The 72089-nt window shown below is 39.8% G+C and overlaps 3 protein-coding genes and 1 long non-coding RNA gene across 5 annotated transcripts; all 4 read right to left on the reverse strand.

Moving 5' to 3' along the window:
• Nucleotides 1–6261: 6261 nt before the first annotated feature.
• Nucleotides 6262–9710, reverse strand: nppa (natriuretic peptide A). The gene is made up of 3 exons (XM_039799231.1): nucleotides 9583–9710; nucleotides 6899–7217; nucleotides 6262–6327 (listed from the first exon to the last, which is right to left on the reverse strand). Exons 1-3 carry the CDS (start codon nucleotides 9691–9693, stop codon nucleotides 6323–6325), a joined length of 435 nt encoding a protein of 144 aa, XP_039655165.1. The 5' UTR covers nucleotides 9694–9710; the 3' UTR covers nucleotides 6262–6322.
• Nucleotides 9711–20211: 10501 nt separating this feature from the next.
• Nucleotides 20212–21678, reverse strand: nppb (natriuretic peptide B). 2 transcript variants are annotated; one of them, XM_039799443.1, is made up of 3 exons: nucleotides 21382–21678; nucleotides 20584–20854; nucleotides 20212–20396 (listed from the first exon to the last, which is right to left on the reverse strand). In XM_039799443.1, exons 1-3 carry the CDS (start codon nucleotides 21661–21663, stop codon nucleotides 20386–20388), a joined length of 564 nt encoding a protein of 187 aa, XP_039655377.1. In that variant the 5' UTR covers nucleotides 21664–21678; the 3' UTR covers nucleotides 20212–20385. The 2 variants fall into 2 exon arrangements, with proteins under 2 accessions (XP_039655377.1, XP_039655376.1); XM_039799442.1 differs by lacking the exon at nucleotides 20212–20396 and having other exon boundaries at nucleotides 20555–20854.
• A 3232-nt stretch (nucleotides 21679–24910) lies between these two features.
• On the reverse strand, nucleotides 24911–26724 carry nppal (natriuretic peptide A-like). Its single transcript, XM_039799444.1, has 3 exons — nucleotides 26559–26724; nucleotides 25940–26259; nucleotides 24911–25147 (listed from the first exon to the last, which is right to left on the reverse strand). The coding sequence occupies exons 1-2, from the start codon at nucleotides 26640–26642 to the stop codon at nucleotides 25948–25950; spliced, it is 396 nt and encodes a 131-aa protein (XP_039655378.1). The 5' UTR covers nucleotides 26643–26724; the 3' UTR covers nucleotides 24911–25147; nucleotides 25940–25947.
• Nucleotides 26725–45512: 18788 nt separating this feature from the next.
• Nucleotides 45513–46904, reverse strand: LOC120559835. Its single transcript, XR_005639371.1, has 3 exons — nucleotides 46057–46904; nucleotides 45712–45860; nucleotides 45513–45602 (listed from the first exon to the last, which is right to left on the reverse strand). It is a non-coding gene; the product is annotated as an uncharacterized LOC120559835 (long non-coding RNA).
• Between the last annotated feature and the right edge of the window lie 25185 nt (nucleotides 46905–72089).

Below are 72089 nucleotides of genomic sequence, written 5' to 3' on the forward strand. Positions count from 1 at the left end.
ATATCTTCCAGCTTTTCTAACAAGCTCTTCACTTATGAAGGTAATGCAGTTTAGCTTCCAACTCTGAAAATTTGCCAGATGTTTCAGCAGTGCAGTGCAATGCATTTGAGCTTTAAGATTTTTCATACAATTTGTTTCATATTTCTGCATATGTGAGTCATTATCTGTTAGAAAATCTACTCAGACCTCACAATGTTCTACACATTTCGTCATTATTCAACCTTTAAAGCAAACAGTTCAGTTTAGCATAAACTTTTAACTTTATAATGAAATTCATACTTTCGACTTTTTCACCTATTCTCACTACTTCAACTTCTTCTTACGGATTTAAGCTATTTATCCAGTTAGCTTTAGCTATTCAGCATTCCCACGCATTTTCTGCAGGAAATGCATTTTCTAGTTTTTTCTGCTTTTTTTTCATAAATTACTTAAACAACTTCTAACCTAATCAAAACCACCAAACATTCAATCATTTTCAGGATTTTAACCATTTAAATGGCAGTTTATGTATTTGAAGTATGTCATTATTTATAAAAAAAAAAAAAAAAATGATTTTTGGGGGCTTTGGTGGGGATTAGAGGCTTGTATATGTCAAAGATAAACAACAAAACTGATTTGATTGCATTATTATTTTTTATGTAGTTCCAGATACTCCCTCTGGACAACTTCGAGGCAAAAATGGCCCCATTGACTTCCATTATAACCACATGTTTTGATCTCACTGCCTTTACAGTATAAAACCATGCATTCTGTAATGTCAGCATTTCATTTGGAAGAAAACTAGTCATATTTGACATTTTTACAGTATTTCACCAGATTCAACCATTTTGCCCTTGTACGCGGTGGCATGAAATTATAGTTATATTATGGAGCTCTGTGTGTGTGTGTGTGTGTGTGTGTGTGTGTGTATGTGTGTGTGTGTGTGTGTGTATTTTTGCGTGTGTGTGTGTGTGTGCGAGAGTTTGTGTAAATCTGTAAACAAACAATGATAATTTTGGTGGTGAAAAAAGCGCACCTTACTTTTGCCAGTTATATTATGGAGCCGTGTGTGTATGCGTGTGTGTGTGTGTGTGTGTGTGTGTGTGTGTGTGTGTGCGCGTGCATGCGACACACGATGTAGCTGAAGTGAGGTACAGACGAAAGGAAAATTATCGGTTAAAAAAATGTGGTGACATATCCCCAGTGTTAAGAGGGCGAAGTAAAGAAAAATAGAAAGTACTTTTGGAACAAGTGGCGCATTGACAAAACAAACAGCGAAAGACCGTGCAAAACATTTCAGACCGTCCTGCCAACCTGTATACATTTTAACATCAATGTACGCTGTAACGATTTTTCACTCTAAAGTCGCTGAAGCTGCTGCTGTTTTAATCCTGTCGCCTCTCTGCTGCTCAGTTCTCCCCGCTACTGACGCACGCGCACACTTTTTATTTGCCTATAATAAAAAATAGGTATTAATAATAAAAAATAATGCATTGAAGCAATTCAAAATATGCTAGTGCACCTTCTTTTATAAATTTGAGTTCTGGAAAAAGTGGCTGGTAAAAAATATAAGTGGCTGGTAAAATTGGGCAAAAAAGTTAATTTCCCACTCTGTATGAACCGGTATCGTAGCTCTCTTTGATAAGGTGCATAGTTAGCAATATAGTCAGTCTGATCTACATTCAATTCAATTCAATTTTATTTATAGTACCAAATCATAACAAGAGTTATCTCGAGACACTTTACAGATAGAGTAGGTCTAGACCACACTCTATAATTTACAAAGACTCAACAATTCCAGCAATTACAGTAATTCCCTCAAGAGCAAGCAGTGCGACAGTGGCGAGGAAAAACTCCCTCTTGGGAAGAAACCTGGGACAGACTTGGTAGGCAGTGTCTGACGGGCCGGTTGGGGATATGATGAACAGTGGCGATAATAGTCAAATTAATAATGGAACAGTGACTTCAAATGGTAGTCGTAGTAGTTCATGTCATATCAGGGCGCTGCAGGACGTTACAGGATGTAGTAAGAGCAGAGCATGGATGGACGTAGCAGGAAGCAGCAGGGTTCAGCAGGACCACGGCGACAGCTGCAACCAGGATCTTGGTGACAACGTTCTCCAAGGAAATATGCTGGGGGGAAAAACATAAGGACTCCGGGGAGTAAACTCCCCAGAAGCTAGGATTAGTAACAAACATTGGAAACAAAACCTGCACCTGTCCTTAGCACCACTATGATCAGCCTGCACTGGCACCAGCAGCCCCTCAACACTCTGTTCTGTCCTGCTACTTTCCAATGGCATTAAACACATGGGGTCAAAAATGGACTCATGTCAGTTTAGGTAATTTTACCTCAATAGCTGTCTGGTTGGTTGCTGCCATCAGGTGAAATGCTTAACTGGTATATTACCCCTCCTGCATTACCGCAATTAATCTCCATAGTCTCCATAATGTAACTGGACAGAACCGTGTGACGGAAACTTTGTCATAACCCACAGTGACATCTCCTACTTGTTGCCTTGTCTAATGCATTTAGCCAACAGTAGTTGATGGGTGAATCACAGACATGTTTCCTGCATGAATCACTTCACCTGTCTATTCATTTATAATCCCTGGTTATTCTGTTCAGGTTTGCGTAGGTTTCCTCATGTCACTGCTGGTGTGCAGAATGAAGAGAGAGCTCGACTAAACTAAACTTTGAGTACTTAACCCTTGTGTTGTCTTCGGGTCAAATTTGACCCATTTTCAAAGTTTCTTTATCAGAAATATGGGTTTATTTCAACCAAATTAACCAAAAATAACATGGGTTCTTCGCAAGTAATATTAATGATCACTACTTTCATTGAATTTTGGGTATTTTATTTAATTTTATTGCATTTGTGGTCTTCCTGGGTCAATTTTGACCCAGTGGTGCAATGGGGCACTTTTGCAGCAGATGAACACACACACACGTACATGAATGCACATGCGGAGACACACAAACACCCCCACACACATGCACACACATACACCCACCACCCCCACAAACACACACATTCATACAAACAGCAGCTGAGAACTACCTCATGTAATTGATCACATTATTGTGCTTTCCAGCACATGGAAATGCACCAAACACACACACTCACACACACACACACACATGGACAGCAAACATGCACATGTACACGTGTGTGAAATTGGGCAATGGATCATTATGATTTTCAGGAGATGAACACACACACACGCGCACATGCTCGTGTACACACACATACACACATACACACACACACACACACCAGTGGCATAGTGGATCACACTACTGTTCTTTTCAGCAGATGAACACGCACACACACGGACACACATGTACATGCAGACGTGCATATGCACGCATGCACATGCGTGCCCACACACACAGACAGACAGCTGAGACTTGCAATATATCACACTATTGAGCTGTCACAGACACACATGCACACACACACATGCGACGACACAATACACTTGGTGACAACACACCTTCAGTTATCAGGCTCCTCTCCTATGGAACCAGCTCCCCGATCTGGTCTGGGGCAGAAACTGTCACCTCATTCAAGAATGAACTTAAACTCTCCTATTTGATAAAGCTTGTATAGTTGGAGATCCTAACATGGCCCACTGCTTCTTTCTATTGTTAGTTTATCTCGTGACAGGCCAGCCAAGCCAGATCCCAGGGGAGAGCGCCCAGCCAAAAGCACCTCTCCTTATGACCTGTCTCTTAGTTACCTGTTATAGTTACGCTTGTTATAGTCCTAGACTGCCGGGACTTCCTTCCTTTGACACACTGAGCTGCTCTCCTCTCCCTTTCTATTACTGTTTCTATTACTGTTACTATTACTATTACTATTTGTGTGCAGCCCGTCCCCAGAAATGCTTGTTACTAATCCTAGCTTCTGGGGAGTTTACTCCCCGAGTCCTTATGCTTTTTCCCCAGCGATTTCCTTGAGAACGCTGGACCAAGACCCTGGTTGCAGCGTGCCGTGGTCCTGCTGCACTCCCTGCTGAGCTCAGCGTGCCCTGCAATGTATGCTGGGCCCTGCTGCCCTGCAGCTTCCAATCCAGTCACTGTTCCATTATTAATGTGACTACTATCGCCACTGTTCTACACAACCGCCAACACCAAGAGCCTGGTCTGGCCGGTTCTTCCCAAGAGGGAGTTTTTCCGCACTGTCGACTGCTTGCTCTTGAGGGAATTACTGGAATTGTTGGAATTGTTGGGCTTTGTAAATTATAGAGTGTGGTCTAGACCTACTCTATCTGTAAAGTGTCTCGAGATAACTTATGTTATGATTTGATACTATAAATAAAATGAATTGATTGATGAACACCAAGTTTGTAAACTTGGTGTTGTAACACCTTTGATGTGTCTTTTCCTAAATGGAGACAAGACAATTTTCCGTAAATTAGTTTTTTTCCGTTTTGTTAGCTCTCCTTTGTTTGTGAATACAATTGCATCAGTTTACTTTAACCTGGGAAAATAATAATTGTCACATACCAGCCATTAATCCAAACACAACTAATGATCTCAACTCATTTTACTCAGACGGTAGGTATAATTTCATGTAAATGAGGTCTGTTGACCATAAATAGAAAAGAGTAAGTGTAAAACTAGTTGAGATGAATTGGAATGAAGTTGAATAAAAGTGGTAACCTGCTAACCCGCCTCTCTTAGCTATGCTACTATAATTCTAGACTGTCTCGGAAGTTCCTTCCTTTCTATGACACACTGAGCTGCTCTCTCATCTCTGTTTTCACTTGTTTCCTTTTGTATGCATCCTGTCCCAGAACTGCTTGTTACTAACCTAGCCCAGAGTCCTAATGTTTCTTCGCAGAGCTTTGCTCTGCGATTCCCTGCAATGCCCGGCCGCGTCCTGCTGCATCCTGCTGCATCCTGCTGCGTCCACCGCATCCACCCATGCTCTGCAGTGCCACGTTACATCCCGCAACGCCCTGCTGTGATGTTCATACGCACAGAGTAGTCAGGATCCGGTATAGGAGACTGCACTACTCAGTATGACATGATGTGCCCTGCTATGACATGAACTACAATGACTACCTTTGAAGTCATTGTTCCATTATCTTTAGTGGGACTATTTATTTGCCACTGTTCATCACGCCCCCAACCGGCCCCGTCAGACACCGCCTACCAAGAGTCTGGTTCTGCCGAGGTTTCTTCCTAAAAGGGAGTTTCTCCTCGCCACTGTCGCAATAGCCACTGCTAATGCTTGCTCTTGAGGGAATTACTGGAATTGTTGGGGCTTTGGAAATTGAGTGTGGTCTAGACCTACTCTATCTGTAAAGTGTCTCGAGATAACTCTGTTATGATTTGATACTTTAAATAAAATGTAATTGAATTGAGTGATTAATTATAATTGTCTATGCTTTATAAACACGCAAAGCAGACCAAGTCAATTTTTACCCAGGAAGACACCAGGTAGGATTATTGGCTGCCATTAAAAATAATAAAATGGTTTCAAACCAGTATCCTGACTAATCACTAACATATACCAGTCAGTGATTATCCATAATCATAGGTTCATCTGATCTTAACTATAATGGAACTAATTCATAATTTATGCTTATTTTACCCCCCAAAATAGGTATTGTTTCATGTAAATTAAGTTTATTCACCATAAATTGCACACTAGTGTAAAACTAGTGTTAATGAGTTGGAATGAAGTTGTTGAGAAGGTGTAAAATAGAATTGGGTGATAATTTAAACTTTATGCTTTATTAATAGCCAAAACAGACCAGGTCAATTTTGACCAGGGAGGACAACAAGTGTGATTATTGGCTACCATTAAAAAAATTGAAATGGTTTCAAAACAGTATCCTGACTAAATGTTGACATATTCCAGTCTGTGATAACCCATCAACATATGTTCCCATTGGTCTCAACTGTTAGTTAGGTATAATTTTATATAAATGCGTTTTTTTGACTATATATTAAAACAATAAGTGTAAAACTAGTGGTAATAGGTTGGAAAGAAGTTGGCTTACAGATGATGTAACACAGAATTGGGTGATAATTTATACTTCATGCTTTATAAACTGGCAAAACAGACTGGGTCAATTTTGACCCGGGAGGACAACAAGTGTATGGTTGACGGGAGGAAAACACAAGGGTTAATGGTGCGTTTGAAAGAACGACAGAATGCTACATATGAAAAAACAAGTTTATTTATTGTTAGCAACCCAAACGCATTTTCTTAGGGCGTTAATGTTACACAGTATATAATGGAATCAATTGAATGTAATATCTTTGGTTGTGTCCTCAGTTGGAGATCAAACTATAATCCAACATGTGTCCCAGGAAACTGTCAGACTAGCCTGAAGGGAAAATGACACAAAACACAAAAAGGATTAGTTATAAATAACTAGTAATTTAGTGTGACTTGTATTTATGCATATGTTGTGTCATGCAGTGTTCATTACATCCCACAATGAGAGACAGTACCAACAGAGCTGTAGTCAGGAAGTGGTTACCCTAGCTTAGCATAAAGGCTGGAGGCAGGGGTAAACAGCTAGCCTGCCGCTTTGCAAAATAAAAAAATACACCTACCAACACCTCTAAAACCTAATGATGAATGTGCAGAAATTGTATAATGGCAATTTATGGTTTTAGGGGGAGTAACATGATGAGAACAACTTGTTAACTAAAAACAAGAGGATATTTAAAATTGATGGTGAGGTAAGGTCAGGACTTCACCGCAGTGCCACACAAAATCATCCTCTGGGGACCATGAATAACCAGAGTTCTATGATTGCATGTATAGTCAAAATTCATGTTGTCTCTTCCAATGACCACCAAACCAGCACAAGCTTTTGACCACTATGCTTCAGTATATTTGATCAAAATCCTAATTGGATTTCCTTCTGCCATCTTCAGCTGCAGTCTTACCTCTTCCACTGTTGCATCCCAGACCGCTGGCATTTCCTATTCGATCCATCCTGGCTCCAAAGCAGCCAGAGGCCCGTTTCCTGGCTGTCATCAGGAGGTCCAGCAGACGGCTCCTTTGACTTGCGGTCCTGCTGTGGCCCTCAGCTGGTAATTGAGATCTTTCTGACATTAAAGGTTCTTGGTCCCCCTCCTGGTCTTGGTTCCAACCCTGGCTGGCCTGGCTGTTCTCAGGCTGTTGATTTGTCCCTTCATAATCAGCTTCAGCGTCCTCCTCCTGGGCTGCATCAGCAAGAGTCTCCTCAAAGCGCTCCAGTATAGACTGGTATGGAGAGTTGAAGATGGGTTAACATTCAAAACTCTGACTGTTTTTCACACTGGTTATGTTACAGTTAGACATTGGAAACACATGCATAAGCCTTCTAGTAAATCTGTAACTATGGATAGCCCAGAACTTGGTGTCAGTGTTTCTGGTGGTGGTGTTTGTTGGCTGCTAGAAATGGGATTTTAAATTGTTTTATTTTTATTAAATTAAAAAGAAAATATGAACATTTAAAAAAGATATGACAATAAAAAAAAACTATGGCATTAAAGTATAAATTCAGAACTTGACTTTGAGTGTCCCAAGGCGATTGGTAAGCAGAGAGCATAGCTGAATATGGCTTGAACACACCGGTTTAATACACGTCTGTCGACTTAGGCATGTGCAGAAGAGTGCACACTTCCTGGAACTGATCCAGCCTTGGACCACAAGAATCATTGAGTCTGTGTCTGTAACAAACCTTTTCTCAACTAGAAGGGCATTCGGAGAGTGCAGACCTTCGCCAAGGTATGGCCTATCTCACAATGTTAATGCAGTGTGAATTTTCCCAGTCGGGAAGTAATTGTCCAGTTATTTCAACACCACATAAGTGCAGCACAAATGCCCTATCTCGCAATGTTGCTAAAAGTAAAAAATAATTTGTGTATCTGCCCCATGATTGGGATCCACTTCAAGATGTAATGGGTTCTTCCTTGGCCCCTGCTACACCGTTAAACCAAGTTTACTAAAAATCAAGCCAAATGAACGCTGGCTGGACTACAATAGAGCTGTTTGGAGCAGTTTGTGAACAGTGTTTTCTGTTGGAGATGGTAAGTCCCTTTGGGGGGGGGACTTTGGGCTTTTTCACTTCATTAACCTATGACATGCACAAAAAATATAACACAATAAAGGAAAGGGAAAAAGCCAAAAAGCATAATATGAGCACTTTAAAAAAAACTGAGTTGAAATGGCACTAATTTGAGTAAAGTTGATGTTCAGGTGGAAAAAAAATCTTATATATGTCTATATATAAATATATAAGATTTTTTTCACTAAGCCTGTGTCCTTATATAAGGACATGATATAAATGAAACTTTAGTGGCATTGACTAGAGAATTAGTGCCACCAGCAGTTTATCTCACGTTGCCGGCCCTATCTCCAAGTATGGTCTGGATACACCACTTATCTATTCTGGGATAGGGAAAAAAAACTCTGGCTTGTTTGTATTTCTTTAAACCAACCACAACTGTTCTGGGTGGCACTAAGCCTGGAATGCAGCGAGGGTGCCCCTGCAAAATAGAAAGCGGAGATAGCTAAAGGAAAGGGACGGGATGTCAGGCTTTTATCCCAGCAAGAGCTAGACTATGATGCCTCCAAGTCCTAATATTCACATAACAGTAACGGATGGAAACGCACAATTTCTGCTGCTGGAGTTGATGAAGGTTGTTTATTACTTAATACAATTTTAGAAGAACAGTTAAGAACTATTGTTGTTACCCAGGGTTAGATGTGGGTTAGGTTCAGGGTTGGGAGATCATGTTTAACTCCTCAGCTTGCATCTTATGAGGTGTGTGTCGAATTGTGATAGACAGTATCTGAAACCTCCTTTTCATGAATACCTTTGAGGAGAGACAGAGATCATGTGCATCATGAAATGTGTGGCTTAATTCCCTGGGAAGTACCATCCGGATACCTAACATATCACAGTTTTATCATTTCTCAAGCAAACTTGGAATTTGGATGGAAGTGACAATTAAACATGAAAATCTTGTTTTCATGGGCTCCGAGTGCCATTCTAGTTATTGTTATTATTATTATTATATACAATATAATTATGATTATTATTGTTATGATTAACATAGGTAGTACTAGTGGTGGTGGTCGTGGTTGTAGTAGCAGTAGTACTATTGGTGGTGGCAAATATTACTATTAGCATTATAGACTCCTTTCCAGTCTGACACACACACCTACACACACACATACACACACCTTGTGTTCTAAATAAAAACTATTGAAGTATTGAATAAAACATGGATATAAAAAAATACTGTAATCAGTCTGAGAACTGTGAAAGTTTTTAATAACATAAAATAGTACTGAAAAAAGTACAGAGGACATGACCTCAGTGTCCTCAGTGGTAGCTACGGAGTCAGTGGCTGAAATCTCAAAACTGGACAAATAAAACCAAAACTAAGAGGAGTTTTTGGACACAATGTGAACACTGCAGCCCCAACAGCTACTGTAAAACATTTTCTCATTTTTGGCCTTAGAATTCACAACATTGTTAACTTACTCCCTGGCTTTAATTATGAATATACCTGACCTTCCAATGTGCAATCATCAGACAGAAAGGTGTGATGACTAAAAGGGTTACTTGGTTTCTTACCTTGAGCTGAGCCAGGTCCCTAGTTGAAGAGGTCCTACCCAGTATGTGGCTGCTAACCAGTGTGTGCTGACACAGCAGGGCCAGCAGGCCCCACAGGACCGCAGTCCTCATGTTATCCTTTTGCTGCGAATACTGATACTACAGGCTGCACTGCAAGATTTTATATACATGCCAACACACACACACACACACACACACACACACACACACACTATGCAACAGACAGTCAGTGTCAGTGGCTCATCATTTGGTAGATTACCTCGAGTGCATTCTGACACCTCTGCATGATAAGGCAGCTGGTCAGATGTCCCTTTAAGTGGTGCCCGGTGGTAGGTGATGTGTGTGTGTCTGTGTAGCATCACACTTACCGACCAACAGTGGCATGACCTCAGGAGCCATCTTGGAGCTCTGAGCTCAGACATGGTGTGTATTGACAGGAATGCAGCATTCACCATGCAAATACTTAACACTGTTCACACTCCTGAGCCTTAAAAATACCATAGTAGGTTAAAACTGCTTCCCCTGGGTTACAGGGAGGCTACGTGGTTTAGATTAGTAGAAGAAGGAAACAATGTCATTAATATTTATTGTACACAATATTTATAATGATTCTGTTTGGTTTTGAGTTATGTTTCAGTTTGTAAGGAAGGGTTGAGAAGGTTATGCTAAATTGAATGCAAGCAGTACCAAACATTACTAAATTAGCCCCATGTCATGTCCCAAGTAAAAATCTAAGTTGGTGAATAACATAAATGACACACGGAAAAAGGCTTAGGCTACAAACTCCCATCACTCAACCCTGTCTCCTAAAGAATTACATTCCCATACAACTAAACTGCATTCTGAATGACGTTTTAAGGGAAACAGATTTGCTCCTGGATTACACATCCTTGTACCAGCGGCAGGTGCACGTTACAGCGCTTTTGCTCAATATTGGACCAATTTCTAAGATCTTTTTCACATTAGTCATTTAGACCAAATGCATGGCAAAATAGGGTCCAGATTGAAAAATATCAAAATTACCCTTTAAGTATGTTACATAAGTTAACGTACGCACGTGTTAAAATAAGTCAACATTGACTTTTTTTTAGCTTCACATGGAACACGAACAGCGTTCTCCTTGTTTGTTTGACTCATCAACTCTAACCTCCCAACAGAGAGTTTGAACACAGACTTTGATTAGAAATTGTATTTGTTTACATCAAAAACAAACAGAAAATACTTTTCCCTCGTAACATAATTGAGAATGCAGTTGTATGGGAAAGTTATTCGTAGGAGACAGGGCTGCATCACTACAACACATTAGTTGATTGATCCTGTTTTGGTTATGCTTACTTTATCAAGCCGGATACAACAGAGGAGAATTCACTAACTTCAGGTTAGGGTACTGTCAACATGCACTCGCATACGTTAATGTGCCCGCCTACGTGCAAAAATATCCTATCAACCATTTAAATTCATACATAGTCCAGGGGATATGGGCCAAATTTAAGGTGACATGTTCACTTTTTCATGAAAGCACAAAACTTGGTAAACTTCTACAGTTTGGTGCCCTGAACATTTTTAGAAATGGAGCCATTTGCTGGCTATTTTAATTCAATTCAATTTTATTTATAGTATCAAATCATAACACGAGTTATCTCGAGACACTTTACAGATAGAGTAGGTCTAGACCACACTATAATTTACAAAGCCCCAACAATTACAGTAATTCCCTCAAGAGCAAGCAGTGCAACCAGTGTGACAGTGGCAAGGAAAAACTCCCTCTTGGGAAGAAACCTCGGACAGACCAAGGCTCTTGGTAGGCGGTGTCTGACGGTGTCGGTTGGGGATGCGATGAACAGTGGCGATAATAGTCACATTAATAATGGAACAGTGACTTCAAATGGTAGTTGTAGTAGTTCATGTCATATCAGGGCGCTGCAGGGCGTTACAGGATGTAGCGTGGCCCAGCAGAGCATGGATGGATGTAGCAGGAAGCAGCAGGGTTCAGCAGGACGCAGCATGACATTGCAGGGCACCGCTGAGCCAAGCAGGGAGTGCAGCAGGACCACGACGACAGCTGCAACCAAGATCTTGGTTCTAACGTTCTCCAAGGAAATACGCTGGGGGAAAAAACATAAGGACTCCGGGGAGTAAACTCCCCAGAAGCTAGGATTAATAACAAGCATTTCTGGAACGGGATGCACACATTACTTTACACAATTCAATTATGTATTTATTAGCACATAAAGAAAGAACATTACCAGAGCAATATTAATAATAACAGAATAGGGAGGCCTATCCAAGTTTTACTAACTAAAAACAATTTCAAATACAACTAATACGTTTAAAAACATGTATTTTTCCCATTTTAAAAAAATCACAGAAAAAGGGATCTAAATAAAAAATATTAACATAAACTAGTAACTCCATAAAAATGAAAATAAAAGAACAAAGACTAAACCTTACCTATATGCCAGTTCTGGGATTACATAAGAGTGTTTTTGATTGTTTTTAATAACAAAATGATCTGATCTGCTGAACCAAACATGGTAACACAGAAAAGATGATGTTACCCCTATGTTTTGATGGTCAAGGATTACAATGATGCCATATTCAACATTCTAAACTGTTCAGGTGAATAGCTAATAGTTTCCAGTTTCGATGATTGGTCCAGGCAGGCTATTGCAGTTTTTTTTAGGCTACTGCTGTGTTTACATAGGACTAGCTACATGCTAAATCAGTGAAAGCTGTAATCTTGGCTGCCATTGTTGTTAATTTCTTCCCAATTTCGGGTCACATTACTGCTGGCACATGTCCGGTTCTGTAGTATTGGGTTTAGAAGCCTTTATTGGTGATTTTTCACAGGACAAAGTCTGCTCCGTTGTAGTCAGTCTCAGGCACGGAGTGCAACAACAGCGGAGATTCTAGAGACTTGCGAACATGGAATGGAACTGACAGAAATAGAGAGAGAGAAACAGGAAGACACAAAAAAATCATGGCAACCCAAAGAAAATAGATTATTGTGGTCACTGTCTGACAGGTGAGGTTGAGACAGAGATGCACTTTCTCCTACAATGTAAAAGCATTTAATAAAACATGGAACATTTATTTTAACATATGTTACTCTGTATTCTCAGATTTCAAAGAGCTGAATGACCTTTCAAAGTTAAAAATCCTCCTGGGAGAAGAATACAGGGCATATTATGCTGCCCTTTATATATAAAGATGCCACAACCTGATGGACAGTTAATGACACACACACACACCTGATGAAGAAAAGAAACTTGTAACACTACTTTTTAACATCAAATCAAGCTTTTGTATCAGTAGAAGCACGGCTGAATCAGACGTGACGTGCCGACGTGTAAGGTGAGCGTATTGTGTCACTTCCGGTGTTCCCGTGTTACAAACGCTAGTTTGCTGCTCCGGCAAAAACTTACTGAACTCTGCTTCACTGTTTAAATTAGCAGCTATTTGCCTGGATTGCATTTGAATTACAATTGTTTTACTCAAGCACTTATACTTAGCTTCACTTACAGCGACTGACTCGCTGAATTTACAATTGTTAAAACACTGTTAGCTACTTTAGCTTAGCCATTAGCAATGGCTAATTCCTCTCCCTCTCCTGCTCTCTCTTGCTCTGTGTGTCAAATGTTTAGCTATTCCCCTGCCTCCTTTAGTGATAACGATACATGTAATAAATGTAGTATATTCGCTGTTTTGGAGACAAGGCTTAGTGAATTTGAGTCATGGCTCCGCACCATGGAATCAGAATCGTATGCTTCCGTAGCTAGCAAGCACCATGTAGTTAATGCGGGCCAACATACTGTAGCTTCTGTAGCTTCTGCTAGCTGTCCCCCGGCAGACCCCGAGCAGCCGGGCGAGTGGGTGACTGTCCGAGGGAAGCGTAGCGTTAGATCTAGACCAGGGAGTGCACATGATGACGGTCGCTCTAAACCGGAGCGTCTTCGCCTCTCTAACAAGTTCTCCCTACTCAGCGATACACCCGCTGAGAAGCCAGTTCTGGTTATTGGGAGCTCTATACTGCGATATGTGAAGCCAGCGGCCCCGGGCGGCTACAGTAGGCCTACACCACGGTCATATGTGTCCCCGGGGCTGGAGCGGGCGATATAGAAACCCATCTAAAGCTGCTGGCAAAAAGAACCGTAAATACAGTAAGATCATACTTCACGAGGGTGGTAATGGGCGGTAAATCGGAGATCACTAAAATGAATGTTGAGTCACTTTGTGCATACGCGAAAGACAATGTTGGACTCAGTAGTTTTCTCTGGACCCCTGCCAAACCTGACCAATGATGAAATGTACGCAGTGACGTCATCCTTCCACCGCTGGTTGTCGGGGTGGTGCCCAGCTAATGATGTGGGCTATGTGAATAACTGAGGGCGTTCTGGGGAAAGCCTGGTCTGATTGAGAGAGACGTATTCATCCCACCTGGGGACGGCGCGCGCTCTCATATCAAAAAAATCTGAACGAGTTTATCAGACATAAACCATGACAACCCAAGTTTGATATTAGTAATCAGAGGTGCAGTGCTACGCCCTCTGTGCTTCCGTTGGAGCAGGCGCCCACTCATAGTCTAATAAGCACGTGTTCGTCCCCCGGCTCAGATCGGTTAAATCAAAGGTAAAAAAAAAAGATGCGCTATACTTAACAACATAATTGGAATTAAAACTACTGCAATAGAACAAAATAGGAAAATTAGATGTGGACTATTAAATATTAGATCTCTGTCTTCTAAAGCAGTATTGGTAAACGAGTTGATATCAGATAATAAAATTGATTTATTTTGTCTTACTGAAACCTGGCTGGGCCATGAAGACTATGTTAGTCTAAATGAAGCCACTCCTCCCAGCCATATTAATACTCAAATTCCTAGAGGCTCAGGCCGAGGAGGGGGAGTTGCAGCCATCTTTGATGCAAGCCTGTTAATTACTCCTAAACCTAAATTACATTATAACTCATTTGAAAGTCTTGTTCTTAATCTTCAACATCCAAAATGGAAAACATTACAGCCAATTATATTCGTTGTTATTTACAGGGCTCCAGGTCCGTATTCTGAATTTTTATCTGAATTCTCAGAGTTTTTATCATGTTTATAGATGATGAAGGAAAGGAAACTAGCACCTTGGTATAACTCCCAAACTCGCAAATTAAAACAAATCTCGCGAAACCTCGAATGTAAGTGGCGTTCCACCAAGGTGGAAGAATCTCGTTTGGATTGGCAAGAATGTCTCAAAACCTATAGGAAGGCCCTAAGAAAGGCCAGATCAGACTATTACTCATCACTAATAGAAGAAAACAAGAACAACCCAAGGTTTCTTTTCAGCACTGTCGCCAGGCTGACAGACAGTCACAGCTCTACTGAGCCATCTATTCCTCTAGCTCTGAGTAGTGATGACTTCATGAGCTTCTTCAATGATAAAATTACAACAATTAGAGATAAAATTCATCACCTTTTACACTCAACTTCTAACGGTTCACCTTTAAACGCAGAGTCGTTAGAAATAAAGACTAGTCTCGACATATACTTAGACTGCTTTTATCCTATAGAACTTCAACAATTAATGTTAAAGATATACTCAGCTAAGCCATCTACCTGTCTCTTGGACCCCATCCCAACGAGACTCCTCAAAGAAGCATTACCTGTGGTTAACACCTCATTACTAGATATGATCAATATGTCTCTATTAACAGGTTATGTACCACAGTCATTTAAAGTAGCTGTGATAAAACCTCTTCTGAAAAAAACCACCCTGGATCCTGAGGTCTTAGCAAACTATAGACCTATATCTAACCTTCCCTTTCTATCCAAGATTCTTGAGAAGGTGGTTGCTAATCAGTTATGTGATTTTCTACATAGCAATAGTTTATTTGATGACTTTCAATCAGGATTTAGAAAGAATCATAGCACAGAGACGGCACTGGTGAAAATTACTAACGACCTTTTAACTGCTGCAGACAAAGGTCTTGTCTCCATTCTTGTTTTACTAGATCTTAGTGCTGCATTTGACACAATTGACCATTCAATCCTGTTACAGAGATTGGAACACTTGGTTGGCATTAAAGGAATTGCTCTGAGTTGGTTTAGGTCCTATTTCTCTGATCGATCTCCATTTGTGAATGTTAATGATAAATCCTCCAATGCACGCTAAAGTTAGCCATGGGGTTCCTCAAGGCTCAGTGCTTGGACCAATTCTATTCTCCTTATATATGCTTCCTCTAGGCAATATTATTAGAAAACACTCAATTAACTTTCACTGTTATGGGATGACACCCAATTATACTTGTCAATCAAACCAGACGAAACCAGTCAGCTAGCTAAATTTCAAGCGCGTGCATTAAGGATATAAAATCCTGGATGACCTATAATTTTCTGATGTTAAACCCTAACAAAACTGAAGTTATTGTGCTGGGCCCTAAACACCTCCGAACTTCATTATCTAGAGATATAGCTACTCTGGATGGTGTTGCCCTGGCCTCCAGCACCACTGTTAGAAATTTAGGAGTTATCTTTGATCAGGATATATCCTTTAATGCCAATCTAAAACAAACCTCAAGAACAGCCTTTTTTCATCTTCGTAACATTGCCAAAATTAGGAATATCCTGTCTCAAAACGACGCTGAAAAACTAGTCCATGCATTTGTTACTTCCAGGCTGGACTATTGTAATGCCCTACTGTCAGGTTGCTCAAATAAGTCTCTTAAGACTCTCCAGCTGATCCAGAATGCTGCAGCGCGTGTTCTCACAAGAACTAAGAAAAGAGATCATATTTCTCCTGTATTAGCTTCTCTGCATTGGCTTCCTGTTGAATCCAGGATTGAGTTTAAAGTCCTTCTCTTGACCTACAAAGCTCTAAATGGTCTAGCACCATTTGAGTCCATGAAAAGCGCTATATAAATTCAATTTATTATTATTATTATTATATCTAGAAGAGCTCCTAATACCCTATTGTCCTACTAGAGCACTGCGCTCCCAGAATGCAGAGTTACTGGTGGTACCTAGAGTCTCTAAAAGTAGAATGGGAGCTAGAGCCTTCAGTTATCAGGCTCCTCTCCTATGGAACCAGCTCCCGATCTGGGTTCGGGGGGCAGAAACTGTCACCTCATTCAAGAATGAACTTAAAACTCTCCTATTTGACAAAGCTTATATTTAGGGAGTGAGGAGTTGCAGTGTTCACCTAACTGGCCCAACTGCTTCTCTTCATAATTGTTAGATTAATAATACATAACAAAGTAGAGGGAGGCAGGCCAGCCAAGCCAGATCCGGCAGGGGGAGAGTTCTAAGCCCGAAAATGCTACCTCTCCTTATGACATGTCTCTCTTAGTTACCTGTTATAGTTACGCTGTTATAGTCCTAGACTGCCGGGGGACTTCCTTCCTTTGACACACTGAGCTGCTCTCTCCTCTCCCTTTCTATTACTGTTACTATTACTATTACTATTTGTGTGCAGCCCGTCCCAGAAATGCCTGTTACTAATCCTAGCTTCTGGGGAGTTTACTCCCCGGAGTCCTTATGCTTTTTTTTTCCCCCAGCGTATTTCCTTGGAGAACGTTGGCACCAAGATCCTGGTTGCAGCTGTCGCCGTGGTCCTGCTGCACTCCCTGCTGAGCTCAGCGATGCCCTGCAATGTCATGCTGCGTCCTGCTGAACCCTGCAGCTTCCCGCTACATCCAGTCACTGTTCCATTATTAATGTGACTACTATCGCCACTGTTCATCACACCCCCAACCGGCTCGTCAGACACCGCCTACCAAGAGCCTGGGTCTGTCCGAGGTTTCTTCCCAAGAGGGAGTTTTTCCTCGCCACTGTCACACTGCTTGCTCTTGAGGGAATTACTGGAATTGTTGGAATTGTTGGGGCTTTGTAAATTATAGTGTGGTCTAGACCTACTCTATCTGTAAAGTGTCTCGAGATAACTTATGTTATGATTTGATACAATAAATAAAATTGAATTGAATTGAATTGAATTGAATTGCTGGTTGGAAAACAGATGAGATAGTTTGAGGACTGGTTCTTCCATTGCGTGAAAACAATGAATGATCAACTTTTGGTAATATATATAATGAGGTTTAATGCCTCTATATATGTCACAACATTCACTGTTTCTCTAAAGTAAAACATGATACAGGTGATTATCAGAAGGCAGCATGTAGCGGTTATCATCAGTGTGGACTTTGTTTATTTTATTAGCACCACACACACACACACACACACACACACACACACACACACACACACACACACACACACACACACACACACACACACACACATTACAGGACATTACATTGACTTAAATATAATGGGGGTAAAAACTCCTGCAGCCTGAGGTAGAAGGTTCATTTTAACATCAGAAACAATATGTATATGTACTGTAAATGTAACATATGTCTTGTGTAATATGTTCATATTACTGTTTATTTGTATTTTGATACTGTGGCAACATTGTTATTGAAACTTTCATGCCAATAAATCTCTAAAATTATGAATTTCATATAATTGAGAGAGACACAGAGAGGCTTATCCCGAATCCAAAACAGGATCAGCCTCATAACTGGAATATTCAAAGCGATATGCAAGCAATGTGGTTACAGCAACACTAGCATCCAAGCAAACACCAGCACAGGTGATCAACGCATTACACACACAAACGCTCTCATTCAATATTCATACTTTCACACATGGTCAAAATAATGTATTCATATCTGTAGTGACCACTGAGGGGCAAACGGATGAACTTGTTTTATACTAAAAATACAGTGAACCAATGTCCAGTGATGTACGGGTCTATGGTGATTACACCATAGATAGAGAACAACCTTGTTGAATACTTTATTCTGATTGGTCACAGCATTCAACGGTCTGTTATTTCTGTACAACAAAGCATTGCCATGGCCAGAGTTCTGATAATAGATTGTGGAGGACCATTTTTAAATCAATAAAATTGTTTGTAAAACAATATTTGTGCTCATACAATGCAGAGAGAAGGTGAAGGAAACTGCACTAATGGCAACAATGCAAACAGAGCATTAGTTAGCTTCATGGTTAGCTCACTCACCAAGGGGACCTGGCTTCTGCCGGAGAGGTGTGCTCATCAGCAGTAAAGTAAACCGTCCCGACCGGGACGGAGGCATTATCAGCGGGTAACCTCTGTATGAGCAGCCATGTCATGACCTTTACCTATATTTATTGTTTTGTTCCTGAGTTTGCCATTTCTGCTGAAGTCTTGTCTGTTGGCTGAGCCTGTTCCTGAGTTGACTGTTCCTGCTGACGTCTTTTTAGTCTACTTCTGCCATGCCCCAAGATTTGTATTGACTTTTTTTACTATTTAAATTATATTCGAATCTCGGAATTTGTTCCAACAACCTTAGTATTGCACTAACAATGCTAAATGAAAGCAGAAATTTACTGTGTGTGTGTGTGTGTGTGCGCGCGCGTGTGTGTGCATGTGCGTGTTGGATTGGAGAAATAATTTGTTATATCTAGTGGAATTAATTAACTACCAGCTAGTAAAAAGCCACAAAATAACAAGCGCCGATGGTTGCAGATGCTAAAGATTAAAAACAGCTTGGTGGTTTCAGGTCATTTATGTAGACTAACAAAAGGCACAGACAGAAAGCCAACCAGTTAGAGGGTTATCATTTATTGTCCCTTACAGTCTCGACAGAGTAACACCATTAATTGCAGCACACTAACTATCAAGTATGTGCCCATCTGGGACATTATTTGCAATCACACACATACAAGTGAAATGCTTTCATATACACTATTGAAAAATTATACTCTCACGTACTATATTGAAACTTCACGCACACACAACTGAATTGCTCATAAACACTACTGAAACGTTCTCATAAACACTACTGAAACGCTCTCATAAACGCTACTGAATCCCTCTCAAGCACAATAATGAATCACTGTCATATACACAACTGAAACAGGAATTCACTTTCAATAGTGAACATCACAACCTGCATCTGTTGACTGGGTTCTGATGTTCTCCGCTGATGCTAAAGTAACGCTTGTTTGTGTTAGGCAGCCATCCTGCTGACTGAAGACAGCATTTTTTTTATTTAATAAAAAAGTTTTTTTTTTTTTTTGTATATTTAAGCTCATTCATTATTGCATGTGAGAGCGTTTCAGTAGCGTTTATGAGAGCGTTTCAGTAGCATTTATGAGAGTGTTTCAGTAGCGTTTATGAGAATGTTTCAGTAGTGTTTATGAGCAATTCAGTTATGTGTGCGTGAGGTTTTAGTATAGTATGTGAGAGTATAATTTTTCACTAGTGTGTATGAAAGCATTTCACTAGAGCATTTCACTTGTATGTTTGTGAGGTAATTGTGAATAATGTCCCAGATGGCCCCTCATAATCTTGTGTCTGTGTTTCTCTTATCATCTCAGTGTTTGTCTCTGGCAGTCTCATGTTAGATAGATGTAGGACAATAACAGCCATGTGACAGCAGCAGAAGTTGGGTTTTTCATGTTGAAATTAACCTTCTACACCAGGCAGGCTAATGTGTGTGTGTGTGTGTGTGTGTGTGTGTGTGTGTGTCTGTGTGTGTGTGGTTACTGACTATTTTGCTGTGCATGATGATGCTCAAACAACACTCGGTTCAATGATGTGTAGTCGTAAACATTTATTAAAACATTCAACAGTACATAAAGAACAGTCCTATAAATATATGTGTAAGCCACCATCAATTTTCAATAAATATTAGTAAATAAATAGCATTCAAATAAAAATATATTTTGTAGAGACGTTGCAGTTCCAGAATTCCGATGGTAAGACTTCATCTTCACTTTGGATCTGCAAGAGAACACGATAACAACAGCAGCTGTTAATATTATTCATACATCCTGATTCCGTTCATTAATGATACAAATATGCATGTATAATATTAGAATAAATAAATTATGAAGAAAGCATAAATGGAAAAATACACTTGGAGCTATTTATTTTACTGTTTTCTGTGGATGTCGTTACTGTAACTTACTGCCAACAGTGTTGCACCCCAGGGAGCTCATGGAGCCTATTCTGTCCATCCGTCGACCGAAGCAGCCTGAGGATTTCCTGGACGAGTTGTTGCGGACGCTCTTCAGGTTCTTTGCTGAGAAAAACTCCCTGATCGCTTCCTCATCCAGTCCTGTTTGAGGCTGCTGTCCATCTGCTGCCTCTTCTATGTTCAGGCTGTCCAGACTGTCCCTCCTTGCAGGGACTCTCTGGTCCACATTAGGAACTGAGTCCTCTAATCTTTGAAGGAGCACCTGCAACAAACACACATATACTGTAGGCTAAATCTTGCATAATAAAAATAAACATGTAATTTTTGCAATGAGGATAATCATTTACAGGAGAAGCCTTCAGACATTTCTGGTAGCACATTCAAGCATTGTTATGCATAAGAAGCATATTTTCAGACAATAAGAAGCATTAGTGATCTTTTCCTACAGTGAAAGTTAATGTTTGTCAACTTACAGCATTATTTATTTATTACGTACTCATTACACTTAGTATTTGCTTAGAGCACCAAATTGAACTTCAGTAACCACATATCAAATAATAGAGTCCTATTAAATTATACATGGTCCCAGAGGTCCATATAGGAAGTTGTGTTGAGTGATGATCTTTATACAATACAATCTATAACTGGGATTATTAAAGTTAAATAAAATAAAACTGTCTTTTCATGCTGCTGCAGATTTTCTAAAATTGTACCCATGTTCCCTTGAACTGTCTAGAAAACGTGAACTTTTCAAACCCAAGTTTCAGAATCATTCCTTTAGAGACTCACCTTTAAGATGTCTATGTCAGTGTCAGTCAAGCCTGTGCTGATGGGATATGTGCTGAATAGCTGCAGGTTTAGGATGAGGAGGAGGAAGCAGGACAGATGCATGATTCTCTGTGAGTTCCTGTTGATCGTATCAATGAATGGATGGATGGATGGATGGATGGATGGATGATTTATGTCTTCTTTGCCTGGGAGCGGTTTGGCTGCTAGAGCCCACAGCAGCAGCCTGCCCTCTTTTATGCATAAGCTTGACACACGTAGGTATGCCAGGAATTGGACTGCCATTCCTGACACCTGATTCTGATAACAGGAGCTGTCGGAAACTGCTCCTTTTAAAGCATTGTCTCTTAGATATGGGGCATTCATATGACATAGCTGCTTCCATATGCTACTTTGTTTCAGAAACATACTCCAACCCCCCTGTACACTGGGCATTGTTGTCAATGAGCTACGGGAAGTAGTAAACTAACAGACAGTGTTACTAAATTAAGAGGGTGAACATGATTGTGGCCTGCTGGTTCAGCCTTCAAAGGGCGGAACAAAATTTAGACAACCACTCTACTTAAGGGTTCTTGAAAATTATGCAAATGTCCCACCACTCCCAAACCTTTTTTTTAATTTATTTTTTATTTGCACAAACATAAGACCGCATCAAATTTAGATGATGAAAACAAGTAACAGTATGTAATGTGTCAGTAGAAGTCAAGAAGCCACAGTTGCGGGAAGTAAGAACACTAAAGCCTCATAGTTATTACAATCTGTCTTATATTAATTGTAATTAACAATTTGAAGGCTGCAATCAATATTTTATATTAGTAACTGATCAAATGACTATCTATAATGTCAAAGGTGTCACCTATTACGAACCCACAGAGAACGATCCCCTCAGATCCAACTGTACACTTCTGTTCAGCAGGAAACAGCACAGACCATAGACTGTAAAATAGTGGACGTACCATCCGTGACATCACCCATTGGTTTGTGGATTGCTGGTTTGGTGATAGGGGCCATTTTAGTTTTGTTGCAACTGAACATGACCATTTTTGACAAGAGGGTGGAGATGGGGAGGATGACACGGCCAAGCCAGTGGTGTTTATGGTTGGCTGCAATGGCGCTGCGCTAAGCTAAACGCTGAAGTTGGAAAGTTGCTGATTTTCAATCCTTCTGAAGCGAGTCATCCAGCTAGAGTTATTTACCTGATGCTAACCAGGACCTCCGGGTACCTGCGCCATTCATCTGCATGTAGCCTATGACACAACAGCAAATTGCCAAACCTTCCCTTAAATTACCAGCTAACGCTAGCAGTAGCTTGGTTAACAGAAAGCTGAAGGCATTTCTAGGCGACCAAATATGTTGCAATAAACTTTCATGAAGTGAACAGTTATGTGTCTGTCTAAGCTGCCATAAGGACAGCAGTGGAATAATGATAATAGCATACCACAATGTAAAAATACTCCGTTAGAAGTAAGTAAGAGGTAGTCCTGCATTCAAAATTTTATTTAAGACATTATAATGTACTTAAAGAATCAATAATAAAACTGACTGCTATTATTGTATTGTTGTTAATACAGTGGTAGGTACAAAGATCTGCAACACAAATCTGTTTTCACATTTTGGATTTTTCTCTATTGTTTGCTTTTATTTGTAAAATATTGGATAATAAGTCCTTGGTTATTTGGATGAAACCATGGAGGAGAAGAAGTCTCTTTGGGGGGCTTCTGAAACATGACAAGGAGCCCCAACCAGAAGCAGACACTGTTGTCTTTTTTCTTTTTGTTTGTTCCTTAAGAGCTCACAAGCCAAAAAGGGTGTTTATTATTTAACAGTGTATTGTATTTTACAAGCTCTAACCAGTAAGTAACCAGTAACTACAGTTGTCAGATAAATGTAGTGAAGTACAAAGTAGGCTATACACAAATATTTCTGACATGTAGTAGATAGAAGTATAAAGTAGCATTAAATGGAAACACTTAGGCTAAGTAAAATACAAGTACCTCAAATTTGTACATAATTACTTACTACGGTGTTAGTTTTTCTTTGTTCATCACTACTTCAGAAGGACTTTTAAAAGGTTGTTGTAGAAAATGATTTTTCTCAAGTGAAATTATTGTAGGCTTTAACATTGTAAAATAATTACATTTCCATTCAACATATTTGTTAATAAATATTTGTGATATGTAACAGGTTAATCAGCAGGTGGTAGGAGTGATGCTGTAACTAAAATGTGTGTGTGTGTGTGTGTGTGTGTGTGTGTGTGTGTGTGTGTGTGTGTGTGTGTGTGTGTGTGTGTGTGTGTGTGTGTGTGTGTGTGTGTGTGTGTGTGGGTCTTGCCTAAACACGCTTTAGGCACACATTTTGTGTGGATTCTGTAGAATACGTGGCCACAGTCAATAAATTAGTGTTAAATAAATGAGTAAGTTAGAGTCAATTACATGTTGGTGACAGACCGTCGTCACTGTGGAACCAGATCATTCACATGATATTATATCTCTGCATTATGAGTTTTGTATTTTTGTAGGTCAACCGCTCTAATATCCAGACTATGACACTAATGAAGCTCAGCGTACATTCTTTCAGGAAAACTTCTAAACTTCATCCACCTCTCTCGCTTCCTAAAACTGATCAGCTGTTTCGAGGTCTTCCCTTTTCTGTTAAACCAACCAGAATTGGCCATGAATTTCACGAGTCAATCACAGCATGGCATCCCTGCTTTAATTCTGTTCTTCTCTCTGCTGCTGTCAGCTGTCATTTCAGGCAAAGCGTGCGACCCTCCTCCTCCCCTTCCTCCTCCCGTCATCGTCACCCACGGCACCCTGGGTCCTCCTCCAGCAGACCGGTCTTCAGGCTCCTTCACCACCACCAGTGTCTAGACTCCATCGGGGGGGATATGTCTTTGCTTCTCTACCCCTTTAAAATATTTTTTATAACGATGGAGTCTAATCTCCAAAGACAGTACATTTCATGTTATGCATGTACAAAAAAACCTTTGTATATTTGCAACAAAGTCTCTCCTGATTGAATTGTTATGCGACTAACATCTGGATTTTTTTCATGTTTCACCAGATTTTTATCTTTTATCTGAAGGTTTTAGACTTTTTAACTTCCATAATCTATTATTATTATATATAATTTGATTATTATAGGTTTGTTGTGTCCAATCAAGGACATCTTGTGTGTCTCGTATCGGAACGGCTGCAGCAGGTTGCCTTTCATGATTCCAGTATAACTTGAAATCAGCCATGTGCAGTCAAGCATGTTACTCAACTAAAACATAAACTGTTCATATGGGATTCAAATATCACCTGCAATACGTGTTCATTTTCAAACCGTGGCGTCTTTTCCACCCAAAATAGTTGAAATTGAACATGTAACTTCTGACATCTGATGGTAATGTAAACATGAAATTATTATGAATGACATGTTCCCTGTCTAACACATTGGCTTAATAAACGTGCACCCAGTATGACAATATTCCCTGAAAATGAGTAAACTGCTTTCAAATGTGCCAAAAAAAGAATCACAGACACAGCTATTATGCAAAATAATTATTTTACTACAATGAAATCTATTACAAGGTAACTCTACTTTATCCAACAAAAATGTAAAATAAATAATAAATACATTTACAATAATTTAATTTTTTAATAGCTCACATATGAGAAAGGGAACCCTGGACAGGAGAGCCTTGTCAGTGTCAGTTAAAGGTGTGGGACTGTGAGAGGAGCTCTGCTGCTGCTTATGGTCACACTGGTCCCCGAGTCATCCACGCCTGTTGACAGAACCAAAACACATTACTACACCAGATTAAAATATGTTGTCATAACTGCAGCTGCTGCCCTGATGCCCTTGAGTAATAAGCCACTTCAACTCCAGCAGCTGCAGTGCAGATGCTCAGTGGCACCATTCCCAGTGTCTCGTAATAATAATTGTTTTTGATGGACTTTAATTTTCAGTACAACTAATTACAATGAACTCTTTCTGAAATACATCACAAACTATTCATGGGAAAGATTTTTTTTAAATTCTCTTGAATCTGTATTCTTCAATCAGCCCTTTTGTTCATTTATCCCAATAGTTTTCTTCATTTTCTGCTTTGGGCATGTAAGTGCAGCATTATGTATTTAGTTAAATAAGATTAGCATAATGAATGTATGTATAAGATTAAACACCTAAATGTGTCTGTTCTCCTAGTTGTGTAAAGCCAACTTCATTTATTATACTAGGCTATATAGTAATGTGCAATAACTGTAGTAGTTACGAGTTTTTTCTACACTTACCCCTGATATTCTGCATCACATACTGCATTTTGTTCTTTTTTACTCTACCAATAACCTACTCTAATCCCTTCCTGTATTTCATAAACACCAGTGAGTGTAAAAAGAAATTGTCGTCCATTTATTATTGTCACATATTTGCCCACACCTCCAGGACTAAACTGACAGTAGCCTACCTCTGCTTCACGTTATGAAAAGAACGTTGTAGTAAACTCTTTTTCTCTCTGTTGCGATTATTAAAAATGAATAAACAGGAGGATTCCATTTATATCTTTCCCAGTTCCTACCTTCATCTTCAGCATCCCAGTCCGCTGAAGGAACCGATCCTCTCTAACCGGACACCGAAGCAGCTCCTCAGCCCGCCCTTCTTGTACCGGCTCCACGAGCGCTTGGAGGTCCTCATGAGATCTTTGAAGAGACGTGCGCGAACGGTGTCTTTCGCCGCCTGCAGTGCCGAGTTGCTGGGGTCGGAGGAGTCCCACGGATGCTGCTCTGGAGCTCCGAACACCGACTTGTCTGTGTTTCCATCTCTCCCCTCCACCTCCATCTCCTCAGAGGAGTAATACGGCGCAGTGTTGATCTCCTCTTCTAGAAGCTGCTTTAAACTCTGTGTGTGGTGTGTGGGGGGGGGGGATAAAGCACACAAACCTGAACTGAAAACATTTTCCTCACACTGTATTTCGCTGAAACATCTACTGTAGTCATGGTAGTTATAACACAAACACACAATAATAATGAACTTAGCCTGACTGTACGTTTTCTTTTTGGCTACCTTTAACACACATCTATACATACTAAATATTAAAAAAATGTTAAAAAAAATATGTACGACAGACGTAGGCTATTCATTGGCCTATGGCATCTTCATGTCACGTTAGTTTGTCATCAGTTAAAAGGTTAACTCACCTGTAGATCAGAAACGGATTTGGCTCCTACGAAATGAAGCAGAAAAAACAGAGATAAACAGAACACTGAGATATTTGGGTTCATTTTCTTTTGTAATTTTCTAAATTCTTTTTCTGTAAGGAGAAGCTGCCGCGCGACTCAGTCCTCCCTGCTCTTGTGTGTCGCGCTGTGGCCAGGTGCCTCCTTTATAGCCGACCTGATTCCATCACGAAGCCTGGGAAAATTAACGAGGTGGGACTAATGCCTTTAAACACGTGGGAGTCCAGGCTGACTGTTTCCAGGTTCGAACTGCTCTGGAGCTGTCACACAGCTGATCAGGACTTACACCTCAAAGTCAAACTGAAACTAAACATGTGCATCTTTTATTTTCTATTGGTTTTGTTTAGAATAACTATACTAATTTGTCGTTTCAAGTAATATTAGGTGATTTAACTACAGCTGCTGACACTTGTTCCTTTGCCAGATTTACAGTTCTTTTTCTCCACAGCAGGGATTAATAGGAAAACAACATTGACCTAATTTCACCTGAGAATTTTACTCTTTTATTGTTTAGTTTATTCTTTTTTAGTGATTTTAACAGATAATCCAAACTGTGAATTTTGAAGGTGTGTTGCATAGACTTTCAGTGCATATCAGTAACATTGTGCAAACCACTGGTACGGTCATTAACACACATTTAGCATAGAGTTCCATGTTGTTCTTTGAAAATATACATTGTGTTGAAGATGAAGAAGGTTGAACCAAAAGTGTGGAAAAGGAAACTATAAATGCAGGATGACATCCCTTAGTAGTTTACAGTTAATGGGAACCCCTTGTGCAGTCCTACCACCAGTAAGATTGTCAATATATTGGCATATTCCTTAAAACCTTAGATTATGTTCACTGACAATGTTTTTAGAATCTTCTCTATTCAAGTGATCTTAGGTGATGGAACTACAGCTGCCGGCACTTTCACATTGCAACATAGAGGGCATGCCATCAGTCTTACATGAACGCTGTGCTCTGGGAAATTGTAGTCTTCTAACAAGAACAGAAAATGCTTCTGGTAATTGAAATTGCGGTAAAAATGAGAAAACACAAGTGAGCTGCTCCTCAAAGTAATATAATAAAACAATAATTGATTCAACTACACAATATTACGCTGCAAATGGTACTCAAATGGTAAAATCCACTGTGAATCTATAAAGTATTACATTTTAAACTGATTTTTGATTCCTTTTTTAATCAGGTTTTGTCACACTTGTTAAGACTAGACTGCAGTTTCATCTCAATTTCTGTGCTAATTTAAGCTGTTGTCCTATGCCTTCGTGAGCTATCTCTGCAGTGAGCAGACAAATGAAAGTCATATGCTTTCTCCACTTGCTGCTCTGCTGCTGAGTGTAAACGTAAGTAGTTTAAACCAACCGCTGCTGTCACTTTTCTCTGTCTTACCTCACAAATACTCTAAGGGGTTGATACAGTATGTGCACCTGTGTGTTTTTGTGTGTGTGTTTTCCTTGTGTTTCAGGCCCCCCTCCCCTTGCAACCATCCAGACAGGTTCCAGGGGTAAATGATGAGCGATTAGCCCTGGACCCTGTGAAGCTGAGCACACTGTGTGGAGGGGGTTGGCGGCTAATTGGCATTTCACCGCACTTCTCAACTGGAGGGCTATCATAGGAAATTGACTCAGGCCTCAGGGCAACAGTTAATGTTCCACGTTTGGAAAGAATGCGAGCTCTCCTAATTCGATCTGTTGGTCCTGTCACGCAGACAGATGAGATACTGTCAGACAGATGTAGTCAGAAATGTCATGTACATTTTTGCGTTTTGTACACTGACACTAAAATATGTTTCTGAAAACATCTGATGCAATAAATAGGCAGCAACAGAATCTTGATTCATATTTGATCAGGACAGGACAGTTTGATTGCAGCTCACGAGCAGTCATTGACACTATGTTAGAGACTACTCTGCTCTGATTGGTTGTTAATCTTCTGGAGCGGTGGAAACTTGCAAATCTCATTAGGATCCCGAGGGGAGGCTTAATTTTTTTCACAGATTATCTGTCTTATGTGCTACTGTTAGGATATAGTGACAGTTAAAGCAAATATGACAAAAAGTGATTTTTAGTTACTGGACCTTTAAGTATGAAAAGTACTCCATGGGAAAACAAATGACCTCACACCACTCATGTGAAAGTAGCACTGAAGTAGTGTTGTAGTTGGTCCAGGTGAAGGTCATTTTTGACTGTTTTATATATTGTTTAATAGGTTAAATTATAACACATTGGGGCATCCTCTAGCTCACCCAGTAAGAGCGTTCGCCCCATGTTAGCTGAGTCCTACAGCGGCGCAGGGTTTGAATCTGACCCGCTGCCCTTTGCTGCGTGTCATCCCCCATCTCTCTCCCCCTTTCATATCTGTCCACTTTGAGATAAAGGGGAAAGCCCCAAAAAATAATTATGACGCATCATGTTTTATAAAATCACAATATATTGTGCATGAAAAACCAAATTTGTAAAGTAAATATTAACTTTAGATGTTAAATAAATGCAGTGCAGTACAAAATACAATATTTCCCTTTGAAATGTAGTGGAGTTACAATGTAGTATAAAATGGAAATACTCAAGTAAGCTCACAACTGTTCTTGAGTACAATTCTTGAGAAAATGTACTTTCCACCCCTTCAAATGTCTGTGGATTAGGTTTGGACGAACACACTGTACAGTTTATGTGGGCTTTAAAGTCAGATATGGTCTATTGCAGAGATCTTCAACAGGGGGTCCAGGACCCCTAGGGGGTCCTCAGAGTTACTGCAGGGGGGCCGCCAAACTATTGTTGATTTTTTGAGTGTTTTTTAAATAATTAAAATGTCTTAACATGAATCATAAATATTATTAGCAAATATAAATGAGCCTATTTGTGAAACAAATACACTGATGATAGGCTAACTGGCCTATAGGTAAGGTAGTCACTAAGATAGCCATCCACAGATACAGTTCATCCTAAAGGCTGTTTTATGCTTCTGCGGCGTACCCCCGCAGACCCCTCTGCGTCTATGCTGGACCCTACGCCGTAGCCTGACGTGCACCCCCGAAAAATTTAACTACACTGGCTTGGTAGCGTTGCATTTCCCCCGACTCATTTCCTGGTTCTCCTTCTCCATCAACAACATGAGATCAAGGAGAGGGTTAACTTCTCCTGCTCCAGATCTCCCACATTGGTCAGAAAACACAGGGGAGACACTTTGTTTCTCTCACTATGACTCTAGAGTCGGAACTCACTCCAAAGCTAATCACCGTCACTCTCTCACTTCTCCCTTGCTCTACCACACACTCCCCCCACACACACACACACACATGCCGGCTCGATGCACACACCAGCGCACAAGTATAAACATCAGCTCACTTACGTAGGCTACGGCAAAAGCTCTGCGTGGAGCCTCCGCAGAACCAGAAAACAACCTTAAGAATTCACTAGGTCACATGTATGTATAACATTAAAACATGATTTATAAAATCATGTTAACAATTATTATTTTAATAGATTAGTATTCTATGGCCAAAAAGGTATGTAAAGGCTTTAGGCTGCCCTACAAGTTATTGTAGACCCAGTTTAATATGCAACTTCATTGTATAAAATATATGCAGTAGGGGGTCCCTGCTCTGTCTCTCTCTCAGTTAAGGGGTCCTTGGCTTAAAAAACATTGAAGACCCCTGGTCTATTGTGTGTCAGTCACATGACTGACGAACACTGATGCGTACACCTTATTGTATTCCAACAGAGTTTTAGGGTTATTCTGTTTTATAAGCTTTTTCAAGCCTAAACAAGCATGGATCTCAAAACTCCATCCTTTGTTGGAACATTTTAGTTTTGTTTGACATGCAATGAGTGCTTTTAATGTCAAAATAATTTGACATTGTTCTGAATAACATTAATTTGTTCCATGTGAATGCTCTGTTATACGAGGACAGGTGTTATCAGTAGCCAATATTTAGCTAAATTGCCCTGTAGGTCTCTACATGTAGGTCTCTACAGCTTCAGAAGGACTGAGCCATGCAGTTTGTGGGTTTTCACTCCTTACGACTGGCTGACATTTAAACCTCTTAACTGTCACCCAGATGAAGAATGTACATTCCACCCTCACACCGTTCCCCTCCATTAAAGGCCTTAATTAGAACATGAGCGCCTCATCATCTAAACAATGGAGCTTGCTGAACTCTGAATTGAAAGGCATACATACTGACGTCAGCCCCTTATGTCTGACAACACAGCAGGGGTTCCTTCAGGAGGAACTCCCCACTAACCCACCAAACTATTAATCCTTTTTCTAGAAATGATTGATAATATGGTATGTTCTAATTTATATATATTTGTTTTTTTGTTTTTTGTTTATACCCTGTTGATTTGCTTTGTTGTATATCTTTCAGCTGTTGTGTTGTGTCTTGTCTTGTGCTACGTTGTGTGTTGTGTTTTTGTCTCATTGTTTTCTGTTTTTGTGATGTTTTGTACTAAGTCTTGCTTTGCTTTTGTTTTTTTTGTCTTTTTGTATTTAAAAAAAAAAGCCTTTTTTAACATTGAAGGCAGGGGACTACAGATGAAAAATAGCCTTTTTCACCCATGTGAAATCATGTGTTTTATTAATTTGCGCTGTCCCCTTTCATAAATAAACTAAACTCAAACTCAATGAGAACAACTAATTTACTTTTTTATCCCACCACTGTAGAATACTGACAAAAAAAACATGGTAAATGTTTGCAATTTTTAGCAACACTAGGAATACCAATGTCAATCAGTGGATCAATACTTTGGTCCAGATTAAAATATCTACACAAAAACTGTGTCGACTGTTTGGATTGAACAGATATTCATGGTCTCCAGAAGATGAGTCCTAGCATTTCCTTTAGCGGCTTCAGCTGGTAGACTGATACTGGAACGGAAACTATTTTAAACACTAGGTGCTATTACATATTGCACCTTTAATATAAAAAAGTTATGCAATAAGCTTTAACTGATCGGTGCACATATTTAGAATACAGATGTGCACTTATAAGTGTCAAAATCTCAGATGGTCACATGGTATCGTCCTTTCTACGCCTAATAATGATCTTCTTGGACCTGACTTCTAAAATACCTCTCAGTTGTTGTTTTTTCCTACAAAACAATCTAAATTCTGTCTTCCGTTGGTTGTGAAATGGACATCCTCTCTACATAGAACAAACATCCAGGGAGACACTACATATTTATGTATGTTTTCCATTTTTATTTACTCTAAAGGTTACTACTACATATGTGGAAACATTTTCATAGCATTGAGTTTTTAACAGTTGTACTATGATGGGAGTTTTATCTGGATTGATGAGAGATATGAAGGGTTGATTGTTGAGTTACATAACTTCATTATTTTGTCTTGTTGATGTAATGTTATGTAATGTATACTTTATTAATCCGCAAGAGGAAATTACAATGTTTTCACTCTGTTGTTATACACACATTACACACAGGCCTGAATTACACACACATGCTCAGTACCTAAACATGCACTAATGGACAGATGTCAGAGTGGGGGGGGCTACCCATGGAAAGGCACTCGGAGCAGTTGGGGGTTCTGTGCCTTGCTCAAGAGCACCTTGGCAGTGTGCAGGAGGTAAACTGGAACCTCTCCAGCTACCAGTCCACCACCATAGTTTGACACTAAATACCATCTCTAAAACGCAAACAAACATGCCTAAATTCATATTAAAGCTGCATGATTCAATATTTTAAAATAAACAATAGGTCAAATGCAAATGTGTAATATGAAAAGTCCTGCTTTTAGTGGCAACCCCACGGAGAGTTATCACCTGCTCTGCCGTTCCCCTCAATAAAAAAGCTTAGATAAAACCACTGTACACCAGCTAGTGAACATAGTGGAGCATTGAACAAAAGGCAGATGTTTCCCTCAGGAGTTGGTGGAGACCAAAAACATGTTACATGAAACAAGTAGCCTGATGGTGCTCCATTGGGCTGGGATTATGGGGCGTGTTGCAACCCAACCAGGAAAGAAAATGCCTCTGCACTCAATTGGATAGACCTACAACCAATCAGAGCAACGGATAGACCTACAACCAATCAGAGCAACGGATAGACCTACAACTAATCAGAGCAACGGCATATGTGATGTATGTCTTCTTAGAGACCATCGGGGCCAGCTGATAAATTAAACTTTTGCCGAATCCCGTAGGAAGGGAGGCAAAAACATCTTTCCGATCGACAAATGCCTTGGTCCGAACAGCTCTGGTTGGAGCATAGTCGCTCCACAACGGATCAAGTCCAGACCCAACCTCCCGACCTCAAATGTTGTGGGCAGGGCTAAGTTCAGCTGACATCCAGGTCAATGAAACAAGTATCTGTGATGTTCAACTTATTGTACTGTACATGGCACCGATACACGTGTCAATGTCAACATACTGCGCAGGCATCAACACTTGGGCTCACCTTTCATCACTGTGGCTGAATACTTACTCTAATGGAGTATAGCAGCACTTTCTAGTCTGAAGGAGGATTAGGTAGTCTAAAGTTAGATAATAGATTTAAATCTCCTGTCTTCTTTTTGTGAAAGAAAAAATAATCCATCATTTTAATGATTGCTTGTTAAGTGTTTTTCTCATAGCTTACTTTACCATTGGAATATCCTTTTATACCATTACATCAGTCAATAAAGAGAGCTTGGTTATGTGTGTTGTATGGGTTAATACGAGGAAAGGACAAAACACACTTATGGTAATGTTTCAACAACAGCATCACCTGAGACAGACACATTATGACAGTGCTAACATGCTAATGACAACACCATGGATGTTGAAGTCATGACCGAAAGAACGAGATCCAGGGTACAAGCGGCCAAAATGGGTTTCCTCAGAAGGGTGGCTGGCGTCTCCCTTAGAGATAGGGTGAGAAGCTCAGTCATCCGTGAGGAGCTCAGAGAAGAGCCGCTGCTCCTTTACGTCGAAAGGAGCCAGTTCAATTTCAATTCAATTCAATTCAATTTTATTTATAGTATCAAATCATAACATAAGTTATCTCGAGACACTTTACAGATAGAGTAGGTCTAGACCACACTCTATAATTTACAAAGCCCCAACAATTCCAGTAATTCCCTCAAGAGCAAGCAGTGCGACAGTGGCGAGGAAAAACTCCCTCTTGGGAAGAAACCTCGGACAGACCCAGGCTCTTGGTGGGCGGTGTCTGACGAGCCGGTTGGGGGTGATTCGGGCATCTGGTAAGGATGCCCCCTGGGCGCCTCCCTAGGGAGGTGTTCCAGGCACGTCCAGCTGGGAGGAGGTCTCGGGGGAGACCCAGGACTAGGTGGAGGGATTATATCTCCAACCTGGCCTGGGTACGCCTTGGGATCCCCCAGTCGGAGCTGGTTAATGTGGCTCGGGAAAGGGAAGTTTGGGGTCCCCTGCAGGAGCTTGTCCCCCCGCAACCAGACACCGGATAAGCGGACGAAGATGGATGGATGGATGGATGTTGAACCCTGTGCCCACATTGTGTGTGGTGTAAGCAGGGAATGTGGCACCTGATAAATGAAGGGACAGAGAGACCGTCTTGAATGCTCATCTGAGCCATCTTGTCAACACTGCTCCAGCACTTCTTCCCCTTAGCAGATTAGCATATCACCAAGAATCCTGAGCTGGAAGAATCCTGAGCTGTCTGCCCTTAACTGGCTGCTCGAGCAGAACGCCATTCTGCTTTTCAATGAAACATTAAGAGTTTCACGGAACAGCTTACCTTTTAGCCACTCATAGTGTAATATGTGTAACTCATTGGCTTGCATTGACTTAGGTTGTTGGACTGAAAACTGGCAGAATTTAACTTTTTAATGGAGTGCCCCCCAGGGCCTTGTAACGAAGGGCAACTTTGTTACTAGTGACTGACGGCTTTGGCCTTGTAAATATGGCACAACTGTTTTGTTGTATTAATTGCACTTTTAACAAACAACTTGCTAAAGCTTTTTGCTAATGGCACTTTTGCACTTTTGTAGCAATATTTGTTAATAAAAGTTGCACGGTACATTTTGCACATTTTGTATCAACTATGTGTTGAAGAAAGGAAGGAAGGAAGGCAGGCAGAAACGAAAGACAAAGAAAGAAAGAAAGAAAGAAAGGAAGGAAAGACGGAAAAAAGAAAGATATAAAGAATGAAAGAAAGAAGGAGAGAAAGAAAGAAAGGAAGAAGGAAAGATGGAAGAGAAGAAAGAAGGAAATGAAGGAAGAAGGAAAGGAAGGCTTCGACAATACTGGTGCATGTTTGTTCATAATTAACAATGAGCGGTTCAAATGACTTCAGATTGAGTTTTGTAGTGTGTAGAGACTTTTAACTCCACTACATTCATCTGTTCCAGCTTTAGTTACTAGTTACTTTAGTTACTCCACTACATTCATCTGTTCCGGCTTTAGTTACTAGTTACTTTAGTTACTCCACTACATTCATCTGTTACAGCTTTAGTTAGTAGTTACTTTAGTTACTCCGCTACATTCATCTGTTCCAGCTTTAGTTACTAGTTACTTTAGTTACTCCACTACATTCATCTGTTACAGCTTTAGTTAGTAGTTACTTTAGTTACTCCGCTACATTCATCTGTTACAGCTTTAGTTACTAGTGACTTTAGTTACTCAACTACATTCATCTGTTACAGCTTTAGTTACTAGTTACTTTAGTTACTCCACTACATTCAACTGTTACAGCTTTAGTTACTAGTTACTTTACACATTAAGATTGTTGAACACAAAACACATGTAGTTTATAAAATCCGAGTATTATAAACTATCCAACAATAACATGTTCATGACAGTGTCTCGTCACTTTTATGAAGATACCTTCAAGTAAAGCGTTCACCATTAAATATTTTATTTGAAGTTTTCTTTTGCTTGGTGCAAATGTTCCATTACAACAAGTCCCTTCCTGAGACTATTCAGCAGAGCCACCATTGTTGCGTCCAGAGCTTACCGCCACCCATGACGACTGTGATTGGTTTAAAGAAATGCAAACAACCCAGAGCATTTTTCTCCTATTCTAGCATGTATCTGTGGTGTCGCCAGACCCACAGTGCTGTGGAGATGCGAGACTACTCTATCCCTGTTTATGTCTCCCTTTTTCTGTTTAATATCAGTGGATCTATCCACCTATCCCACAGAGGGTAATAGGTCTGAAACCCAGCCTTCCCAGTCTATCACAGCGCAAACACAGAAAAAAAAGAAAGAAAAATATATTCACACGACCGGAATTTAAGAGTTTTAACTTCACTTGTGGGAGGAAACCCACATACACACAGGATGAACATTAAGTAAGGGTTGAAACCCCTACACTGAATATATGGAAGGTTCAAATGATGGAAACTGTGGCATGAGAAAAGATGCTGGGAAGACTGAGCTGGAAAAATGACATAGTTAATGAACAACAGGACAGCTTCAACAGATATATATGTATATGTATGGAGTAAACAATTCAATCCTGTAAAGACACTGATGATATGGTACAGTATATTGTAATAGACGCCATGTACTAATGCCCAGTATTTCACTGTGACCAAATGACTGCCTTTTGTGTATTAATGTTTGTCACTGTCTGTTAGAACACCTGCCTGTTTGATTGTTTCTTTGTTTTGTATACGTTTGCCTATATAAAGTCAATAAAAACTTGAAATAATATCAAGACCTTTATGAATAAATGATATGCCATGTGTACTGTCGGCCGCAGCCTGCAGTAACGATTTGAACAGCGAACGGGTTGTGAGATGATCCCTGTGAAACATCTATATATATATATATATATATATATATATATATATATAAATCTTTATTTATGGGCTTCTGTTACATTACATTTTAGAATTTCACAAAGCAACATTTGAGCATTTTCATCACAAGAGTAAAACAAGAAGTAAATACACTGTACCTCACCCAGAGACATGTTAGTTTGCTCTGTTCAAAATCACACCCCCCATTCATTTCTTCTCTATTCCCCAAATACTAATGTTGTCTACTCAGAAAAAATAGTGACTTGGACACAAAGCTGTTTTTCTGTTTCAGGCTCCATCACCGTCACCGTCGGGTCACCTAATGATGACGTTTAAGGCAACTGACTCCTGGGAAAATGTTGCCAAAATTCAACATACTATTGTAATTGCCACTTGTGACAACAGTAACTGCTGTCAAGCTAAAGTTACAGTTCTGCACCTGACAGTCTTAGTGGCTTTGAATTTATACATTCACTTTTACACCTGCACAGTACAATTATTGATCACAACTTCACTGTGCATAGGGATAAGAAGAAGTGTCTCTAGTATAGTCTCAGTCTTGTTAAGTCGTGTCATTGACACGGTCTGTTACACCCCCCCCCCCCCAGGTCATTTTAAAAGGTAAACCACACAGTTTTCAGAGAATCCTAGTTGCTGGTGCTTGGTTTTGTTACTTCAGTGTGACTCCACTCCACCTTGCTAATGGCTAAACCTGCCACAAAACACCGTTTTAACCTTCATGGCGTCCATCAGCCCTGCTATTCCTGTCCTGGACTGATCCCAGACTCCCACGCCATTACATCATGCCTTCTCCTTCCTGTCGGCTGTGGAAAGAGTAGCATGCATATTTTGTAAATGTGACCCCTCTAGTGCCACCTTTACACAGATAAGGCTATTTTCACCCAACAAGGATGGTGTTGCATATATATTTAGCATTTGTTCATGCTATAGTGAACACGGATCACTTAAATTTACCAAGTAAGTACTTTTTTAGTCACAATTGCCGGCCACTGGATCAGGTGTTGACATTTATGTTTTAATATAAAAACAATTTTGTTATATCATAATAAAACATTTTTCTGACAACCTCCATTTCACTGGGTCGGACCTTGTAAGTGTATACAGATTAGTGCTGTAGTTATCCACTCTTAATTTATTATAATGAGTCATATTGCACTGTCAGTAAGAATCTTTATCATGGCCTCTAATTAACTCTGGGCTTCTGTTAAGTGATGAGTTTGATAGGTGTTAAGGCCTTAATTGTCATTAGCATGGCCTCTAGTCCACTGGACAGGAAATAAGATGCTCTTTATTCATTTCACTCCTTTGTGACATTGAATTAGCTTCTTATCTTCTTCATCTTTGGTACATGTTGGAGCTGGAGTGACTGAGCTCAACTGTGTTTTCCTTAATGTTGTCACTTCCTACAAAAGGGCAAATAATATAATTTAGCTGTATATTATTAAAACAATTGCAGTAAAACACATTAAATCAATACATACATTTAAATTTACCAGTAGTGACCTTTGGATCCTAATTCATGGGTTGATTTCAGTTTCTTTAGAGGTGTGATGGAAGTGAGGATAGATAGTACTTATTTTGTCTTGCTTCTTTTCACAATGAGTTCACAGCCGGTCTTTTTTTGATTTCATTCCAGCAGTCTTGGAGGGGCGACAGTTCAAGTGCAGCTTGGACCAAGTACAGTGTGGGGTGCTATCCTATAAGGCAGCCACCTCACTCACCTCACTCTGACATCCATACATGAACGCATATTTTCATGTATGGATGCACTCCTGCATGTGTGTATTTCAAGCCTGTGTGTATTCATTTCCAAATGACCATTTTATTTTATGATTTCGCTTTTAATGACAATCTTCACGTCAAACAGGGCAGTTGCTTTTGTCATTTTATGATGGCTATTACATATGTTGTCTCCGTAATTTCTTTAAAAAACTAATAAATTTTTCCTGATTTTGAACACTTTGAGTCTCCAAAATACTGACCTTCAAAAGCCATTATCTAGTCGAGGTTACAATGTACTGTATAAGGGAAACTACATAATGTGAAAAACGTTCCATAAAAGTTTAATATATATATACTGGAAACAGTTTAGGTCCCTATTTGCCATAAGTGTTTCTCCAAAGCAACTAAAAAACAATAAAATATGTTCCAGTGTGTAACTCTTTATATGCCTCCAAGACATAGTTATCACACAGATGCAAAGAACTGCTTACAATGTCATTAAAACCTCTTTAGCGCCCCCCCTTCCCCCACTGCTTGCCTCCCACTGCGTCCTGACAGATATCAATGGCATTACCTCGGGCTGGCGGACCCCCACAGTCACCAATGCCCTGGCAACAGCACCCAAAGAACAGAAAATATCCCAGTATCTAGGAATAACCAGGCCACTGAGGCTCACAAATACCCTGCATATACTGTATAAAGGTGAAACACAAATCTGAAGCCATCAAGTCCCTGGGAAGCCATTTTGAGTTCTCCACAGAAACCCTTATGACAGCGTGACACCTCCCACAGTCCACCTGTGAATAATCATTTGCTGATTTGAGTACTTCATAAAAGCACATGGGATTCCATATCACTTATTTACCATTAAAACCTAATATTGTATAAGACAATGTACCAAAGATGTACCTGTAGCTAAGCATCAGTGACAGAGCCATGATTACACCTTTATAATGGATATGGTTATTGAGCTTTCTAATAGTGTTCCGTAAGGAAGAGGAGGCAGAGGGACGGAGCAGCCCACTGTGGCTGGCTAGTCAGTGTAGCCGGCCTGCCTTACAGGCAGTCACAGGCCATGCAACTTGCATTGTAAAATGATGAAACTGACAACTTCTCTGGAAGTGTGGGATTTATATTCTGGGCAGAGAAAAAGGAACATAAATGCAGCATCCTTCAGCACAGGCTAACTCAGAAATATCTGCAAAGACTGAGACAAAAGAGACATAATAAAAATCAAATAAAATGTTACACAAACATGGGAACTCCACGCAGGCGAACTAGCTTAACAGTTTAGCCTGCTAAAATATTCGCCCATTTGTCTGTGGCTGCTCCAGTTGGTATTTTGGTGCAGCATGTCCTCAAGCAAGACTGCATTACTGCCATGAGCAACATATCCAATAGCATAATTAAAAGTATTCAGAACAATAGTGGAGGGAAACTATTTTGTAATTTTTCATAAATAAAGTGCCCTGTATTAGATAAAAAATATATATAAAATGCCATGTAGGGTGCCCTTCTATTGGATAAAATATGATAAAGTGCTCTCAGATAGTCCATCACTGCCGCCAGCACCTCTTTACAGCATCTCCCGTGGTTGCCTGGCAACCTCACTGTGTCTACAAGACTCCAAAGTCACCACGCCTGGCTGCTGTTCTTTAGGAAATAGTTCCAACATCACCAATCTCTCTCTAAAACAACACATTCAAGTCTACATTTCTGTGTGTGTACAGATTAAACAGATAGATATAGATGCATGTTAATCAGTGAGCTGTACAGGTGTTTTGGAAAGAGCCAGGCTCACTGTTCCCCCTATTTCCACTATAGTTCCAGGTAAAAAAACGGAAGGAAATAGACTTCAATCATAAAAATATGCTTAGAGTTGAGGTTATGTACTTATAGCACGAGTGAAATGTGAGCCAACATGTATTGATTAAAATATTATATAACCAAAGAAATAAAACAAAAGGCTGAGCATTTGAGAAGAACAGAAAGGAAGTCAGACAGAAAGCACTTGTCACTAATCCCTGCAGCTGTCCAAGTCATCATGCTGTCCTCCCTTGTGACAGTTTCATTATCAGAGCTGGTATGCAACACAGGAGTAATTTGGCCTAATGATCTCAGCCGCCTTCCACACCTCAGGACAAGTGAGTGTGGCTGACATGAACAGATGGGGAAGGGGAGGGAGAGAGGAAGGGAGGACACTGGAGGAAGTATATATTAAGGAAAGAACATGAGAATAAAAAACTTTCTAAGTTATTACTTAGAGTTCCTCATGGGGGAGACAGAAACTATGCACCATAGTTTAAGTAATCCAGCATGTGTAAAATATTTTTTTTGAAGGGTTGTGCTAACCCTAACGGCAGCTAACTACAGTTAGATGTTACTTTAGCAACATGTAACGATAGCCTAAAGCTAACGTTATCTTCCAAAACGTATTAAATCACCTCGTAACTAGATTCACTGTCGTCAAACTGGTCTTATAACTTTTATGATCTTCTATCTTAAAGACAAGTCCAAATAGTTCCACTTTACTTGAGGTCAAGGATATTATTCATGACACAATTATAATGCTCTCATGACAGCCAAAGTGTTTTATTGTGTCATATTTTTCCTCGAGAATCATTATTACATGATTTTTGCTCACCCATATCATGCTGCTGAATGCTGTTCTTAGTGTTTATTCTATTTGTACCATACACTGTCTAACATTAGTTTGACCACCATGTTAAATTTGCAACTAGGGGGGTTAACACCCTGGACTGTGTAAAATCTAATATCAGCAAAGTATATAGAGCCCACCCTCTATCACACCTTGGACAGTCTGACCACCTCTCACTCTTCCTGACCCCAGCATACAGCCCCAGGATTAAAAAACTGAAGCCCACCACCAGAACTGTTGTGACCTAGCCAGAAGAGCATTTCTGCAACTAATGGCCAAAACTGCATAGCGCCCCTTTAAGTTTCTGGGGACTCACATCAGTGAGGACATCGAATGGACAATTAAGTCCTCTGCCCTGGTTAAAAAGGCTCAACAGTTACTCTACTTCTTACAGACACTGGCAAAGAACACACTGTCTGCAGAACTGCTCAGAGCCTCTTATCACTGCTGCACTGAAAGCGTTTTAACATACTCTCTGACTGCCTGGTATAGGAATTAAGACTGAGTGAAGGACAGTCTTTAGCCAAGAGCCATCGTTGAGCTGAACAAAATTATACATGTCCCCATCTTGCTGTCATGAACTATGTGTGCTATGTACAACCATTGCAATACTGTTTACATGCTATTAAAATGCTATTTATTGACTGGTATTTATTTACTTTTAGTACTTTTATATTCAGGTATGGCACAGCAAATTCCGTTGTACACAAGCTTGTGGAATGACAATACAGTCTATTCTATTCCATTATATTTTATTCCATTCTATTCTATTCCATTCTGTTCTATTCCATTCTATTCTAGTATATTATATTATATTCCATTATATTTTATTCCATTCTATTCTATTCCATTCTGGTCTATTCCATTCTATTCTAGTATATTATATTCTATTCCATTCTATTCTATTTTAGTATATTCTAGTCCATTCCATTCTATTCTAGTATATTATATTATATTCCATTCTATTCTATTTTAGTATATTCTATTCCATTCTATTATATTCTAGTATATTCTATTCTATTCTATTTGTGTTGCCCAGTGACATGGTGCTCAGCTTCATCAACAATAAGCATAGCATAAGTAACAATAACCAGGGCTAAAGAAGTTAAAAGAGCACTAAGCTGATTTGTCATTACACTCCTTTGACATTTTCACAATAGACAGTTTTAGATTGATGCAACAGAACCAGAGATATCATATTTTTTCTCTTTACTTATATTTATTAATTGTTTGTTTATCTCTAGAGTCTTTACATTTTTTTAGGGCTGACGTTTTAACACATGCCATTAATCTAAAAAAATGAACACTTATTACGTTATTTTTTATAATTATTATTATACCCAAAGTAATTATTTCATGACGATGCCTGCTCTGCTGAACAGCAAGTTTCCTCATAAAAAGCTTCCAGATGGAAGTTTTGATGAAACCAAAGTTGTGTGCACTTATTGCAGTGATGAACTGTTCTTCCACCGAAGCATGGCAAGTTTGAAGTATGACTGTGATTAACTTGATTACATTTTTTAATCGATTCTTTTCCTCTCCCCTTGCTGCTGCAACAATGTGAATTTCCCCATTAACGATTTTGAATCTTGAAGTTAATCCATTGATTCTTCATTCTTAAAGGGGACATATTATGCAAACTGTACTTTTGCATGGCTTTTCAGCATAAATATGTGTCTAGAGACCCCAAAGCTGTATTACTCCTATTTGTAATTACATTTTAAATATCTATAATAGTATCTCTCCTAGTCATTATTATATTCTCACTAGAGAGGTAATTCAAGATATCCACAATACCATTATAGATATCTACAACTTTGATTGTACACTGTAATAAATTTCATGTTAGTTTAACTTGGAAATGCAAGTTCCCTTGCTGCCTTGAAAATCGAAGTTCACTCAACTGGAGGACTGCCTTTGTATAAACTTAGAAATTGAAGTTAATGAGGTTGATGTAACTACAGTGTTCTAGTTTTGTTAAAGTTGTTCTTTTAGTTGATTTAACTTGTTATTACTTGGTTTAACTTCATACTTTAAGTTAAAACAAATAATGTACTTTCTTTAATAATGCAAGAAACCTTCCTTGCCTAGTATAAGAGACATACATTTCTGCTTTATTGCAACTCACAGTTTCAAGTTAAAACAGCATTACCACATTTATACTACTTTCCATTTCAATTTGAGAAGAGTTAAATTCCAAATTTGTTTCAATTTACATTTATTAGCTATCTTGACTAATAGTTGCAAGTTTGTTTTAATCATCACACTGAATTCTTGCAGTTCATAACATTTATTTTGAAGACAAAATACATAGCATTATCAGGGGTTTGGCACACCCAAATTGCTGTTTAACATAAACATGACATTTTACAGGCCATAATCCATGTCATATGTGGTCTTGAGTTGTTCCTGACATGCTGGAGAAATGAACGTGCATTTACTATATTTAACTTATTAACTAGGTTAATTGAAGACAGATGCAAACAGGTTTACATGTTTTAAACAGTGATGAACATGAATGTTCACAGCTGGCAGTGCAGACAAAGAGGGCAGAGATAGTCGCAAAAGCTAGATGGTGACATCAGGTTCATATAACTTGAAACAAACAAGAACAGTGTTACACATTCCTACATCTTAAAACTTGCCTTATCAGAACAGGTGCCCGTTTACACATCTGCATCACATGTCAGCTGGTAGTAAAGTAAGCAAAATCTGAGATAACAACTATATGAACAAGGACAATTTTGTAAATTGTTGATACCGAAAAGGCAGGAAGATTCTAACAGTTCAATATAACAGCATCCTCCTATAGTGGGTTGAGATATGTTTACTGGCGATATCTGAGCAGTCTATTTCTGAGGCCATGGATTCTTGCTGAGCACTGGTCCGGTTTTATGTTCATGATGACCCTCTGAAGGAACTCAAAGGAGTACTTCATATTACGGGGGTACTCCAGGTTAAGGCAGTAGATTGTGCCCATCAACATGGCAAAGCCTGTTGGCACATCTCTGAGATCATGAAGGATGATCTTCTCCTCTACTACCACAGCCACATTGAAGACTTCCAAAGGAAATGCATCATCCAACGTGCCTTCGTGTCCAATCAGCAGTCCAACCTGCAGTCCTTTCATTACCACGTTGAGGGTTTCTCCATGGGCCTGAAGATATACAAAGACAGTTATTGACTGTCACAGATCACACTACTTTGTACCAAGTTGTTGGGGGGAGTATCGATTCGTGGATGCATGCAACAAATATGGATGAGTAAAATATTTTTCCAGTCCCTGTTCCTCAACAAAATAAATACCTTAATTGAAATATTAAGTGCTATTTGTTCATGATTCAAGTAAACTAAGTCAAACCTTTACTGAACATTCATTATATTGTTATTGATTTATCGTCCAGTCCTAGTTGACACGTACAAAAAATGCTGACTAATCAAGTTGTTCTCATACCTGCAAACTCAGAAGGCCTGATAAAGGTGACACATCCCCCCCCCCACCCCCCCGAGAAGAAAATGAAGGGAAAACCACATTTTCCTGGTGCTAAAACGATACTTTTAAAACGGTGCCTGAACTGAAAGATTTATATATATTTCAAATTCAATAATATGGCAGCCCCCTTGTTGAAGATCTCTGCACTAGCCTATATACAGTCGCTTCATTGTGTGTGTGTGTGTGTGTGTGTGTATATAAACATACACACAAACACACACACACACACACACACACACACACACACACTACGCAACATGAGACACTCTTCAGATTTTTTTTCCTCTGCATTGAGCACCATGGTGTCAGGACAGATTAATAGTATATATATTTCTATAGTTAATTGCGATTAATCGCATGTTTTATCACATGATTAAAATTATATTATTTTACATTTCAGAACAGTTTTGAAGTACATATTAACAATGGAAAGCCATTCTTACCAGTGTATCTATATTGGGAATCAAATGAATGCAAAGAAAGTGACTTTATGAACTTGATTTTAAGATTTGTATTTGTTTATTATATATTTAATCTAGTCACACATTTGAATTTAACAACAACTTTGAATGCACCACAAGGCTGTAAATTACCAATTTCATGTAACGCACCGTCTGTTTTTCCGACAACAGCAGCTGCAGATTGTTACATCCCGGTGTCGGAATCCTCTACAGTGAAATACAGTCACACTTTACACCGTTTAGAGTTAGCTGTCAGCATTGTAACCGTGTTTACTCCAGCTACTAGCTAGCGGTAGGCTAACGTTAGCTGCTGTCGAGTATAGTGTTAACTAGTGTCACATGCAGCGATGTTTCTGTTGCCTGTAACATCCATTTTCAGAGCATCAGAGAGAAGTGCAGGCATTTAAGTGGCACCTAAATATGTGTTGCTATTCGGTCCGGTAGATAACGATCATTAAGTCACCGGGTCTCGGACCCCTCCCCCCTAAATAAAAACTCTTCAGATCTAAACAATTCATGTGGATGACATTTTCCCATTCAAAACGGCGATTTTCGCCGGAAAGCAATTAAGTTTGGAGGTATGTGTTCTAGAGATTTTTACATTTGACTTTTTAAAGGCCTATGGAAATCCTGTCAATGTCAGGATTCTATGGTGTTTGCAAAACTATATATATACACACACACACACAGTATATGTATTGTTATCACAGGGATTATTTTGAAAAATTATTTCACTATTGTAGTATGAATTAGTGTGCTTTTACCTGAATCACATTTCAAAATAAAGTGTACTGTATTTAACTGTATACTGTGAAATGTGTAAATACAATGTCACTTACATCACACATCCTGATTATGTTGGAAGAATCCTCTGAAAGATAGCAGGGAAGACCAAGTAGGGCAGCAGTTCTTTTGTTTTGGTTTGTGTCCTGCACACAAAAGTAATTAGATTAGTAGTATGCACATTACTAATGTAATATTAAATGAGAATCCTAGTTTTAGTAGACATTAATAGGGATGCTTTAATATGACATGTACCTCCTTTTGAAGACACTGCAAAACACTGCTCAGGGTCTGCCTCCTGCTTGATGCAACAGCAACTTTGTACAGCTCCAAAAGCTTTGGCATCATGGCATCTAGTCCATCCTACTCTACCAGGTCTTTAGTGACAATTCTTCTGAACTTAGCTAAAACAGACAATGACAAAACGGCAAGAAAAATGGCTTGAGTGAGGGAAATTGAGAGAGTGAGATAGAGCCATAGGGGAGAAACACAAAGGAGTCACAAATATGAGTGCAACAAAGTGCATGCATTCTGACATCATAAATGTTAAAGTAACAAAATACAGGATTTCTATGTTGTACTGAGCTGGAGAAGGATTACCTGTCTCTCACTAAACAAAGCAGGCCATCTGTTCATGACTGCAGAGATAAGTGGTTCATCACCAATGATCTCTTGTCTTCGCTGCGAGAATGTTGCAACCATCAATTCATCCAGGAGCTGTAGATCTGGATCCCTCTTCTGCACTTCGAGAAGCATGGACTCGCGATCCTTCTCTGATTTGTCAGCAGTTTGTCCCTCAGGTGGCTCTGGCAAGTAGTGGATCTCTCCCTTTTTTGACTTCTTGACTGGCTTGCTGTTTCCCTCTCCCCGTTTCCTTTTATTTACAAGAACTTCAGGGCATCCAGCTGCCATCATCTTCTGTCGGTAATTGCCCATCTTGAATCTCAAGCTGAATACCATCCTTTACCCGACCCTGGCTCCATGAGACAAGGGTGCTTTGCAACAAGAGCTTTGGCTACACTTTCATAGTGGTCTTTACTTGGATAAGCCGTGATTTTGGATATGATATCAGCTAGTCTATCCAGTATTTCACTCTTCACACTCTTTGAGATGACCATCACAGTTCCATCTTTGGCATGAGCATCATTTGCTGCCCTCAGCTGAAGATCAACATCATGTGAAAAAGCTGGAATGACAAAAGGGTCAAGCCACTCTGCTGAATCAGAACTATTCGGGGATCCAATGCTTGCAGTATCTAATGTTGAGTCAGAAACTGGTTCAGAAAAGGTAAACACAACTTTCAGGCTCGTTCCATTGGTAGTTCTTTTATGTCTGTCAAATTGCAGAGCTCATTCCCAAAGTCTGGATCTTCAAACTGTAGGATGAAGGTTCCTCGGAGGCCCAGACAGTTGCGCAGTACAACACATAGCTCATCAACGGAGGGGGGAACATTCTGTAGGGTGACGCGCCTTATTTCCTGAGGTGAGACAATTACTCGGAGAAGCATCCTTGAGATATAGCTACTCTGGATGGTGTTGCCCTGGCCTCCAGCACCACTGTTAGAAATTTAGGAGTTATCTTTGATCAGGATATATCCTTTAATGCCAATCTAAAACAAACCTCAAGAACAGCCTTTTTTCATCTTCGTAACATTGCCAAAATTAGGAATATCCTGTCTCAAAACGACGCTGAAAAACTAGTCCATGCATTTGTTACTTCCAGGCTGGACTATTGTAATTCCCTACTGTCAGGTTGCTCAAATAAGTCTCTTAAGACTCTCCAGCTGATCCAGAATGCTGCAGCGCGTGTTCTCACAAGAACTAAGAAAAGAGATCATATTTCTCCTGTATTAGCTTCTCTGCATTGGCTTCCTGTTGAATCCAGGATTGAGTTTAAAGTCCTTCTCTTGACCTACAAAGCTCTAAATGGTCTAGCACCATCATATCTAGAAGAGCTCCTAATACCCTATTGTCCCACTAGAGCACTGCGCTCCCAGAATGCAGAGTTACTGGTGGTACCTAGAGTCTCTAAAAGTAGAATGGGAGCAGAACCTTCAGTTATCGGCTCCTCTCCTATGGAACCAGCTCCGTCTGGGTTCGGGGGCAGAAACTGTCACCTCATTCAAGAATGAACTTAAAACTCTCCTATTTGATAAAGCTTATAGTTAGGGAGTGAGGAGTTGCAGTGTTCACCTAACTGGCCCAACTGCTTCTCTTCATAATTGTTAGATTAATAATACATAACAAAGTAGAGGGAGGCAGGCCAGCCAAGCCAGATCCGGCGAGGGGAGAGTTCTAAGCCCGAAAAAGCTACCTCTCCTTATGACCTGTCTCTCTTAGTTACCTGTTATAGTTACGCTGTTATAGTTCTAGACTGCCGGGGACTTCCTTCCTTTGACACACTGAGCTGCTCTCTCCTCTCCCTTTCTATTACTGTTACTATTACTATTACTATTACTATTTGTGTGCAGCCCGTCCCAGAAATGCTTGTTACTAATCCTAGCTTCTGGGGAATTTACTCCCCGGAGTCCTTATGCTTTTTTCCCCCAGCGTATTTCCTTGGAGAACGTTGGCACCAAGATCCTGGTTGCAGCTGTCGCTGTGGTCCTGCTGCACTCCCTGCTGAGCTCAGCGATGCCCTGCAATGTCATGCTGCGTCCTGCTGAACCCTGCAGCTTCCCGCTACATCCAGTCACTGTTCCATTATTAATGTGACTACTATCGCCACTGTTCATCACACCCCCAACCGGCTCGTCAGACACCGCCTACCAAGAGCCTGGGTCTGTCCGAGGTTTCTTCCCAAGAGGGAGTTTTTCCTCGCCACTGTCGCACTGCTTGCTCTTGAGGGAATTACTGGAATTGTTGGAATTGTTGGGGCTTTGTAAATTATAGAGTGTGGTCTAGACCTACTCTATCTGTAAAGTGTCTCGAGATAACTTATGTTATGATTTGATACTATAAATAAAATTGAATTGAATTGAATTGAGGAAGCAGCAACAGCTGAAACACAGAACAAACAAGAAAAAAACATTTACAGAAAATAGTGTTTGAAAATGAATCTAAGAAAAAAGTTAACAGCAGGTGCTGAATGCATGGCATTGTACAATAAAATGTGTATGCTGTATGCATGTGCATTGGTCCAGCAGTCAGTATCCTGTTCCAAAGATTAAGAGTGTGTTTAAATGTAAGACAGTCCTCCCTTTCTCAAACATTACCTTAATGTAACATGAAGGTCCTTGGAGAGATGAGTAGCTTTCCTTCAAAGGGGTATGCAGCAAGGGGGATGTGGTCATTCAGACTGTCAGGATCAACAACCACAGTTACTGCAGGGTCCTGTTTGGAAAGTTGGAAACACCTAAGATGCTCCAGGAAGGCAGCTGTGAATATTTCCATAATGAATGAGATGCATCCATCCACTACACAGATTTCCAGCACTCTCCCAAAATCTGGCAGTCCACTTGTTTTTCCAAGTGAGAGAACCATTTCTTTAGAATATTTTGTCCCATTTAAATAAGCAATGCAGGTGAGTGAAACACTGTCCAGACCTTCAAACTTATACCATATAGCTTCTCTGACAGCAGCATCTAAGATGCCCACAGACACAACTGATACTCTCCCAGTCTCAATGCTTGGCTTGAAAATAGTTGGCATCTCTAAATAATATGCCAACATCAGTTGATGTCTTGTGGCCAAAGTGTGCAGAATATTTTTGAAGTTACCTGCATCACGAACAACCTTTTTAAAGAATGAATGTTTTGCCTCAAATCTTATTGTCCAGAACTCAATTAGTGGACCAAATTTCTTGATCAGCACAGGATAATGTTCAAGATAATGATGCTTAGGGCGTAACTTAGTACCAGGAAATATTTCTAAAAGCAACTGTCTGTGGTCAGAGATTTTGGCTTGTAGGTAGCACAGAGTTTCTGTTGTGAATGTGGAGCTGGATAACAGCTCCACAATGTCTTTCAACTCAAGGACCAGAGACCACGTTTTTTCACTCTCTGGAATACAGTGACCAATCAACAATGGAAGAAATCTCAGAAGCGCCCAGTTTTCGTGTCCATTGCCACCTATAGTTCTATTTTTTGAAAAGTTTGTATGTATTGTCTGAGGTCTGTTAGTTTTGTCAAAGAACTGAAAGGGCAATGATGCAATTCTATCATTAAGTTCGTTCAATGTAAAATACCTTTTAACAATCAGATCTGACAAACATAGGCAGAGTTCCACAGGTACAATTCCTTCCAACAAATCGTGCAGAAAATCCGGTGGAAACCCCTTTGCAGGATGAAAGTGGACAAGTCTTCTTAAAGGACAGTCTTTCTTCAAACCATCAACACAGGAGGCATCAGTTGTCTTAAGCACATTAACAGCTTCATCATACAATTCTGGTGTTCTTAAAGTAAAAGTCCCACTTCTGACATCATGCTGCTGGATATCTACATGGTTAGCCAGACAAAATCTGCAGAATTTCTCAACATTGAAAGACTCTTGGTATCCAGCAAGTAAGTGTGCACCCAAGTTATCTGCAGACACATACAAAACAGTACCTTTGATATAGGATCCAAGTGTTTGTACAAATACACCGGTTGTCTCTAAATGCTGAAGATCTCGAATCAGTGGCTCCAAAACCCTGCTGTAACCATATTGTTTAATGTGAACAGTTTTGCACGTGGCTACATAAATTGATGATAATGTTGATCTAAGTCTTATGGGTAAATTGGCTATCACCCAATATATGCCACACACTTTGTGTTTCTTTTTTGAAGTCCCTAATGCATTACAAATTTCAAAATCGTCTATGTATAAGCCAAGAGCTATACTCAATTCTGCAGTGAGAAGTTTGTTTTCCTTAAAGTATTCACCATCTTGATATGAATGGTACTGACCTTCCTGTTCTTTGGATCTCTGTAATGTCTGAAGAATCTCACGTCTTTCCAGTAACTTACTTAACAAATCTAAAATAGGAACATAAACAAATGAGTGTTTTTTTTCTTGTTCATTTAACACATACTCAACTGGTTCAATAACTGTAAAGTTATTTCAATAAAATTAATGCCTTTTGTGCTCGGTCCCCAAAGGTCCCTGCCTTGAAAGAAATCTGAGTGGGTTCAAAGATTGGATTTCATCAGACAGTGATGTTACAACAGAGGCATCAGCTACATAGTTGTTTTCCTGCAGAACTTTTTCTATTATTTTCTTGAGATTTTGATGAGCAGTTTCCCCAATGTCAAATAACTCATCAACTACTTCCTGTATGGCTGAATTTGAAACATGCAAAATTGTTTGCATGCGGAGAAACAAAGATGCCAACTGATTTTTAATAGACTCTCCATTATCAAGGGCAAGTGCAGCCTCATGTACAGTGTCATATGAAGGTAATACCTCACTATGAGAGACAGAATCTTCTTCTATAACTTCATTTGTGAGTGTAAGGTCTAAACAAAGCTCTGGTCTTAAACTATTTAGGGTGGAAAACTTATGACAGCGACTTCCATGAGCAGTAAATGTTGACAGTACACTAGACTTGAAAGTGCAACCCACAAATGGACATTTAACTGATTCCCTGTTCTTCAAATGAGTCTTCAAATGAGCAAAATATTTGTTAATGTTACTGGGCTCTGAGAATGTGCACAAATCACAGCATAACTTAGTTACAATTTTAAGTCCTTCAATTGCATGGTCTTTCAAATGTTTGTTAAGTTTGGTTTGGGTTTGAAATGTGTTGAAACAGTCTTCATATATACAGACAAAGCCTGAAGACCTCCGATGATGTCCATGACGCTCTTTGTAATGCTTTATTATTATTCTTTGGTCATTGGAGGAAAACACACAAAACTTACATTTCCACTTCATCAACTGGACATCAGTTACTTACTGAAATCTGTAAAAAAAAAAAAAAAAAAAAAGTTAATACAATGTGTTACAAAATATTTACCTATATAGTTATTTCATAAATGCTTAATGATTCATCTTTTAAAACGTTAGTTGTTTTTTAAATGTATTTTCTATGATAAAATGATTGTGAAGCAAAACTGCTCGACTTTCCCTAGTTCTAGCTTCCACATTCTGAGGATTTGCTACATTTTGTCTAATGTTAGTAATGGTTATTTTTACTTACTGACATGAGAAAATATTTTTTTTAGTTGACAGAAATGATTGTCCAATACATTCTTCCTAACAGTGGATCTCTAATTAATACTTAAACAAATGCAGTATAAAGCAACTACTCGGCTCAAATTATGACCTTTATGATTATTAAAATATTCAGTTTGGGTTTAGTTATGTTAGTGTAGCTGCTGTTTTTCTTGCAAACTGTTGATTCTTATTTAATTGTATTACATTATAAACTAGACAAAATACAGAACAGTATCACCAAACTGTACTGGTTTCCATTAAACTGTGGCATCTATGATGCTCACCTTTGTCATCCTCTCTAATAAATTGAATTTATATAGCACTTTTCATAGACTCAAAGTCGCTCTCTGTGCTGCTATTGTGAACACACACAACGCTGGTAAAGGGAGGAACGACTGGCTGTCTCAGCCTATAAGTATACCGTCTATGGTGAATAGCTAAATAGTCACAAGTATTTTTTACTTATAGACGTTGGTTTCAAGTTAATCAAGACATGGAAAGCTCTGTGTGTGTGTGTGTGTGTGTGTGTGTGTGTGTGTGTGTGTGTGTGTGTGTGTGTGTGTGTGTGTGTGTGTGTGTGCCATAGAGGCAGCTCCAGCTCGTTGACTGCAGAGGGAGCAAAGTCACTGCTTGTTAAAAATGTGTTTGGATAATCCCGCTAAAAAGTGGAAACAAAAAAAATGTCTGCTCAAAGTTAGGTCCCTCACCTGCTATCCTCATTCTCAACTGCTCTGCATTTTCCAAAGTAAATGCCAACATAAAATCCACTATACAATTTTAATTAATTTCGCTATGTTATGGTCAAAATAAAAAAAAACACAGAGAGCGAACAAAGCACGGGTAACATTACAGTAACAACAATGTTACTTTGATCCTTGACTATGGTTAACTTTACCACTAATATTAGTGGATGCCTGCGCACTAGCTAAATAGCTAGCTAACGTTAGCTACCTCGTGTTCGGTTGGTGTAACTTTAGGGGTGTCAGGTTTCGGTGTTGTATGAAATAAAAAACTAATATTGACGTTACGTTATAAATTTAACAAATTGGCAACTCATTTGTTACTTTATATCCAAAGCATGAAAAAGGGTGACTGATGATGTTGGGTGGGGGCGGGTAACTGCTCGTCAAAGACACGAATTTAGCCTTTTCAGGCCGTTAAAAAGTTGACGTAAATTATGTTAACAATGTTATTACACTACAATGCCTAAGGTAATAGTAAACTATTTGACTAAAAACATGAATTACACTCACCTTCTTGCGCTACCGTTAAGCTCTCCACTCAGACAGAAAGTAGAACCAACTGAGGAGGATGCAGGATGGCGCGTTGCTCGCTCCGCCTCGATTCACAAGCCGTTGACAGGTACTCCCTCCGCCGGTGGCACTAGTGCTTTGTTTTCCACAACATGTGTTATATTTTAGTTGAAATTTGAATACATCACTTATCTGCGGTGTATAATTAATTTATTGTGTCCATGCTTTAACTTTGCCGTGGAAGAAGTCACGTTATTTTAAACTCGAAAGGCAACTCTTTTTTGTTGCAACACACACACACACACGCTCTTTTCAACTGATAACTTAACTTACATACCCAAGTTCAATCAACACATACATATCTGACAAAAAATTCAAATAGTCGACCCAATGAATACATGCAAGTTTAACTTTCAAAAACTCTTAAAGTTTAGTTCAAAATCCACAACTTGTATAAGCTCGTTCAGTTAAAAATAAGAAATAAGTGGACATAACTAAATGGGTCTGTAATTATTTACAGTGTAGTAGTCAAAACTAAATTTAAATTCCTTGATAGCAAGACTAGATATTTATTGCCGTAATTCAATTCTTCCTAATAAAAAAGAGCATTTCAGATACCCACAACGACATTCTTCCTATCCAGAATGAACATGTTGGATATCTGCAATATCATTTTTACTAGGAAGAACTCCAATTTCAGATATCTACACTCCAATTGTTACTAGCCCAATTTTAGATTTTAGATATAGGTAGTTTGCAGTACTGCTCCATGCTACCATTTTAGTAATGGTAATAAATGCTATAATCTTTAGCGTGGATCCAATTAACCCTAGATAGTGCATGCCATGATGTTTCAAAACAAATCTATGAGGAACACAAATGGTTTTGGCAACTTCTTGAACTGCACTAACAAAGCAATCAAGCATAAATCTAATGTATTCTTGACTGCATGTTAAAATAGAAGTACTTCAAAGGTGAGACGCTGAAAGTGAAAGCAGGTCATTAGCGGTATGTGGCTGATGACATTTTGAGGACAATTATTCTCCTTAGTTGAATTGTAAAAGGGAACTGAAGGAGCTGAAAGACTGATCTTGTAAGAGATGAAGCTTTAGAGACTCGTCAGGAGCAGTAGGATTGCTGTGAATTGAAACTAGAGAGGAGATGATAAAGCAAATTAATGAGAAACTGTGAGGGAGGCGAGGATGGCTCAAAGTGGCATACCTGTGACTCATCTTAACTTCTGCAGTTCATTCATTCCATTAGCTCTGATTTTCTGACCACCAGCCAACACGTCACTTCTGTGTGTAATTACATAATGCATTATAACACAAGGAAATGATACTACTGCTGTCAGATTCCTTCTTTAACAGCAGCAGCCTGCTTACAGTTGTTTGTCTTCACTGCTACAAGACTGTCTACAATTACATACAGTATACAAGTGTTTCTTCTACTCCTATCTTGCTAATCCAGTATAATGATAGAGGGCTGCTTTTCACCTCGACACATCTACTCACCCATTATGCAGAACAAGCCATGGTCCAATTACCCCACAGGTTAAAGGTGAAGCTTTTTTACTGGCTGGATTAAACAGAGGTAAATGACAGCATGGAATTCAATCAGCCCCGGTTGCATGATAAGAGCCTCTTGTAAATATCATCATCTGTCATCATGATGTTTGAGTGTTTAGGGTCAGTTACGGCAGTTGGAATATGAAGTGCCATAAATGAGTCTTTCTGATATGCTCACTGCTCTTGAGGAGATGAATCCTTTGGTTAAAAATAAGTTGAATGTAAAGTGACAGGCAAACATGTTCCTTTTACTTTTCAATATTCTGTGTCTTTCTGCCAGCTCAACCACCGCCCCATCCTGCTATCAAACTAGATGCCGAAGAGTCTACAGCCATGCTAAAAGTAAGGGTCCACAGTTTGTTTGTTTTCTGTTACCGAGACATTTTAAGGCCTCATTTCTTTCATTAATTTCTTTTGTTTACACCTCTGCATTGGTCTTTGTCAGAACTGGTTAATGCTTAACTGCACCTGAGTTGCTAGAGGTATCGGTTGGTCTCAGCTCTGTCAATTGCCACTTAGGCACCTGGTCATGCTATAATGAGATTCACAGGCTGTCATACTTTATTGGCTGGGTCCACAGAACTCAGTAAATAATATATAAAATATCAAGCTTCGGCGAAAATACAGTTAATTCACGCATGTTGTGGTAAATTTGCAGCCTATTTAGTTTTTGGGGTAAATGTTACAGAAGATGTTCACCTTTGGGGTAATTTGACCATGGACTGGTTTTGGGGAAGGTGTCTCTATTGAAGGTGTTGATGTGTGTCCTGTGTTGTGTTTATAATGTTGCTTACACATGTATGTGTATGTGTGTTTTTAGATATCCTGCTGCAAATCAAATTTCTTTTCTAAGGATAAATAAAGTGGAACTTGAACTTGAAATGCACAGGTGTAAATAATTAAATGATTGATGGCTGAATTCCATTTAGCTGTTTCAGGGTCCTGGTATTCATGCTGGCTCGCTGTCACACTGTCATGTGAACATCATTAAAGTTATAAGTAACACCTGTGCTTTTATGCACATCTGGCTGTAAGCTTGGTGATCTAGTGCCCAACTGCAGGGCAAGTTGACAAACTACTGTAGCATATTCTTTTTCTAGTCAGCCACAACAGCACTCCGAGCTCTGAGCTTGTTTCCTAACTGCCAGGTACCCCGCAAGATAGCTTGGTTGCTAACCAGACAATAAGTTAACAGTTAGTTCAAGGGATTTATGTGTAAAAGGACTTCTGTCTGAACTGTCTGCAAACCAAGCCTCTCTGGTGGAGCGGAAAAAAACGGGAGGGTGCAACACGGCAAATTTGAAAGCTTCTCAATTCTTGAGTGTTGTAAAATGGTTAAATTTAGCACTGTGTCACAAAGGGTATCAGTGCAAACATTCTGAGACTACGAGTAACCTAGAACTGCATTTACATTTTCATTTACATGGGCTGTACTTTTATGTATTTCACAGAATGGATTGCCAAGGGGAAAATTGTAAAAAAAGATATGCCTAAAAGAGCACGCATACCACCGAAGAAGATGAGACTGTATGAACCAGACCCCGGCTCACCCAAAGATGACCAGGATGGTAATTGAATCATTGTCATTTTACTGCACATCTTTTTAATGTAATGTTATTTCTTTAAATAAATATTTCTTAATTTTAACTTATTTTGGATGATTTTATGATAATAATCTAACAATATATTTAGTTTCTAGGATTAGGGCCACACTACCTGAAAGCCTAAATTAATTATAAATACAAGTTAAAAAGCTACTTGATTTGCAGCATAGAAAATCCTTTGAACCTAGTTATTAATATTGAAATCGTTGGACTTTTTCATGTTTTTTTTTACAACATCCACATGCACTAGTTGCTGATGAATTTAATAACTGAATAGACAGCAACACACACCATTTGCTTGGTTTCCTTTGTGGTGCAGGGAATTAAATCCCCCAAAGATCCATTCAAAAAGAGAGAAAATTCCCACACACACCTTTCACCTCTAAATAGTTTGTCAATGTTTCAGTCATGGGTACTTTCTGAGGCTGAACAATTAATGGCATTTGCAATAATATCGCAATATGTTAAAACGCGACTTCCTAATCACAAAGGCTGTGATTTGGTCACTTGACTTGTGTGGGACTATTTTGGTTTAAAAAAAGATGATGATGCGCAGCTTCAGGTATTGTGCAAAACCTGTCTTGCTAACGTTGCAACATCACAGGGTAACACTATGAACCTGTATCAGCACTTAAAAGAAACGCAAAGCCATCTACGACAGTTGCGTGGCTAAAATGCCGAACACCAGGCATCACTCACCAAAATGTTTGAAAGCGTAACGTTAACCCCATATGAACGTACTTTAAAACGGAACGAGGACATTACCCAAACTCCAAAGTCAGTGGCGCTAGTCTAAAGTCAGTAGCGCGTTATTCAGATGCTATTTTAGGGGCGCATGCTTGGCCATAATGTAGCGTGTGCATAACGCGCATACACTTTGCTTCTCTCATCTAAACGGATGCAGCACTTCCCATTTTTGCAAACCATACATAATAACAAAGAAAAATATTACTGAAAATGTGCTTCAGGTGTTTGGATAGGTCAGGAGGCACTTTACAGTACAGTCCTCAAAAAGTCCCAGCATTCTTTGTGGCTTGTTGTGTTTTACACAACATTTCCATTAATCATGGATGTGTTGATGACATAAATGAGGAAATATTAGAGGAATTAAGCAGACGTGATGTTGAACTACGGCAGGATTGGACACTCCGGCGGGATCTGGTCCGGGAGTGGCATAATGCGCGATGCGCTCCTGGTGGAGTGGGTGGACGGAGATGGAGTGGGGGGAGGAGGAAGGGGCACAACAGGAGCAGGTGGTGCGTTTGGAGGCCCACGCTCCATGGCTGCAGCAATCCTCTCCAGACTTGAGGAGATGCGCCCGAGAGGAGCAGCAACATCGCCACCCGGTCAAGACGGGCATTTATTACTTTGCCGAATCCAGAACAGCTCCCGCTGGCGTGCGCCAGGCAAATCCGCCGTCATAATAGCAATCCGCCATGGAACAAGCGCGCCTGCTCTTAAAGGGAATGTGAGATGACGCTCTGATTGGTTATTTTCACGTTACGCCTAAACCACACCTAGCTACTTCAGACCAACCCATTTTAGATTTGCGCGTGGTGCAAGACTTATTTATCCTGCCGGTATCATAGCAACAGCGCCCAAGATCCGCCCACAAAGCTACTTGCGTTTCATACTTGCGTTTCACATCGTTAAAATAGGGCCCTGCGACCTTCCGTTTACATTTTTTGTGTAGCTTTTTGTATGGCGACCTAACTAAAATGTGCGCGGGAGGGCATGTTGTGCCACTTATCCAGTGTGTGTATTAAAGCCGTGAACCCAAGCTTGGTCACCGTACTAAGGGGTATCCTGTCTTTGGCTATAAACTCCGTTACTGCTTGAGTATATTCCTCCTTCCGTTTTGAAGTATATTCATATGTTAGGCTGGGCTGTCCAGATTCAAGAGCAGACACAGAGAAAAAGGTCGGAACAGGTATTGAGGTTTATTGAACACAATGATGCAGGAGCTTGATATCCTCTGGGGCTGAGAGCGGGCAGACAGGTGAGAGGCAGGTACAAAAAAAACAAGTTGGCTCAGGTAGGCAGACTGGGCTTCCAAGTAGGAATCTGGACACAAAAGAAAACACAAAAAGTTAAAACAAGGCTTGCAAAAGGAATACAAAAAGTCTTCTTTCAAAAACACTGAGGCTGGCCGTAGCGAATGTTACCACTTGGGTGAACTGACGATCTGGCAGAGACTGGTTGGAAGGCCGGGTTTAAGACAGGAGTGGTGATTGCTGGATGTGATTCAGGTGAGCAGGAAGCCACAGGTGTCCTGACGAGGAGGGAGAGGGAGCCAGGAGCACCACCCCCACTCAGCATATGACAGACAAGACTAACAACAAGGGAGAGGGGAGAGGGAAAACAGACATCACCATGACATCATATGAGTTTGGCTTTCAAACATTTCGGTCAATGATACCTGGCTGATGGTATTTTGCTTACTTGACACACTGGTGTTCAGCATTTTAGCCATGCAACTGTCATAGATGGCTTTTGTGTTGTCTTGTTTGTTCAAATTCTGATACAGGTTCATAGTGTTGCCCTGTGAGGTAGCAACTTTAGCAAGATAGGTTTTGCACAATACCTGAAGCTGCGCATCATTTTCTTTTTTTTAAACCAAAATAGTCCCACACAACTGCCTTTTTGGGACTTAAGTTTCCGCAGTGTCAGGTTCTGTCGAGCCTGAGGCCGTTGTACAACAGGTCAAGGCACAGTGTAGCGTTAGCATGCCAAGTGGATGCTTTCTCTGTAGAGTGCGGTCTGCTTTGCTCTAGCGAGTCACACGACCAAATCGCAGCCTTTGATATGTTTAAACATATCGCAATATTATTGCAAATGCGATTAATCGTTCAGCCCTAAAAGTGTGTGTGCGTGTGTGTGTGTGTGTGTGTGTGAGAGTGTGTGAGAGAGAGAGAGAGATCAGGGCAAAAACTGGACATTGACTATTTCCCTGGTAACAATTTAGTCAGGATTTTCCACACCATGGTTACAGTATGTAAGGGGAATTTATCTTTAATTTGTGCTTTCTATTATTCTTGCAGCCTACATCATGCGCTGTGGAACTCTAGATGGATGGACACCTGTGGAGAAGGCCAAGGTCAAAAAAGTCGTGATTACCAAATGCTGCATGAGGACCGCAAAGACGTGGACAATATACATTCTTGAAAGTAGCACACCAGAGAGGTGGACATATGAGTTCTTGCTGCAAATGTTCAGCGTCAGTTAGTGTAAACTGAAAGTGTCTGACAACATTATGGAAAGGATCACTACAGAGATAGACCTTTTAGTTAAGGAGTAAGATCCTTCTTAACATTCAATAAAGGGTCCATTTGTTGAAAGTTTCCTTTATTTTTTTTATTTATAGATATATAAATATATGACTCATATATTGCTCAATATTAGCTCTGGTACTGCTCATTTTCTTTTCCTAAGGAGAACAAAATGAGCCATTTACGAGACTGAGCAAGTTATCTCCATGACGTCTCAACTATGACTCCTGCTAATATTGCTCTGTCTCAGTTATTTCTCCTAGTGAATTTTAGGAGCAACATATAAGAAATGGGTCAGACAAAAATGAAATAAAAACGAGGCTGAACTGAGAGTCACAGTTGTGTCTCCTGAGCTGTAGAATAGCAACCATTGAGCAATAAAATTTTCCTCTGGGCTTTCCCGCAAGGTTGGAGACGTGCTGATGTGCTACGGACCTGCTACGGTAAGCACATTGTCTCATTTCCGGTGCTTCTCTGTGTCCAGAATGCTAATTTTGCTGCTCTAGCTGAACTCAGTCAACTTTGTTTTATTCTTCATTAGCAGTGAATTACTCGCTTTACTACACTAGTTCTACTCAAGCACTTGTAGTTTCTCTTCTCTTACAGCGACTGTCTCGTGAATCTCACAGTTGTTTACATGCTATTAGCTCTGTTAGCTACTTCAGTTTAGCCATTAGCAATGGCTTCTTTCTCTCCCTCTTCTGCTCTCTCTTGCTCTGTGTATCAACTGTTTAGCTATTCCTCTCCCTCCTTTAGTGTTAATGATACATGGTATAAATGTAGTTTATTTGCTGCTCTGGAGGCGAGGCTTAGTGAATAACAGGCCCGGCTCTGCACCATGGATTAAAAATCGTATGCTTCTGTAGCTAGCCAGCAGCACCCTTAGCGTAGAGCTGACATAATATAGCTTCTTCTAGCAGTTCTCCGGGAGCCCCGAGTGTTAAGTTAGATGTGTGATCTTAACAAGTTGTACATATTCAGCTGCGTACGTTAGCTGGCAACGCAGCGATCAGCTGATAATTGTCGGCCAGTAACATTAACAGTAATGTAAAGTTATAACGTATCAGCTGTTTCTGCCTTGATCTGATGTATATAATCCATCTCTTTAGGGACAAACGAGGACTAGAGGTCCCTCATTTTTAAAGCAGAAACGTAAAAAAGAGAGGGGTCAAAAAAAAATACATAGAATTAATTAATTGAAAACATTGAAAAGAAAGCAATAACAAAAAGGAATATTAAGATACTGTAATGTTTTCAGGTAGTAGGAAGCTTATCCTCGCGTGACAAGAGCAAATGCAAGCAACAATCAATAAGATCACATTTATTTTTATTAAAATATCAAAAACGATGAAAGCATGAATGGATTTTTTGCGGAAAACAATAGGGGGCTGGAATGCTCTCCCCGGGTGAAATTCACAATTTTACAGAAGAAGAAGGGGTGAAATGTTGTGATCGTAATTTCCAGTAAGTGCACAACGGCTGTGCGCGATTGGAGACAACACTCCCCTGTCGAAATGTACACACTATGCAAGTCAGTACGTAGTGTACAAAGTGTACTGCCTGTTACGGAAATGCGTGGTTTAAGACACACTATGGTGACTGTCCAAAGGAAATATAGCTCTAAACTGAAGCCCGTGGTTAATCATCAACCCCTTCATGTTTCTAACAGTTTCTCCCCACTAAGTGACACACCCGCTGAGGAGCCAACTCTGGTATTGGGAGCTCCATTCTGAAAAACGTGAAGTTAGCGGTACCAGTAGCCATAGTCAAATGTATGCCTTGGGCCAGAGCTTGACTAGCCATGACGTACAGCTGCATGTCATCATTCCACTGCTTACTGTCAAGGTGGTGCCCAGTAAATGATGTGGAAAATATAAGTAAATGGCGTTCCACCAAAATGGAAGAATCCCGCTTAGACTGGCAAGACAGACTGAAAACATATAGGAAGGCCCTCAGAAATGCCAGAGCAACTTATTACTAATCAATAAAAGAAAGAAATACGATAAACCCCAGGTATATTTTCAGCACTGTAGCCAGGCTGACAGAGAGTCACAGCTCTACTGAGCCATATATTCCTGTAGTTCTGAGTAGTGACGACTTCATGTTCTTTAATGATAAAATTATAACAATTTGAGATCAAATTCATCACCTCTTGCCCTCTTCTTTTTCCAGTTTATCTTCAAACACAGGACCGCTAGAAACAGCTTTAAAACCTGACATATACACTCACCTAAAGGATTATTAGGAACACCTATAAGATTTCTCGTTAATGCAATTATCTAATCAACCATGGCAGCTACTTCAATGCATTTAGGGGTGTCGTCCAGGTCTAGACAATCTCCTGAACTCAAAACTGAATGTCAGAATGGGAAAAAAGTTGATCTAAGCAACTTTGAGCGTGGCATGGTTGTTGGTGCCAGATGGGCTGGTTTGAGTATTTCCCAATCTGCTCAGTTACTGGGATTTTCACGAACAACCATTTCTAGGGTTTACAAAGAATGGTCTGAAAAAGGAAAAACTTCCAGTATGCTGCAGTCCTGGGGGGCGAAAATGCCTTGTTGATGCTAGAGGTCAGAGGAGAATGGGCCGAGTGATTCCAGTTGATAGAAGATCAACTTTGACTCAAATAACCACTCATTACAACCGAGGTATGCAGTAAAACATTTGTGAAGCCACAACACGCACAACCTTGAGGCGGATGGGCTTCACCAGCAGAAGACCCCACCGGGTGCCACTCGTCTCCACTAAAAATAGGGAAATGAGGCTACAATTTGCACGAGCTCATCAAAATTGGACAGTTGAAGACTGAAAAAATGTTGCCTGGTCTGATGAGTCTCGATTTCTGTTGAGACATTCAGATGGTAGAGTCAGAATTTGGTGTAAACAGAATGAGAACATGGATCAGTCATGCCTTGTTACCACTGGGCAGGCTGGGGGTGGTGGTGTAATGGTGTGGGGGATGTTTTCTTGGCCTACTTTAGGCCCCTTAGTACCAATTGGGCATCGTTTAAATGCCACAGCCTACCTGAGCATTGTTTCTGACCATGTCCATCCTTTTTTGACCACCATGTACCCATCCTCTGATGGCTACTTCCAGCAGGATAATGCACCATGTCACAAAGCTCAAATCATTAGTGGGAATGCTGTTCAACAGTAGCCTGGATGCCAGCCGAACTTAGCCCCGCCCACAAAATTCGAGGTCGGGAAGTTCGGTCTGGAGTCGCTCCGTTGAGAAGAAATTATTGCCCGAACAGGATCTGTTCGGACCAATCAGATTGTCGGACAGATGATCAACAGTAACAGAATCAACCACGTCACCAAAGAACGCTTGGGTTGAATTTGTTGAGATGTGTAGATTCCACCATCGCGTCTGTTACAGAAGATATCGACAGCGCATTCATTTTAAAATCCTCAGCAGAGGAGCCTCAACAACTGCCCGAAAGCATGGTAGCGTTATATGGTGGAGCGAGATGGAGAGAGACTGAAGAGAGAGAGCGTTATATGGTGGAGAGAGATAGAGAGAGACTGAAGAGAGAGAGCGTTATATGGTGGAGAGACATAGAGAGAGACTGAAGAGAGGGAGCGCCCAGCGGCGCTAGAACAAAGCCGTGAATCAGAGAAATAAAACGTGTTTTCGCCGATTCATCTCTAGAAATGCGACTGTAGCAAGCATGTCACTATCACTAACGTTATCCACATTTATATTTACACGCAACAAATGATATATCTCCAGCCAAAAGGTCTAAAAGTCGGAAGTTAGAACGAATGCATTGTGCAAAGAGTGGTTGCTATGGAGACGATACACAGTGTTGAGTTCTGTTGACAGCTGAGTTGAGTTCCGTTGCTCTGATTGGATGTAGGTCTATCCAATGAATGCAGAGGCATTTTTTTTCCTGGTTCGGTTGGAACACGCCCCATAATCACAGCCCAATGGAGCGGTTTCAGACTCATATTCTGACTAGAATCTGAGTATGACCACGTCAGGCTAGTTCAACAGCATTCCAACTATTGTTATTAGTGGGAATGCTGTTCTACAGCATTCCCACTAATAACCTACAGACGCCAAACAAACTTTAAAATGTTCACAAAATATTCAGCTATCCGGCTTTATCTTTTCAGTTTGATATCTTTTACAGTTTTTGTGAAAAAGCTGTTTAAGTTTAGTGATCATTTCAGGAAATTTTATCGATTAAACAGAGTGTGTATTGCGCTGCTTAGAGTGGATGACATCATAGCTAGAGCACAGAGCCTTAAAAAAAATATCTTTGTCCCTTCTATATAAATTGCTCTCACGCCCACATTTTCTACTTGTCATACACAATTTATACATCAAAACGTAGGTATTTTTGTCTCGTTTCAGCCAATCTGCTCAGTTTTGTGATATATCTTATACTTTTCGCTCAGCAAGCTTCCAAATGACAAGAGTTTGAAATCTTCCTCCATTGGCTCCCATATTAAAAATGCTCCACAATTCCCAGTGAAACGCACAGCGAACCACTTTTTTAAATCGCTGATATGCCCACATTTTTAAGTTTATCAACATAAATTTTAATATCAGTTTGATATCTTTTACAGTTTTTGTGAAAAAGCTGTTTAAGTTTAGTGATAATTTCAGGAAATTTTATCGATTAAACAGAGTGTGTATTGCGCTTGCTAGAGTGGATGATGTCACAGCTAGAGGGTGAAGCTTCGAAAAAATTATTCTGTTCCTTGTCTGTAAACTGCTCTCACGCCCACAATATCTACTTGTCATACACAATTTATACATCAAAACGTAGGTATTTTTGTCTAGTTTCAGAATATCTGCTCAGTTCCATGATATGCCTTTTACTTTTGGCTGGTTGAGCTTCCAAACGACAAGAGTAACAAAACTCCCTCCATTCACTCTCCTGTATAACTTTCTTTGCATTTCCCAGCAAAACGCACAGCGAACCACTTTTTTAAATCGCTGATATGCCCACATTTCTAAGTTTATCAACATAAATTTTATACCGATACGTTCACAAAGGCCTTTTGGTGCTCAGGATCACATCATTTGACTGATAGCAGTTATAGTTTTGCCAGTCCGAGGCTTTGTTTGAGAGCTTGCTCTCAGTGTCTGAATGGCTGCGGTGTACTACAGGAGACATATTAAGACCAGGTGCTATCGTTATCAGATCAAAGAGATGTTTATAAATATGGCCACAGGCCCTTAGTAACCATGACAACCCTTTCACAGACAGTCTACTGATTACTCCAGGCTTGCTGTAGGAGTCAACTAACTAGACTAACTATGATCATCAGGCTATATCATTTGCGTTTCACTTCTGTCTGTCTGTCTGTCTGTTTGTCTGTCTGTCTCCTTAACTGTCTGTGTCTCCCTCCCTGCCTCTGTCTGTATTCCTCCCTCTTGTCTCCCTCTCTTTCTCTATGCCTCCCTCCTTCCTTCTTTCTTTTTCCTCCTTTTTTTCTTCCTTCCTTTAGTCTTCCTCCTTCCTTCTCTCTTGCTCTCCCTCCATCTCTCCTTCTCTCCATCCTTCTCAATCTCCATCCCCTCTCTTCCCTTCTCCTTCTCTCCTTCCATTTTTTTTTTTCCCCCTCTTTTTTTTTTTTTTTTTTTTTTTTTTTTTTTTTTCGCAATGGATATGGCTGATAATAATACAAAGTCTTTAAACTTTCAGCCTTTTTAGTCAATTTTAGTCAAAGTTGCTATCTTTCTTTTCCTCTCCTCTCTTTCCTCTCTCTCTCCTTCTCTCTTTATTCTCTTTCTCTCCTCTCTTTTCATCTCTTCTCTCCTGCTCTCCTTTCTCATCTCTTTCTCTCCCTCTCTCTTTCCTCTCTTTCTTCTTGTTGAGCCCCATTCTTTTCACCTAATATATTTCACATCTCATCTCAGCTAGATTGATTCTTTTTCGTTCTATGCAGTGTATATATCTGACAATAATGAAAATATTTCTTCTTTCAGCCTTTTCAACTTTCATCTTTAACAGTATTACAGTATTAATTTGTTTCATATTTCTGCATATATGAGTCATTATCAGTTAGAAAATCTACTCAGACCTCACAATGTTCTACATATTTTGTCATTATTCAACCTTTAAAGCAAACATTTCAGTTTAGCATAAACTTTTAACTTTTTAATGAAATTCATACTTATTAAACCGATTTCCACTTTTTCAACTATTCTCACTATTTCAACTTCTTCTTCGGATTTAAGCTATTCAACCAGTTTAGCTTTAGCAATTAAGCTATTCAGCATTCCCGCGCATTTTCTGCAGGAAATGCATTTTTGGGGGAATGCTGTTCTACAGCATTCCACCTATTGTTGTTCGTGTCGGCCATTTTGTTTATTGGGTGAATGCTGTTCTACAGCATTCCACCTATTGTTATTCGGTTCTTTATTTTTTAGTGGGAATGCTGTTCAACAGCATTCCAACTATTGTTATTCGGTTTTATTTATTTGGGGGAATGCTGTTCTACAGCATTCCACCTATTGTTATTCGGTTTTATTTATTATTATTCCGTCTTCCGTACGTTTTTTGGCTCTCTGTAACTTCTGCATACTTTCACCTATTTAAACCATTCAACTTTTCAAATGTTAAGCTCTTTCAGCTAATGATGGGACTTCTTCAACTTTTTTTCTACTATTTATACTTTTTAAAATATTCAGCTTTTTAACACTTTTTTTAACATTGAAGTGAATGAGAGCCAGCTTCAACTCCTTAAAATCTTCTTCTGCTCCCAAAAGTTTCAGCTCCTTCATACTTTCACCTACAGACACCAAACAAACTTTAAAATGTTCACAAAATATTCAGCTATCCAAACTTATCTTTTCAGTTTGATATCTTTTACAGTTTTTGTGAAAAAGCTGTTTAAGTTTAGTGATCATTTCAGGAAATTTTATCGATTAAACAGTGTGTATTGCGCTGCTTAGAGTGATGATGTCATCATCCAGAGTGTGAAGCTTCGATAAAATTATCTTAGTTCCTTAAAAACTGCTCTCACGCCCACAATATCTACTTGTCATACACAATTCATACAATCATTTTTGTCTAGTTTCAGAATATCTGCTCAGTTTCGTGATACGCCTTTTACTTTTGGCTGGTTGAGCTTCCAAACGACATGAGTAACACAACTCCCTCTATTCACTCTCCTGTATAACTTTCTTTGCATTTCCCAGCGAAACGCACAGCGAAACCCTTTTTGAAATCGCTGATATGACCACATTTTTATGTTTATCCATATAAATTTAATACCGATACGTTCACAAAGGCCTTGTGGTGCTCAGGATCACGTCATTTGACTGATAGCAGTTATAGTTTTTCCAGTCCGAGGCTTTGTTTGAGAGCTTGCTCTCAGTGTCTGAATTGCTGCGGTGTGCTACAGGAGACATATTAAGACCAGGTGCTATCGTTATCAGATCAAAGAGATGTTTATAAACATGGCCCAGGCCCTTAGTAACCATGACAACCCTTTCACAGACAGTCTACTGATTACTCCAGGCTTGCTGTAGGAGTCAACTAACTAGACTAACTATGATCATCAGGCTAGATCATTTGCGTTCCACTTCTGTCTGTCTGTCTGTTTGTCTCCTTATCTGTCTGTCTCCCTCCCTCCATTCTCCCTCTCTTTCTCTATGCCTCCCTCCCTCCTTTCTCTTTTCTCTGTCTTCCTCCCTCCTCTGTTCCCCTCCTTCCTTCCTTTAGTCTCCCTCCCTCTGTCTCTCCCTCCGTCTGTCTCTCCCTCCCTCTGTCTCTCCCTCCCTCCATCCTTCTCAATCTCTCTCTCCTTCCATCACTCCTTCTCTGTCTCTCTCTCTCTCTCCCTCCCTTCCTCTCCTTCACTCCCTCTCTCCCTTCCTTCTTCTGTCTCTCCCTCCAGGGTCATTTGTGATTTCAACCATGTATATAGCCCGTTTCTTTTCAGCCAATATATCCACCTCTCAGCTCTTTAGGGTAATGCTTGTTTGTTCTACCCAATGGATATGGCTGATAATAATACAAAGTCTTCAAACTTTCAGCGTTTTTAGTCAATTTCAGTCAAAGTTGCTGTCTTTCTTTTCCTCTCCTCTCTTTCCTCTCTCTCTCCTTCTGTCTTTATTCTCTTTCTCTCCTCTCTCCTCTCTCTTCTCTCTTCTCGTCTCTTCTCTCCTGCTCTCCTTTCTTCTCTCTTTCTCTCCTCTCTTTCTTCTTGTTTAGACCCATTCTTTTCACCTAATATATTTCACATCTCATCTCAGCTAGATTGATGCTTTTTCGTTCTATGCAGTGTATATATCTGATAATAATGTTCTACAGCATTCCACCTATTGTTATCCTGTTCTTTATTATTCTACGTTTTATTATTCCTTACGTTTTTAGGCTCTCTGTAACTTCTGCATACTTTCACCTATTTAAACCATTCAACTTTTCAAATGTTCAGCTCTTTCAGCTAACGATGGGACTTCTTCAACTTGTTTTCTACTATTTATACTTTTTTAAATTTTAAGCTTTTTAACACTTTTTTTTAACATTAAAGTGATTGAGAGGAGCCTTCAACTCCTTAAAATCTTCTTCCGCTCCCAAAATTTTTAGCTCTTTCATACTTTCACTTACAGACGCCAAACAAATTTTAAAATGTTCACAAAATATTCAGCTATCAGGCTATGGCTTTTCAGTTTGATATCTTTTACAGTTTTTGTGAAAAAGCTGTTTAAGTTTAGTGATCATTTCAGGAAATTTTATCGATTAAACAGAGTGTGTATTGCGCTGCTTAGAGTGGATGACATCATAGCTAGAGCACAGAGCCTTAAAAAAAATATCTTTGTCCCTGCTGCTTAAATTGCTCTCACGCCCACATTTTCTACTTGTGATACACAATTTATACATCAAAACGTAGGTATTTTTGTCTAGTTTCAGAAAATCTGCTCAGTTTTGTGATACGCCTTTTACTTTTGCCTGGTTGAGCTTCCAAATGACAAGATGTCCAAATCTATCTCCATTAGCTCCAATGTTAAAACTCGTGGATATGTCCCAGCGAAACACTGAACGAACCACTTTTTGAAATCGCTGATATGACCACATTGTTACGTTTATCCATATAAATTTTATACCGATACGTTCACAAAGGCCTTGTGGTGCTCAGGATCACGTCATTTGACTGATAGCCGTTATCGTTTTGCCACTGTGAGGCTTTGTTTGAGAGCTCGCTCTCAAGGACTCTGAATAGCTGAAGCACAGCACAGCTGACAGATTCAGCAGGTGTTGCTCATCAACTTGATTACAGACATCAAAGCAAGTTTATAAACATATCCACTGGCCATTCGTTACCATGACAACACTTTCACAGAAACACCCAGATACTACAGGCAGTAATATAAACAGTAGTCTATACAGATACTACAGGCAGTAATATGACCAGTAGTCTATACAGATACTACAGGCAGTAATATGAACAGTAGTCTATACAGATACTACATGCAGTAATATGAACAGCAGTCTATACAGATACTACAGGCAGTAATATCAACAGTAGTCTATACAGATACTACAGGCAGTAATATGAACAGTAGTCTATACAGATACTACAGGCAGTAATATGAACAGTAGTCACAGATACTTCAGGCAATAACTGGGCAGTAGTCCATTTAAGGTTAATATGAACAGTTAGTCTATACAGATACTACAGGCAGTAATATGAACAGTAGTCTAGATCTGTTGTATTCCACTTCTGTCTGTCTCCTAATCTGTCTGTGTCTCCCTCCCTCCCTCCTTTTCTCTCTCCGTCCCTCCTCTGTTTTTTTTTTGTCTCCCTCCTCCTCCCTCATTCTCCGTCTCTCGCTGTCTCCTACCCTACTTCTGTCTTCCTCCCTCTGTCTCTCTTCCTCCCTCTGTCTCCCTTCCTCCCTCCTGTCTCCCTCTCTTTCTCTATGCCTCCCTCCCTCCTTTCTCTTTTCTCTGTCTCCCTCCCTCCTCTGTTCCCCTCCTTCCTTCCTTTAGTCTCCCTCCCTCTGTCTCTCCCTCCCTCTGTCTCTCCCTCCCTCCATCCTTCTCAATCTCTCTCTTCCATCCATCCTTCTCTGTCTCTCCTCTCTCTCTCTTTCCTTCTTCATCTCTCTCTCTCCCTCTCTCTTTTTTTTATCCCCCTCTTTTTTCCTTCTCTCTTTCATCCCTCTTTCCTCTTCCTCTCTCCCCCCCTCTCTCTCTTTCCTTCTCTCTCTCTTCCATATTTTGTTATTTTCAACTTTTAAAGCCAACAGTTCAGTTTTAGCGTCAACTTTTTAGCTTTTAGTGGAATTCCTCTTAAAACGATTTTCACTTTTCTACTACTCTCACTACTTCAACTACTACAAACATTCACTGTTCAGTCGTTACCATGACAACAGATACACACCCAGATACTACAGGCAGGAATATGAACTTTAGTCTGTCTTCTCTCTTCTATTCTCTTGTTCTGCTCTGTCTGTCTGTCTTCTCTCACGCTCCCCCTCTCTATCTCTCTTTTTCCATCTGCCTCTCTATCCGTCTCTCTTTTTTTCTATCCCTCTTTTTTTTTCATTCTTCTCCCTCCCTCTCCTCTCCCCTCCTCTTCCTTTCTCTCTTTCCCTCTCTCTCTGTCTCTTTCTTTCCTTCTCTCCTGTCTCTCTTTCTTTCTCTTATCCTCCTCTCTTTCCCTCTCTCCTCTTTCTCTCTTCTTCTCTCTCTCTATCACTCTCTTTCTTCTCTCTCTCTCTTTCTGTCTTTTTCCCTTTCCTCTCTCCCTCTCTATCCTCTCTCTTTCTTTCTCTCATCCCCCCTCTCCCTCCCCCTCCCTCTATCCCCCTCTCTCTCTCCCTGTCCTTTTTCTCTCTCTTTCTCTCTATCCTCCTTTATCCCTCCCTCTCCCTCTATCCCCCCCTCTTCTCTCTCTCTCTCTCTCTCTTTCTTTCCCTCTCTCTCTCTCCTTTCCTCCTCTATCCCTCTCTTTTTTTCTCTCTTGTTTGTTCTATGCAATGGATATGGCTGATAATAAGTCTTTTTTAGTCAATTTATTGAAACTTCCACTTTTGACAGTTTTACCGGTTTAGCTTACTGCTTTTCTACAAATGTATTCCAAGAACTTATTTTATTATTATATATTATATTATATTTTATTAGTGGTGTTCTTCAACTTTTCAATGAAATTCATACTTATTGAACCAATTTCCACTTTTCAACTATTCTTCAGCTTCAGCTAAAGGACCTCACAATGTTCTACATATTTTGTGCATTTTTCAACTTTTATAGCCAACAATACAGTTTAGCGGTCAACTTTGAACTTTTTAACGATTTCCACTTTTCAACTATTCTCCCTATTTCCAGCTTCTTCTTACAGATTTGGGCTATTCATCCAGTTAGCTTTAGCAATTCAGCTATTCAGCATTCCATTCAGCATTTTGCGAGAATGCATTTTTCTAGTGGGGAATGCTGTTCACCTTCTATTTTGATCAGTTTTGTGATCTTTGCTTACTTTTGTGGTTGAGCTTCAAGTATGACAGTGTCCATTTTCTTCAGTGAATCCAATGATCAGCATTCCCCCAACTAGAAAATGCATTTTCACCGGAGAAGAGTAGGTAGAGATGCTGAATAGCTGAATTGCTTTGAAGCTAACTGTGAATAAGCTCCAGATGCTGTAAGAAGTTAATGGAGAATAATGAAAAAAGTGAAATCGATGAAGACTCAAATTGACATGCTCAAATTGATGACTATAAAGTTGAAAAATATTCAAAATAATTTGAAGCTGAAAAATAATTGAAGTGTCAATAATTAATTTCATTAATAAATATAATAATAAAATCAGTTCTTAGATGTTAAATGAAGAAAAACAGTAATAAACAGTAAACAAAGAATGAAGTTCAATAGGTGACTAAGAGCAATGGCAGCCATATCCGACCATAAATTAAACAAAGAAGAAAGGATGAAGAAGAGGAAGAAGAGGAGAAGAAGTGGAAGGAAGAACGGAAGAGGATGGAAGAAGGAAAGGACTGAAGGATAGAAGAGGAAGGATGAAGAAGAAAGAAGAGGATAAGAGAAGGAAAAGGAAAGAAAAGAAGACGAAGAAGAAGGAAGAAGGAAGAAGAAAGGAAGTGATAGAGAAGGAAGAAAGGAAGAAGAAGGAGAAGGAGAAGAAGATGAGATAGAAGAAGAACAAGAAAAGAACTGAAGAGGAAAAGTGAATAGAGAAGAAAGGAAAAGAAGAGATGGAAGAAAAAAGAAGGGAAAAAGAGGAAGAGACAGATGAAAGAAAGAACGATGAAAAAGAAGATAGAAGAAGGGCTGAAAGGCCTGAACGAACAAACAATGAAGAATAGAAGAGAAGATGAACACTAATTGTCTGCTTCAGGTTCGTTGCGTATTACTTTTCCGCTTTTCAGAATATTACCTCTTTCCAGCTATTGATGGGACTTCTTCACTTTTTTTTAACTATTTATACTTTTTAAAATATTCAGCTTTTTAACACTTTTTTTTTTTAACATTAAAATTGAATGAGGCCAGGCACCAAATCCTTTAAAATCTTCTTCCAAACCGAGGTTTCACGCACCTTCATACTTTCACCTACAGACCTAAAACCAAACTTTCAAATGTTCACAAAAGATAGCTATTTACCAAGGGTATCTTTTTTCAGTTTGATATACCTTTTACAGTTTTGGCGAAAAGGGTCATTTTAAGTTTTGGTGATCTTTTAGGAAATTTTTATCGATTAAACAGAGGTGTCGCGTGGCGGCTGGTTAGAGTGATGATGTCATGCGCTCAGAGGGTGAAGCTTAAAAAAAATTATCTTTGTCCTTTTCTTCTCCTCAAATTGCTCACTCAGCGACCACTATATACTA

This window comes from Perca fluviatilis, chromosome 5 (genome assembly GCF_010015445.1).
Source record: "Perca fluviatilis chromosome 5, GENO_Pfluv_1.0, whole genome shotgun sequence".
Classification (NCBI taxonomy): Eukaryota; Metazoa; Chordata; class Actinopteri; order Perciformes; family Percidae; genus Perca; species Perca fluviatilis.

Excerpts from the sequence above, each read along its gene's own strand:
- nppa (XM_039799231.1), bottom strand. The coding sequence starts at position 9,693 with ATGAGGACTGCGGTCCTGTGGGGCCTGCTGGCCCTGCTGTGTCAGCAC. Across the intron at positions 7,218-9,582 it reads GGGACCTGGCTCAGCTCAAG|TCTATACTGGAGCGCTTTGA; the intron begins GTAAGAAACCAA and ends TCTCCATACCAG.
- nppb (XM_039799442.1), bottom strand. The coding sequence starts at position 21,663 with ATGGCAGTCCAATTCCTGGCATACCTACGTGTGTCAAGCTTATGCATA. Across the intron at positions 20,855-21,381 it reads CTGACATAGACATCTTAAAG|GTGCTCCTTCAAAGATTAGA; the intron begins GTGAGTCTCTAA and ends TGTTTGTTGCAG.
- nppal (XM_039799444.1), bottom strand. The coding sequence starts at position 26,642 with ATGAACCCAAATATCTCAGTGTTCTGTTTATCTCTGTTTTTTCTGCTT. Across the intron at positions 26,260-26,558 it reads AATCCGTTTCTGATCTACAG|AGTTTAAAGCAGCTTCTAGA; the intron begins GTGAGTTAACCT and ends CACCACACACAG.